The 51,368-nt window shown below is 41.7% G+C and overlaps 3 protein-coding genes across 8 annotated transcripts; 1 reads left to right on the top strand and 2 right to left on the bottom strand.

Annotated features, from left to right (window-relative positions):
• Positions 1–2,796: 2,796 nt before the first annotated feature.
• On the bottom strand, positions 2,797–24,455 carry LOC139418835 (neuromedin-K receptor-like). Its single transcript, XM_071168568.1, has 5 exons — positions 23,694–24,455; positions 10,489–10,677; positions 7,840–7,990; positions 3,600–3,796; positions 2,797–3,334 (listed from the first exon to the last, which is right to left on the bottom strand). The coding sequence occupies exons 1-5, from the start codon at positions 24,059–24,061 to the stop codon at positions 3,046–3,048; spliced, it is 1,194 nt and encodes a 397-aa protein (XP_071024669.1). The 5' UTR covers positions 24,062–24,455; the 3' UTR covers positions 2,797–3,045.
• A 6,044-nt stretch (positions 24,456–30,499) lies between these two features.
• LOC139418834 (N-acyl-aromatic-L-amino acid amidohydrolase (carboxylate-forming) B-like) lies at positions 30,500–41,163 on the top strand. 5 transcript variants are annotated; one of them, XM_071168563.1, is made up of 8 exons: positions 30,500–30,833; positions 32,736–32,843; positions 33,881–34,101; positions 34,745–34,940; positions 37,268–37,361; positions 37,498–37,605; positions 38,017–38,132; positions 40,744–41,163. In XM_071168563.1, the coding sequence occupies exons 3-8, from the start codon at positions 33,881–33,883 to the stop codon at positions 40,939–40,941; spliced, it is 933 nt and encodes a 310-aa protein (XP_071024664.1). In that variant the 5' UTR covers positions 30,500–30,833; positions 32,736–32,843; the 3' UTR covers positions 40,942–41,163. The 5 variants fall into 5 exon arrangements, with proteins under 5 accessions (XP_071024664.1, XP_071024666.1, XP_071024668.1 ...); XM_071168565.1 differs by having other exon boundaries at positions 33,878–34,101; XM_071168567.1 differs by lacking the exon at positions 32,736–32,843 and having other exon boundaries at positions 30,572–30,833.
• Positions 41,164–43,020: 1,857 nt separating this feature from the next.
• On the bottom strand, positions 43,021–50,220 carry LOC139418833 (claudin domain-containing protein 1-like). 2 transcript variants are annotated; one of them, XM_071168561.1, is made up of 5 exons: positions 49,984–50,220; positions 48,881–49,456; positions 48,254–48,361; positions 45,610–45,747; positions 43,021–45,434 (listed from the first exon to the last, which is right to left on the bottom strand). In XM_071168561.1, exons 2-5 carry the CDS (start codon positions 49,164–49,166, stop codon positions 45,223–45,225), a joined length of 744 nt encoding a protein of 247 aa, XP_071024662.1. In that variant the 5' UTR covers positions 49,167–49,456; positions 49,984–50,220; the 3' UTR covers positions 43,021–45,222. The 2 variants fall into 2 exon arrangements, with proteins under 2 accessions (XP_071024662.1, XP_071024663.1); XM_071168562.1 differs by having other exon boundaries at positions 48,881–49,453; positions 49,984–50,020.
• Positions 50,221–51,368: the final 1,148 nt, after the last annotated feature.

Below are 51,368 nucleotides of genomic sequence, written 5' to 3'. Positions count from 1 at the left end.
GTTGGAGTCATTAAAACTCATTTTTCAACCACTCCACAAATTTCTTGTTAACACACTATAGTTTTGGCAATTCGGTTAGGACATTTACTTTGCGCATGCCACAAGTAATTTTTCCAACAATTGTTTAGAGACAGGTTATTTCACTTATAATTCACTGTATCACAATTCCAGTGGGTCAGAAGTTTACATACACTAAGGTCACTGTGCCTTTTAACAGTTTGGAAAATTCCAGAAAATTATGTAATGGCTTTAGAAGCTTCTGATAGGCTAATTGACATAATTTGAGTCAATTGGAGGTGTACCTGTGGGTGTATTTCAAGGCCTACCTTCAAACTCAGTGCCTCTTTGCTTGACATCATGGGAAAATCAAAAGAAATCAGCCAAAAATTGTAGACTTCCACAAGTCTGGTTCATCCTTGGGAGCAATTTCCAAACGCCTGAAGGTACCACGTTCATCTGTACAAACAATAGTACGCAAGTATAAACATCATGGGACCACGCAGCCGTCATACCGCTCAGGAAGGAGACAGGTTCTGTCTTCTAGAGATGAACGTACTTTGATGCGAAAAGTGCAAATTAATCCCAGAACAACAGCAAAGTACCTTGTGAAGATGCTGGAGGAAACCGGTACAAATGTATCAATATCCACAGTAGAACGAGTCTTTTTAAACATAACCTGAAAGACCGCTCAGCAAGGAAGAAGCCACTGTTCCATAACCGCCATAAAAAAGCCAGACTACGGTTTGCAACTGCACATGGGGACAAAGATCGTACTTTTTGAAGAAATGTCCTCTGGTCTGATGAAACAAAAATAGAACTGTTTGGCCATTATGACCATCGTTATGTTTGGAGGAAAAAGGGGGAGGCTTGCAAGCCGAAGAACACCATCCCAACCGTGAAGCACGGGGGTGGCAGCATCATGTTGTGGGGGTGCTCTGCTGCAGGAGGGACTGGTGCACTTCACAAAATAAATGGCATCATGAGGCAGGAAAATTATGTGGATATTTTGAAGCAACATCTCAAGACATCAGTCAGGAAGTTAAAGCTTGGTCGTCCAAATAGACAATGACCCCAAGCATACTTCCAAAGTTGTGACAAAATGGCTAAAGGACAACAAAGTCAAGATATTGGAGTGGCCATCACAAAGCCCTAACCTCAATCCCATAGAAAATGTGTGGGCAGAACTAAAAAATGGTGTGCGAGCAAGGAGGCCAACAAACCTGATTCAGTTACACCAGCTCTGTCAGGAAGAATGGGCCAAAATTCAGCCAACTTATTGTGGGAAGCTTGTGAAAGGCTACCCAAAACATTTGACCCAAGTTAAACAATTTCAAGGCAATGCTACCAAATACTAATTGAGTGTATGTAAACTTCTGACCCACTGGGAATGTGATGAAAGAAATAAAAGCTGAAATAAATCATTCTCTCTACTATTATTCTGACATTTCACATTCTTAAAATAAAGCGGTGTTCCTAACTGACCTAAGAGAGGGAACTTTTACTAGGATTAAATGTCATGAATAACTTGCAGTATTTTGTAGTACAATACCAGAAGGACCTATATTGCCAATTCACATTACAGTGATAATCCCACTACACAATAAATAACTGCAGTATCCTTTCACTGGGATTAGTGTGTGTGTGTGTGTGTGTGTGTGTGTGTGTATATGGGTGCGTGCACCCGCACGTGGGTGTGTGTGCGCTCGTCCGTGCGAGTGTGTGTGCATGCGACCGCACGTGTGTACATGCATACGTGTGTGTGCGAATGTGTGTGATAAGGTGACGAGACGCTTATCAGAGAGAGGGAGAGTGAGTACTGGCATGTTTATGTAAGAGCCATGAGCTCTGGATTAAAAGGTCTTCATGGAATCAAAGAGATGGATGGGTGGGTTTTTATTTAAAAAAAAGCTCTCAGATTGTGTTTTAATACGGCACCATTTCCCATGATGATTAGTTTTAGTACACAGTGCACAGTACTTCACAGTACGTCTCCGTGAAATACTTTCATGTTGATGGCTGAATGTGTCTGTGCATGTCTGAGTGTCTGCGTTTATCCCTCAATGACTAAAGTGCTAAAAATGGCCTTAACCACAGTAAGTATACACCACGGTATATCACAAAAGCAAAGACCAATCCTCTGCTTACATAAGACATATATCTCGTACATTTAAAAAATAAATGGCACTGTACAATTCCTATAACGACAAAAGCAGCTTATGAGAGAAATGTCAATAACAAAATGGAACATCCTATCATTCTCATTTATCCTCAGGAAATTGCAGGCTGAAAGAGAAACACTGAATAATCTCTTGCCCCAGGTGCCTCTCTCTCTCTCTCTAAAAAAAATAATACCATTTCAGGACATACAGTCCACAGCTATTTCAATCTGTGGGGTATCAGTCTGCATAACTGATGACAAGCTGATAAAGGGTGTATGATTATGGTACAGAAATACACATTAATAAACCATCTGTGTGCAACAACCTTCCCTTTTCATTATTATGTGTTATATATATATATATATATATGCCCAACCTCCAACCACTCCTAACATTCTTTCAAGGGGAGCCTGCCTGAGTAATAGATGCATGCCCACACTGGTAAACTACTGGTAAGCTCTGCCTTCATTGCTTAGTCCAGATGTCACAAATCTGCCCACAAATCTGCCCACAAATCTGCCCGTCGAGACAGTAGCCTACCAGATGTCCAGTCAGTGTCGTGAGGGGGGTTTGGAAATGAGAAAAGGCAGAAACAAATGCTTTTCGAAAGCTAAGCAAAATACAAATAAAATCAAAAGAATCTCACTGCATCAAGCCAGCAGAAAATACTTTATACAGAACAACCGCGTTTGCAACAAACTCACATGAAATACTTATGCTTGGTAAAATAAAATTAAAATCTAAAGGCTTGCTTGGAATGTTTGAGGGAAGTTCGGAAGGCGAAATGTTGACAACGACTTTCCAAACCACTCGTGAACACTCTAGAATGTGGTCGTGGTCATCATAAACATCTCAGGAGAACTGATCGTCGGCCACATCATCGGGGTCACTGTAAAGGTTGGACTTGGCTACCGCCCGGTTGGTTGCCATGGTTACCATTGTTATCTCCGTTAACACCGGCATTGCCATGGCAGCTGGAGACTGCCTTTTTGATGCTGTGTTGGCGATTGTTGGTACTGTTGGTCCCAGTGTTCACGCGGGAGAGGGTGCACATGCTGCCCAGGTGGCCGGATCGGTGGTGGGTGGTGTTGTTGTCGCGCAACTCCAGCTCGTCATAGCTGGATACCCGGACGAACGGGCACCAACAGAACGCCCGCTTGAAGCCCGCCCGGAACCTGTATCCAAACCACAACCCAAACAAGACAGATGAGTGCATTGTTAGATTTTTAACATTTGAGAGGTGGCTTATGAATTCTAAAGAAGGTACACTGGTATCTTTCTCATCTGGTCTTATCCATCTAGCCAGTGGTTACCTAGGAACAAAGTAGGAACAAAGAAAACATTTTTTTTAAACTGAAAATATAAATGAGTTATGGGTAAGGCTTATCTTCATTCTATGCTCTGGTGCATTCTTAACAGTGCCCAGGTGCTGGATCCTACCTGCTGTTGAGGCAGCAGTAGATGATGGGATTGTACATGGTGGAGCTCATGGCCAGCCACAGCACTGACAGGTAGACCTGCTGGATGGACTTCCACCTCATCAGAGCCTTGTTGACGCCCGTCACGATGAAGTAGACGTGGTACGGCAGCCAGCAGAGGGCGAAGGTCACCACCACAATGATCATCATCTTCACCACCTGGGGGTTAGGAAGGGGATAGTGGGAGGATGGGAGGAATAGAGCGACAGGGATGGGGGAGACAGGGTGGAAGAGAGGGAGGGGGAGAAAGCAATGAGAGAAAGAGAGGAGAGAATAAGAAAATAGGAGTGAGAGAGAGAAAGAGAGGAAAAAGAAAGTACGTTGTCTTTATTCTGTGTAGCTCTGAGACAAGATGTCGATCAAAAAATCAACATTTGGACGGCCACTTCATGTTTGGTTTCACAAAGTACCTGATTCTGAGAAGGACAGAATGTGTGACGCTCAATAGATTCTCACAAGTGTGGGCACCATGATTGATTCGTCCTCAGGTTGGCATTTTCATTCCGTCCTAGAAGCCACAGCAGTTTAGGATATACTTTTTTCATCATGACAACACCTTTCAAAAGAGCCATTCACAACAACCTCAAAATATAAGTGCTTCATTTACACATAAATGGTCAGGACTCCCATTGATGGTCCAACGGTGTGATACATTTGAGATTGTATTCCATATCCTGACGATCTAGAGCCAACACGAAGGAAGCAACTCACTTCAAAGATCCTGTGAATTCCATGAACTGATTGTGTCACTTAAAATCCTCAAAGAGCATTTCGAAACTTGAAATCAGATCGGCATTCTCAAAAAGTTTGTACTTTGTTGCCTTGTATGGAGGAGTTGTGACAAATTTCATCTGATAGAATTTTGTCTCTTTCTAGACTACCCGAAAATCAAAGCTCAGACACGCCTGGACAATGCAAACTGCAATTTGTCCGTCTTGTCAGCGAGGAAGATCTTTGTCCATGTATCCTCACTGTTGTGTTCACTATTGTGTTACTACTGTGTCATCACTATAGCATGTACGGTAGATCATCTCATGATATAGGCTGCATTCCGAACACTTAAAAGACACACCCTATCCCCTCAGCCCTCAAATTAAGTGGACACTTCTGATAACATCTGACGACTATACACTAACAGGACAAAGGGCAGAGGGAGGAAGGAATGATTTTGTAATGGACCGCCCTTTCCCGAAAATTCGTCACTCGTTCATCCCGCGACGATTATGTTTTCAGCCACCGGTAGGTAGCTTGTGGTTGCATTATATGCGCTACAGTCAATTGTGATTGCATGTCTACTTTTATTAACTATATAAATCATAATTAATATACGCCTACTGTATGATAGCTAGCCAATGAATTAGCTAACTAACGTTAGCCTGCCTAGCTGGAACATCTGAAGGAAAATGTTTTATTTCTACAATTTCCATAAGCTAACCGAAACAAAAACAATATTACTTTTACCAGACGTGTTAGTAGCACAATTTCTACCTTATTTACATTTGTTTTTACTTACACTTGTATGTTGACTCCATATTGACGTTGAGGTTTTAATTTCGGCCGACTTTTCTTCGCGGATGTATAATCATCGCGAATTGAATTATGGCCCGAAGTGAACATAATTGTACACTCGCAAACTCGATCAAAAACGAGGGCTGAGGGGCTTACGTTGCGAACTTCCCTTGTTTGGATAATCGTTTGGACCGATGTCAAAGATGGTGACGGGGATTCCCCCAAGGGCATAAGGTGAGGGTAAGTGGACGAGGGTGTGTATTTTATGAGTTTGAAACTCAGCCATAGTCTCACCAAGTGAACTATGCTCACAATGTCATGTGACAAGATGGCTGCCAGCCCGTAGAGCATTAGTGATTGTGATCTCCAATGAATGGTCAGTCTGTCCGTCAAACAGTCTGAGCTCCAAGAAACTCCCCAAAGCCTTTCATATAGATTCCATTCTGTCACTTTACTCGATTTAACCTACATTCGCTAAACCTTTGAGATTCTCCATTGAGCATGCCTTTTAGTCTAGCACTAGGCTTAATCTGTGTCTGGGAAACTAATGTACAGTGGCGTTGCATGCAAAGCACTAAATGGTGGGAAAGTCTTTATATTCCGATTTAACATCCCACAGATATAGACATCCTAAAGACTTAGATTTAACTACAGTATGTCTCGGGGCTTGGTCATGTTTATGCTAACATCAGGAATATTGACTTGCATTGGTTATGGGCCAAGAATGCAAAACAAGTTCGCATTTGGAGATAGTGGCCATGTAAACAAAAACAAAGCATGGGATTGCTCTTTTACCTTGAGCATAGACTGCTTACAGGGTAAAGGAAACTAATATGTCATTTTGTCATTTGGCCGAACTATCCTTTTAACTACTACTAGCTGTATACTTCAGCCTCTTGATTAAGTGATCGATCAAGCTGTCCGTTACCTTGTTTATGAACAATAACAATTAGGATCTTATAAATCAAGGATCAACTAGCGCCACCTGCGTCATCTTCTGGATGATTAACAATGTGGCAGAAAGCTTATGAAGACGTGTCATCTCTTTGGTATGTACAGTGTGTCTGGGACACTGAGTCTAATGATGAGCAAACAGTGTCTGGTAGAATCCTCTCCGGAGCTACATAAAGCAGGAGAAAGGGTGTCCATGACGCATGACATAGCAGGTAGGTAGTTGACGCGAGAGCACTGGTGGTCTGCTGAAGAGGTCACAGCATGGGTCAATTGAGCTGGCTGGGAACAGATCGCTGACCTCATTAGCAATTACTTTTAAACTAACCACCGAATAGGACCTGACGGTATGACAATGGGTGACATTCAGCCTAATGAACCTCTCTCAGCCCTCGTCTAGCTTCGGTAAAAAGGGTTTGGCAGGGACTTTATTGGCTAATCCAATAAATCCAATCATTTAGCGGACGCTTTTATCCTAAATGACTTCTAGTCTGTATTTGTGGCCCATTCAAACCCACTGGGGAATTGGAACTGTGTATAAGTGCAAGGTTAACTAACCCTCCATCACTGCGTGGCTCAAATGAAATCAAGTTTATATGGAGGTGCATTTCACGACAAAAACTAAAAACAATCAAAAAGAGAACCAGTTCTGAAATAAGAAAAGAGCAAGTAACAACACCAAACGTGTGCTGGCGCCGAGGTCAAATGTCAGGCAGGATCACAGGCTACATCACCGGATAAATCACTGTAAACGAATACGGTTTCATGGCCTCGGCTATCTGTCCAAAACAAAGAACCAGGTGTGCTGATCCCCCGTAATCTGAGTGTAATCCTCATGAATAAAACAATAACAACCCAGAAATACAGTCTGGGTTTACTCACAGGGTGTCCTGGAATAATCCCAATAATTCCCATATCTAGACCTGTCGGATTGGCCGTTGCCTATCTATAATCTGACCCACACCTGTTAAACCCACATCTGGCCTAATAGATGTTAGTCATACTGGTTCACATTACCTGAATCCTTATGGATAACTGTGGGGACCAGGGTCCATATATATGAAGCATCTCCGAATAGAAGTGCTGATTTATGACCAGTTTTGCTTTTTAGACCACAATGAATGAGATAACATGGACAGGGGGAACCTGATCCTAGATCAGCGCTCCTACCCGGTGACGCTTGATACATACGGAGCCTGGACTCTAATTCGAAGATCAATGATGAGATACACTGTGTCCAGTTAATTGAATGCATTGTCATCTCTAAAGAGGAGACCAATCTCTGTTGTTTGCCTGCATAACGCTGGATTACCTGATGGGTAGCCAAATCCAGTGGGGAATACAGAGAGATCATTGTGCCATGTACAGGGTCAGTTATTCATTTCAATGGTATAGCTACATCAATTATTGTAATGACAATGTATTGGGTCAAACACGGATAAACCCTCAAATCCACCAGAAGCGCATATTCAGTTTATTATTATTATTATTATTATTATTGTTTGCAGAAATTATTTTCCCATCCGCATTTTTAAAAGGCCTACAGTATTCTACTTCTCACACCAAATGAACGGGAGAAAATGAAACTGAGACAATTGGGACGTCTCGTGACCGTGCCAGTTAAAATGACTGGCTGAATCTACTGCATTCAATTAATGGTCGCCACATTGGTTTACAAATGGAATACACATGGCTTTACCAAAGGACGTTATGTGTATAATGGAGTTGTATTTTTGCGTTACCTTCCTCTTGGCTGCGAGCTGGCTGTGGTAGTTATCTGATGCTTCCCCCGGGATCTCTCCTCCCCACAGCGTCACACCCACAATGGTGTAGGTGATACCCATCACCACTAGGGGCAGCACATACACCAGCACCGTCACAATGATATGATACCTGTTTACCAGAGAAGAATAGATAGCTGTCGGGAAGGAAAAGCAGAGCATTCCTGTGAATGTAATGGGAAAACATGGTAATTCTGCAAATTATATTTAATCTAATTCACATTTATATGCATTAGTCTAGGTTGCTCTCTTCGTTAACTAGTCTGCATTGGTTGTCTGTCTATCTATCTATCTCTCTCTCTAGGCTAGCTGTCCTGTGTGTATGAAATTCCTCTACTCATACGGACTGACATTCCAATTACCCAATCACCACCCAGTTCTCCAGAAGCGGGACACTCACCACCTTATATTAATTAACCTGTATGCAATCAATGTGGCAACCTGACAAACTTTCAGTTAATTCCAGTTGATACAAACAATTATTCAAGGATGCGTTCATTCAAAGTACACTGAACAAAAATATAAAACGCAACATGCAACAATTTATACGATTTTATTGAGTTACAGATCATATAAGGAAATCATTCAATTGAAATAAATTCATTAGGCCCTCATCTATAGATTTCACATGACTGGAAATACAGATATGCATCTGTGGTCACAGATATCTTGAAAAAAAACGGTATGGCCGTGGATCAAAAAACCAATCACTATCTGGTGTGACCACCATTTGCCTCATGCAGTGCGACACATCTCCTTTGCATAGAGTTGATCAGGCTGTTGATTGTGGCCTATGGAATGTTGTCCCACTCCTCTTCAATGGCTGTGAGAAGTTGCTGGATATTGGTGGGAACTAGAACACGCTCTTACACGTCAATCCTGAGCATCCCAAACATGCTCAATGGGTGGCATGTCTGGTGAGTATTCAGACCATGGAAGAACTGGGACATTTTCAGCTTCAAAGAATTGTGCACACATCATTGGGACATGGGGCCATGCATTATCCTGCTGAAACATGAGGTGATGGCAGAGGAGGAATGGCACGACAATGGGCTTCAGGATCTATGTGCATTCAAATTGCCATTGACAAAATGCAATTGTGTTTTGTCCGTAGCTTATGCCTGCCCATACCATAACCCCACTGTCACCATGGGGCACTCTGTTCACATCATTGACATCAGCAAACTGCTCTCCCACATGATGCCATACACACGGTCTTCCATCTGCAGTTGAAAACGGATTAATGCGTGAAGAGCACACTTCTCCAGTGTGCCAGTGGCCATCGAAGGTGAGCATTTGCCCACTGAAGTTGGTTAGGACGCCGCAGTCAAGTCAAGACCCCGATGAGGACAACGATCACGCAGATGAGTTTCCCTGAGATGGTTTTTCACAGTTTATGCAGAAATTCTTCAGTTGTGTAAACTCACAGTTTCATCAGCTGTCCAGGTGGCTGGTCTCAGACAATCCCGTAGGTGAAGAAGCAGGATGTGGAGGTCCTGGATTGGTATGGTTGCACATGGTCTGCGGTTGTGAGACCGGTGGGACGTACTGCCAAATTCTCTTAAACGACGTTGGGCACACGAACTGCCAAATTCTCTAACATGATGTTGGATGTGGCTTATGAGAAATTAACATTTAATTATCCGGCAACAGCTCTGGTGCACATTCCTGCAGTCAGCATGCCAATTGCACGCTCCCTCAAAACTTGAGACATCTGTGGCATTGTGTTGTGTGACAAAACTACACATTTTAGAGTAACCTTTTATTGCCCCCAGCACAAGGTGCACCTGTGTAATGATCATGCTGTTTAATCAGCTTCTTGCCACACCTGTCAGGTGGATGGATTATCTTGGCAAAGGAGAAATGCTCACTAACAGGGATGTACATTTGTTTTGAGAAATAAACTTTTTGTGCAAATGGAACATTTCTATTAACTTTTATTTCAGCTCATGAAACATTGGACCAACACTTTACATGTTGCATTTGCATTTTTGTTCAGTATATGTTTGTGCTCCTTTATCGTGTACTTTTGATTTGAGCACGTTTTCTATGATTGTCTATGCGCCATTATTGATCGTATTATTTGTTGGTATGTAAGTAACTCCAATGCCTAAGTAGGTTTGTTTGTGTAGATATTACTTAGATCCTTTTTCATATTGTAGATACTATTGAGTTTTGAGTATTTTTGGATGTATGTGCTTTTGACTAGTGCCTGTATAATTGGCCAAGTTATTTGCCTTACATCAGGGCTCTCCAAACCTGTTCCTGGAGAGCTACCCTCCTGTAGGTTTTCAATCCAACCCCAGTTGTAACTAACCTGATTCAGTTTTTCAACCAGCTAATTATTAGAATCAGGTTCGCTAGATTAGGGTTGGTATGAATACACTGGGAATTAGCCCATTTGAAGTGTACCTCCAACTCCCAGTGTTCTTATCAATACACAGCCACGGTAGCCCACACCCAAACCACCAGCAGCATGTTCACTTCAATATACAGTTTCATTACCAATCAACCCAAAGCTGTTTTCAGATCAGCGAAGATGAACAAGAGGAGGTGAGTTAAAGGAACCCACTTCCGACTATTGAGATGCACCCAGAGTGTCTCACTCACATGAAGGAGTCATCTGATGACCGGGGCCAAGCCACGTAGCAGATTGTCCGGCGGGGCAGGATGCGGATCGTGGAGTAGAAGCAGAGAGGGAAGGCCAGCACCACGGCCAGCGCCCAGATACACAAGATCACCACCTTGGTGGCTGTGGCCGACAGCCTGGGTTTCAGCGGGTGGATGATGGCCATGTACCTGCAAGGGTGTCAAATCAAATCAAGCGTTATTTATACAACACATTTCAGACATGAATATGACGCAATGCGCTTCACAGGAAAAACATTAATAAAACAACAAATCAAAATATATTTTCTATTTGAGATTCTTCAAAATAGCCACCCTTTGCCTTGATGACAGCTTTGCACACTCGTAGCATTCTCTCAACCAGCTTCATGAGGTAGTCACCTGGAATGCATTTCAATTGACAGATGTGCCTTGTTAAAAGTTCATTTGTGGAATTTCTTTCCTTCTTAATGCGTTTGAGCCAATCAGTTGTGTTGTGACAAGGTAGGGTTGGCATACAGAAGATAGCCCTATTTGATAAAAGACCAAGTCCATATTATGGCAAGAACAGTTCAAATAAGCAAAGAGAAATTACATTCATTCATTGCTTTATTTTTTGACATGAAGGTCAGTCAATATGGAACATTTCAAGAACTTTTAAAGTTTCTTCAAGTGCAGTCGCAAAAACAATCAAGCTCTTTGTTGAAACTGTCTCTCATGAGGTCAGCCACAGGAAAGGAAGACCCAGAGTTACCTCTGCTGCAAAGGACAAGTTCATTAGTTACCAGCCTCAAACATCAACTGTTCAGAGGAGACTGCGTGAATCAGGCCTTCATAGTCGAATTGCTGCAAGTAAACCACTACTAAAGGACATCAATAAGAAAGAGAGACTTGTTTGGGCCAAGAAACACGAGCAATGGACATTAGACCGGTGGAAATCTGTCCTATTGTCTGATGAGTCCAAATTTGTTTTTCAACAGGACAATGACCCAACACACTTCCAGGCTGTGTAAGGGCTATTTGACCACGAAGGAAAGTGATGGCGTACTGCTTCAGATGACCTGGCCTCCACAATCACCCGACCTCAACCCAATTGAGATGGTTTGGGATGAGTTGGACCGCAGAGTGAAGGAAAAGCAGCCAACTGGCGCAGTGGTTAAGGGCGCTGTACTGCAGCGCCAGCTGTGCCATCAGAGTCCCTGGGTTCGCGCCCAGGCTCTGTCGTAACCGGACGCGACCGGGAGGTCCGTGGGGCGACGCACAATTGGCCTAGTGTCGTCCGGGTTAGGGAGGGCTTGGTCGGTAGGGATGTCCTTGTCTCATCGCGCACCAGCGACTCCTGTGGCGGGCCGGGCACAGTGCGCGCTAACCAAGGTTGCCAGGTGCACAGTGTAGCCTCCGACACATTGGTGCGGCTGGCTTCCGGGTTGGATGCGCGCTGTGTTAAGAAGCAGTACGGCTGGCTGGGTTGTGTATTGGAGGACGCATGACTTTCAACCTTCGTCTCTCCCGAGCCCGTACGGGAGTTGTAGCGATGAAACAAGATAGTAGCTACTACAACAATTGGATACCACAAAATTGGGGTAAAAAAAAAGAAAGAAAAAAAAGAAAAGCAGCCAACAAGTGCTCAGCATATATGAGAACTCCTTCAAGCCTGTTGGAAAAGCACTCTAGGTGAAGCTGGAGAGAAGGCCAAGAGTGTGCAAAGCTGTCATCAAGGCAAACGGTGGCTACTTTGACGAATCTCAAATATAAAATATATTTTGATTTGTTTAACACTTTTTTGGTTAGTATATGATTTCATATGTGTTATTTCATAGTTTTGATGTTTTCACTGTTATTATACAATGCAGAAAATAGTAAAAATAAAGAAAAACCCCTGAATGAGTAGGTGTATCCAAACTTTGGTACTGTATGTTCCCAGTTTCAGCCCCCCCCTCAGGTTCTTTGGAAGGCTATTCCAGAGGCTGGGGGCATAGTAACTATAGGCTGCCTTTCCATGCCTCTTGGTCCTGGGCTTTGGGATAGTTTAAAGGTCAGTGCCAAAGGACATGAGAGACCTACTGGGTACATAACTCAAAAGCATGTCTGATATGTATTGGGGTGCACAGTTGTGGATTGATTTAAAAACCAATAGAATAATCTTAAAATTAATTGTTAAACTCACAGGCAGCCAGTGCAGAGACTTTAAAACTGGTGTAATGTGTGCTCTCTGTCTGGCCATGCTGCAGCGGTCTGTATGTTTTGACGTTGGCCAATGGCTTTCTTTGGTAGACCAGACAGGAGAGCATTACAGTAGTCAAGCCTGCTTTTAATAAAAGCATGGATGAGTCTCTCTGTATCAGCCTGAGAGAGAAACGTCCGTACCATGGCAATGTTCCTCAGGTGGTAAAATGCTATTTGGTCACATTCCTAATGTGTGTTTCTAAGTTTAGTTCAGAATCTAAAGTGACACCTACGTTTTTACCTGGCGTTTTATCTTATTTGACCGTGAATTAAAATACGCGGCCAGATTCTGTGTGCTTTGGCTCCAATAATAAGTACCTCGTTCTTATCTTGATTTAGCTCGAGGAAGCTGTGAACCATCCAAGTATTTAAATCACTAATACAGTCTAATAATTTATCTGTGGAGCTAAAATGCTCTGGTGACACAGAAGTGTAAAGTTGTGTATCGTCTGCACAGCAGTGAAAATCAATGTTGTGCTTTCTGATGACGGTGCCAAGGGGCAACATATAAACTGAACCGAAAATCGAACCTTGTGGAACACCACATGGGATATGTATTTTCTCTGAGTTATGTTCACTAAGGGTGATAAAAAGCTCTTGACCGGTTTAAGAGGTCCTAAACCAATTTAGAACTGGACCGGAGAGACCAACCCACACCCAAGGACAGAGAGCTGTTCAGCGTCTGGCTCTCAGATCATTTGCCACTTTATCTTAGGCTGTCTGTGCTGTGGTGGGCAAGAAAACCAGGTTCGATTTTTTTTTAGTTGTTTAAAAAAACTATTTCTCCAGAATTTTGCTTAAGAATGGAAGGTTGGAGATTGGCTGATTGATTTGATTTTGATTTGGATCTCTTTTAGTCCCCATTTGGACTAATCTTCCAAGAGTCCTTAAACATTAAACTTCAATTTATAATACGAACACATTTCCTCATATAACACACTATTACAAACAAACATAATATACTAACATAATGACCCAATAAATACTCAATGTAAAAAATATTGATTCTTCATCTACTATAGTCCCACAACATTTCTATGTATTATATTTAAATTGTTTTAAAAATAAATTTTAAACTTATATATTGAAAGGTTTCTGGTTTGCTCAGTTAATTTATTCATTTTTTTTATCGCTCTAAATCGAAATGTTCTTTTGCCTATTTCTCTTTTCTGTCTGGACAACGCATAGATGGTGGACAATCTATTCCTAGTATTTACTGAATGTCTGTCTCTTACCAACTGAATACATTGTGAATAGAACTTGGCCGTTTTAAATGATGTATATTATGAAATAAAATAAGCATGTTTTTTTCAATTATCTTATCGATTGATGACCAACCAAGAACATTGCGCTTGACTGCAACAGAAGAACCATATCTCCACCTTAAAACAATCCTTGCTGCTTTTTTCTGTGCATTCTGCAGCCTCCTAACTTCACTTGATGATGCATTTCCCCAGACCACAGAACAGTAGTTCACCTGACTCTCAATTAATGCTTGTGTTATTTGCAGATTTTTTTACATTTAAATATTTAGCTACCCTTCTGATTATGCATGCTGTTTAAAAAAAAATCCACATAGATAGTTATTTGAGACGACCATGATGAGCAGTTGTCTAGCTGCACTCCCAATAGTTTGGTTTCTGCCACTTCTTCAATTTGTACTCCTCCCATACTTCATTGTATCCCATGCTGTTTTGGCCTTTTCCTCGTGGAACAGACCAACATAACTTTGGTTTTCTTCTTGTTTAAAACAAGTTTGTTTTGGCAAACCCACTCCCTAATATTCTCCAAATCTCCTTGTAAAGCTTGCTGTACCTGTTGAACCGATTGTCTTGCTGCATAAATTGTAGTATCATCTGCAAATATAGAAGCTTGACTTTCAGCTAAGGCATAGGGAAGGTCGTTGGTATATATTAAATAAAGAAGTGGCCCAAGGCAGCTGCCCTGCAGTATTCCACAGTTTAACACATGAGGGGAAGAAAATGAACAATTGATATAGGTGGACTGTTTCCTGTCAGTTAGATATGACTGTACCCATTTCAATGCTACCTCCTTAAAACCATAATGCATTAATTTTGTCAAAATTATTTCACGAAAATAGTACACCCACAAACTTGCCGTTATCCATAGTATTGAGCCACTGGTCAGTCATGTCAACCAATGCAGTGGTAGTGGAATGTTTTTTGCGATAAGCATGCTGATTGGCTGTAATCAGATCACTCTTTTCCATGTACTCCCATATTTGTCTCCTCACAATACCCTCCAATATCTTACTGAGTGTAGGGAGTAGACTAATTGGTCGACTATTGGCAGGAGTAATGGGTTCTTTGCAGTCTTTCGGAATAGGACACAGTTTCGCATGCTTCCATACATTTGCAAACATCCCCTTTTCCAGTGACCAATGTATCCCAGTGGAACTGCAATCTGGGGAGCAGCACAGCGAAGCAAAAAATTGCCCATGAGACCATAACCTGTAGATTTACCATCAGGTAATGACTTCAATAGGTTTAACACCTCCTCCACTGACACCGTTTGCAGACTAAAAGAGCAGATCTTGTTGCTCATAATATGTTCATCAATCCATTGGACAATAGCTTGTTTGGAAAAATGTATGTTTACATTGTTGCTCAGTAAATTAATTTTCTTTGTAAAATTATTTTCAAAATTATTGGCAATATCAACTGGTTTTGTTATTATTCTCCTGTCAACCTCCACACTAGATGGGCATGATGCGATAGATGTACCAAGTAAGCCCTTAACTGTGTTCCATACCTTTTTAGAATCATTTTTACAATCAGTAAAAGCATTGTTGTAAAATAACTTTTTCTTTCGATTAAATTGAACTGCATAATTACTTAATGTTCTATAATTGTGGTCATCAATTTCTAATTTTGACTTGGCTGCCATATTTCTTTGAGAAAAAGCCTCACCCAGTTCATCATCAATCCATGGAGATGGACGAGCACCAACTGTACTCTTTCTTATGATGATGGTCCATTGCCTCAGTGAGCAAATCAATAAAACATTGTGTAGTGTGATTTAAATAATCCTCTAGATAAATCAGCTCCCAGGGTACAGCAGCCAAATCATTTAGAAATAGCTCATGATTAAATGTTTTAACATTTCTCTTGACCACAATCCTAGGGGATTGCTAAGAGCTGAAAATTGCTTAGAGCTGAAGAATCTAGATTACTTTTCTTCAGAACGGTTTCACCATAGCAGTTTTAGTGCAGTGGGGAAAGTGGAGTGAGTGATAAACAATAGCTTGTACTTCTTCAGATATGTAATTAAAAACTGTTTTGAAGAATGTGGTGGGTATAGGATCGATAAGGCAGGTTGTGTTGGACATGCTCAGGAAAGTGATATCACGTGTCAACCAGGGAAAATAACTCCATAGTGCCTTTGCGTGGTAGGCTAGGGCACATATCATCACACTTCTCATCAGGTCTTGCTTGACTGATACCCAGCCCAATGTTTTCTTATCTTATCTCTGAAATATGCCACAAACTCATCACATTTAGATGTGGAGGAAAGTTCATATAGTTTTGCGGGGGTAGGATTTATCAGCCCATCAATTGTCAAGAATAGCACTCTCAAATTATTCTGATAATTAGTGATCAGGTTAGAGAAATGAGCTTGTCTGGCATTTCAAATTGCCTTGATATATGCCAAGTTGCTCTCTCAGAATAATGGACCTGCAACTTTGACTGTCTCGACTTCCGCTCTGCCTTTCTACAATTTCTTACATTTGAATGTTTCCTCACTCCGTTTGGATGTGGCCTTTTTCAGACTTGCTGGAGCTATGCCATCAATGACTGCCCTTAATTTGCAATTCAAGTGATCAACTACAGTTGAAGTTGGAAGTTTACATACACTTAGGTTGGAGTCATTAAAACTCGTTTTTCAACCACTCCACAAATTTCTTGTTAACAAACTATAGTTTTGGCAAGTCGGGTTAGGACATCTACTTTGTGGATGACACAAGTAATTTTTCCAACAATTGTTTACAGACAGATTATTTCACTTATAAATCACTGTTTCACAATTCCAGTGGGTCAGAAGATTACATGCACTAAGTTCACTGTGCCTTTAAACCGCTTGGACAATTCCAGAAAATTATGTCATGGCTTTAGAAGCTTCTGCTAAGCAAATTGGCATCATTTGATTCAATTGGAGGTGTGCCTGAGGATGCATTTCAAGGCCTACCTTCAAACTCAGTGTCTATTTGCTTTACATCATGGGAAAATCAAAAGAAATCAGCCAAGACCCCAGAAAAAGTCTGGTTCATGCTTGGGAGAAATGTCTAAATGCCTGAAGGTACCACGTTCATCGGTACAAACAATAGTACGCATGTATAAACACCATGGGACCACACAGCTGTCATACAGCTCAGGAAGGAGACGCTTTCTGTCTCCTAGAGATGAACGTACTTTGGTGCGAAAAGTGCATATCAATCCCAAATCAACAGCAAAGGACCTTGTGAAGATGCTGGAGGAAGCAGGTACAAAAGTATCTATATCCACAGTAAAACGAGTCCTATATCGACATAACCTGAAAGGCCACTCAGCAAGGAAGAAGCCACTGCTCCAAAACCACCATAAAAATGCCAGACTACGGTTTGCACCTGCACAAGGGAACAAAGATTGTACTTTTTGGTTAAATGTCCTCTTGTCTGGTGAAACAAAAATAGAACTGTTTGGCCATAATGACTTTTCGTTATATTTGGAGAAAAAGGCGAGGCTTGCAAGCTGAAGAACACCCTCCCAATCGTGAAGCACAGGGGTGGCAACATCATGTTGTGTGGGTGCTTTGCTGCCGGAGGGTCTGGTGCACTTCACAAAACAGATGGCATCATGAGGCAGGAAAATTATGTGGATATATTGAAGCAACATCTCAAGACATCAGTCAGGAAGCTTGGTCACAAATGGTTCTTCCAAATGGACAATGACCCCAAGCATACTTCCAAAGTTGTGGGAAAATGGCTTAAGGACAACAAAATCAAGGTATTGGAGTGGCCATCACAAAACTCTGACCTCAATCCTATAGAACATTTGTGGGCAGAACTGAAAAAGTGTGTGCTTGCAAGTAGGCCTACAAACCTGACTCAGTTACACCAGCTCTGTCAGGAGGAATGGGCCAAAATTCACCCAACTTATTGTGGGAAGCTTGTGGAGCGCTACCCAAAAATGTTTGACCCAAGCCAAACAATTTCGAGGCAATACTACCAAATACTAATTGAGTGTATGTAAACTTCTGACCCACTGGGAATGTGATGAAATAAATAAAAGCTGAAATAAATAATTCTCTTCACTATTATTCTGACATTTCACATTCTTAAAATACAGTGGTGATCCTAACTGACCTAAGACAGGGAATTTTTACTAGGATTAAATGTCAGGAATTTTGAAAAACTGAGTTTAAATGTCTTTGGCTGAGGTGTATGTAAACTTCCGACTTCAACTGTAAATCATCACAAGAGGAAGGCAGAATAGGGGATGGTGTATTGTTCATACACTCAAACTTCGGAGGTAAGATAGCATTTTTTATAATGTGTTCAGTATTACCCTGCGCTATCGGCAACAAGAACATAAAGAAAATACACCGTGGTGATCAGATAAAGCAACATAAACAAGAGGATTTATCAATAGTTAGCCACTCGGTAATAATCAGGTCCAGAGTAAGGCCACAGTTATGGATGGGCCCAGTAACAAGTTGGATAAAGTACGTAGAGCTCAAAAGACAAATCAATTCAATGGCCTTGGAGTCACTCTCTTTGTCAACATGAATATGAAAATCGCCCAACACAATAATTCTATCATAGTTCTCAAGGACAACAGACAATTCTTCGGAGAAGAATAGCAGGATGGTCAAAAGACCCAAAGTCATCAAATGAACAGTCCTTACAGCTGAGAGCATTAGTAAAAAATTGAGGCTGTACCCCCCATTTACGTCAATTTACCTATTATTCATTAGGGTTTTGATCCTCTCGAACGTGGCCATTTACTTTTTCCCTTTTCCCCTTTTCTGATAGAGTACGGAAAGCTGTAGAGGGAGGCTTCAATAAGAGCGGCACTACAGTCTGAAGACATGTTTCAGTGTGAAAAATGCAATCAACTTTGCGCTCAGTAATGAGGTAATTCACGAGAAAGGTTTTACTAGTGATTGCTCTCAGATTTAAACGTGCCATATTCAATGAGTATGGACCACTCTGCCGTGAGGTAACCAATGAAATGCCAACCACTTTTTCCCTCCAATCTATCAGAATGGTAAGATATGACACGCAGTGTTAGAGGAACATGAAGTAGGTTACACACAATAACCATAGAGCCATTTCTACAGGATTTGATATACTTTCCAAGTCCTCTGTTGCTTATTCTGACAGGGAGGACTGGAGCACTACCAGACCCTGTTCATCAGTCTCTAAAACAGCCTCTATAACCATTCAAGAGGTCAGTCAGGGGGTGAAAGCAAAGACGGTGGATAAATTAAGATGTCTTACTCAGGCCGTTTACCAATGAAAAACAGTGTCACAGTTTACTAAACTGTGTGTGTCTCCCATAGACACCAATACGATCGAAGTTGGGTCTGGTCTACTTAGTTCAGAGACTGTGTATAAGGACCCAGTGATATGTCTCGCTTCCGTCTCCGGTGAAAGGATATTACGTCAAAGTTCAAAGGTTGATTTGGTATTTTATTCCTCCATACACTGCTTGCTTTAGAGGTTATACTTTTTTAAATTTTGAATAGAGTGTACACCATAACTACAGTTAATGAATACCATTTAGTATGCAGGACCCACTGGGCACACACTGGTTGAATCAATGTAATTTCCACATCATTTCATTGAAATTAAGTTGAACCAACGTGGAATAGATGTTGAATTGACATCTGTGCCCATTGGGAAGTGTCTTATTGTAACTGCATTCTTTATAAGCTCTCATTTAGAAAAATATTTGGCGGTGGCTGTGTTGGATCAAGTATAAAAGCGACAAAAAAAAGAGGATGAGATGCGAGTATTGTTTCTGTCTCACTGGAGAGTGTTGTGGAAAGTGTTGTCAAACATTGAGGCCTCCATTTTCCAGAATGTGAGTTAAACAAGCTCTTCTTGACAAAAGCCAGAGACCAGGTTGAAATACTACGATGCCAAATCAAACAGTAAATAAGATACCAATCTTCTCTGGAGCGGCCACCATTAGGATAGTAATGTGTGTGTGTGTGTGTGTCTGTGCCCAATTTCAGATTGCTTTAATGTGCCGTATCTCAGGTACTCAAAACAAAGGATGCCCTATGTGGAGCTAGTTATGTTTGATTGACTCTTTGACTCTTCCCAGTCTATCTCTAATTGGATCCAACACTGCTGTTTGTTTGGTTTCCAGCATACAAAGATTCCATTTCCCCAGAATTTACTGCTAGACTGTCAGGTTTCATCCTCAGACCTTACCTTACCTTACCTCTGTCTGTCTGCTTGTCTCTATGTGTGTGTGTATATATATATATATATATATATATATATATATATATATATATATATATATGTGTGTGTGTGTGTATGTGCGTGCATGAGTTTACCTGTGCTGTGTGTGTGTGTGTGTGTGTGTGTATGAGAGTATACCTGTGCTGTGTGTGTGTGTGTGTGTGTGTGCTCTGTCTTTGATTCTGTGTATCAAAGGCCCACAGTAGGCCTATAAGTGGTCAGGTCGTGGTCATGCCCATGCAGGTGCGGATTATCTCCTTTGACTAACTTCAAAGTCAGATGAAAAGAGATGTTGGACTGTAGTCCTACTGTGCAACACAACTTGTAAAGGTATAGAGTTGACCTCCCGACACCTGGGGCCTCATTTATTTCTGTTTTGATGTTAAGGTTATAAAACTGTCATAAATAATGCACTGCGCCAAATTATTAGCAGGCTACCGTTATTTGATTGAATTCTGAAAAAGTGGGACACTTTGCATTTCCGTCTCCTGGAACCTCTTCAGACATCTGTCCAACACACGACACATTCTCTGAAATCCTCAGATGTTTCTGTTGAGTTGTGGGCAGAACGTGACTTTATACATAGCAGTTGCCAAACACTGGCTGCACATTCTGCAAGATTGCCTATTAAACTCTTTAAAAGTACATGCTGCCTACAGCCCACGCTTCCATGCAAAAGACAAATTGTTTTTCAATATTTTGTTTGTCAATACATGGTTGTGTTTCTATCTCCTACCTTGGTATAGGCTCTGAGATTAAATAGTATATGTCGAGCTCCTATCGCACAGCAACATTGCAGCCTAACGTTACTGTCATAGGCTACCGGCCTATTTACTTTTGAGCATGGTCGGGTATTAAATGAGCGATGGATAAATGGTAGCCTTGTATTTGTTGTATAGAGGGAAGAAACGAGTTATGTCAGAAAAGTAGAGACATGCCCTTGCTTTATGATTATGATTTAGGCCTATATAATTATATGTAAATATAGGCTATTAGGCGAGATGCTGCTATGTAATCTTTTTCCAAAAGGCAAATGCATCTGTTTTGTATAGGCATACGGTCACGCCCTGACCTTAGTTCTCTTTGTTTTCTTTATTATTTTGGTTAGGTCAGGGTGTGACATGGGTGGTTGGTATAGTTTTTGTATTGTCTAGGTGTTTTAGTATGTCTAGGTATATGTAGGTCTATGGTGGCCTGAATTGGTTCCCACTCAGAGACAGCTGTTTATCGTTGTCTCTGATTGGGGATCCTATTTAGGTTGTCATTTTCCATTTTGGTTTTGTGGGCTATTGTCTGTGTAGTTGCATGTCAGCACTCGTGTTATAGCTTCACGTTCATTTTTTTATTTTGTTTGTTTTAGGGTTCTTCGTTTAAATAAAGAATGTATTCATGTCCCGCTGTGCCTTGGTCTCCTCATTATGACGAACGTGACTCAAACGTTTGAGTGTTTTTATTAGCCTACCATTATTATAATTCCTGTGCATCAAACACCTCAACTTTCCTCAAAATAACAATATTTGCTTGCAATACAGTTGATCAACCACTAGAAGTTCTGAGTATGCATAGTCTTAGATATGCATGGAGATACAGTTGAAGTCGGAAGTTTACATACACCTTAGCCGAATACATTTAAACTCAGTTTTTCACAATTCCTGACATTTAATCCAAGTAAAATTCCCTGTTTTAGGTCAGTTAGGATCACCACTTTATTTTAAGAATGTGAAATGTCAAAATAGTAGTAGTGATTTATTTCAGCTTTTATTACTGTCATCACATTCTCAGTGGGTCAGAAGTTTACATACACTCAATTAATATTTGGTAGCATTGCCTTGAAATTGTTTAATTGTTTGTTGGGTCAAACGTTTCGGGTACATTCCACAAGCGTCCCAAAATAAGTTGGGTGAATTTTGGTCCATTCCTCCTGACAGAGCTGGTGTAACTGAGTCAGGTTTTAGGCCTCCTTGCTTGCACATGGTTTTTCAGTACTGCCCATACATTTTCTATGGGATTGAGGTCAGGGATTTGTGATGGCCACTCCAATATCTTGACTTTGTTGTCCTTAAGACATTTTGCCACAACTTTGGAAGTATGCTTGGGGTCATTGTCCATTTGGTAGACCCATTTGCGACCAAGCTTTAACTTCATGACGGATGTCTTGAGATGTTGCTTCAATATATCCACATCATTTTCCTACCTCATGATGCGATCTCTTTTGTGAAGTGCACCAGTCCCTCCTACAGCAAATCACCCCCACAACATGATGCTGCCACAACCGTGCTTCTTGGTTGGGATGGAGTTCTTCAGGTTGCAAGCGTCCCAACTTTTCCTGAAAAAATAACGATGGTCATTATGGCCAAACAGTTGTGTTTTTGTTTCATCAGACCAGAGGACATTTCGCCAAAAAGTACGATCTTTGTCTCCATGTGCAGTTGCAAACTGTATTCTGGCTTGTTTATGGCGGTTTTGGAACAGTGGCTTCTTCCTTGCTGAGCGGCCTTTCAGGTTATGTTGATATAGGACTTGTTTTACTGTGGATATAGATACTTTTGTACCTTTTTTCCTCCAGCATCTTCACAAGGTCCTTTGCTGTTGTTCAGGGATTGATTTGCACTTTTCGCACAAAAGTACATTCAACAAGAAATTTGTGGAGTGGTTAAATGTAAAATTCTGACTTCAACTGTACACACTTTCCCCATCAAGTTCAAAATGGCTAAATACCAACTTTTATAGGAAAACTGGCATACGCGAGATTTAATATTTTTCGTCCAAATGCACCTTTGATAAATAAGGCCCTGCGATGTTTGGCCCCGAGAAGAAGCACGGCAGGGTAAACCCAGTGTGTGCGAGTGTGTGTACACGCTTCGCGTTTGCATGTGTGTCTGTGTGTTGGTGTGAGTATAGCTTTCACATAAGCACTCTTGGCACTTAAAGCCATTATTTCACTGCAGGTACTCCAATTTAAATGATTTAATCAGCACGTACCTCCACAATGATAGGTTGGCTGCACAGTGGAGCTCATTAGAAGAACTCTGGCTCTTTTATACACAAACTGAGTAATGAAATGCTTGATCAAATCCTCAAGAACCTCAAGTGTTTTCTAATGTTGAATGCATCCCAAATTGAACCCTATTCCCTTTATAGTGCAGTACCTTTGCCCAGCACCCATAGGGCTCAAAGGTAATGCAATGTATAGGGAAAGGGGTGCCATTTGGGATGCAATTTGTGTAGCAGGATCTTTATTGGTTAGATTAGTGGATTTAAAGCTACATTCAGTTCATTCTCGTTTTGACAGAATGTAAGGAGAGGGTTGGTTTCCCGTGTGTGTGCATTAGGCCTACCTTTTTCTAATTTGATTTAAGGGGGTTGGTTATAGAATCAGTACATTACATTAAACCGGAGTAGCATTAAACAAATAATAACAAATTGTCACATTTCCTATAAAAATATAAATAAATTCACCAAATGTAATAGAATGTGTGAAAATTAAGTTGATGTCTCCAGAGCTCACCTGTCGACCGCTATTGCGCTCATTGAATAGATGCTTGAAAACACTGCCGTGACTGGGAAAAAGTTGTGGAACTTGCAGTATGATTCTCCAAAGTACCAATTGCCGTGAGCAGCATATATGAAATTAATCAACGTGTTGAACGCGGCCATTGAGGCGTCAGAGAAAGCCAAGTTGAGTAAAAAGTAGTTTGTCACGGTCCGCATCCTCTTGTGCGCCAATACGATCCAAATCACTATCAGGTTCCCAAAAACTGCCACGGCGAGCACAAGGCTGTACGCGACCGACCATAGCACGATGCGCCAAGGCGGTTGTACAAACTGATTTGTAAAGGTCCTAGTTGTGTTTGATCCGTTGTTTGCCGCAGCCATTCCTCTAGTCACCCTGCCGATATTTACTTGGATTCAATGCCTGGAGGTGGCAGCCGTTGAATTGGCATACACCTTCGCAGCGCACCAAAACCCGCAAGTGCTCTGCTCAATACGGTCACGTTAAGTCCCTCTTCATTTATATTGCTGTTCCGGTCACTACAGGGCAAACGCGTTTGGGAGACAGTCGTAACAAAATGTCTAGTGACAACTCCAATAAATAATTGACACTTGAAGAGCACGGCACTTCTGATCTATATGATAGAGTACTTCTCAAATAGGCTACCGATAATATTCGAACAGTTCTTTGGAAACAGAGATTATCCTTTGTTTTGCTACGCATAAGTGAACGTATCCTAGAGCTCTGAGCAGCAGAAGGATCCAAAGGGATGGACTGCGCTGAGTCGTGCGCTGCGCGTAGGGAATCAATCATGTGGTGTTCCATTAAATTCTTTACGTCACACTCCCCTCCCCTTTCTAATAACAACCTGTCATTCACTTGAACTGTAGATCAATCAGCTACGCTTTTATACAAATGAGACATAAACATATGGCAAGCATGGAATTTGATGGCGAGTCACTTATAAATGCCTTACATAATCACGATGAACGACATGCACGCGTATCAGGCACTGATTAAAGGCCTGCAGCATCTGTTGCCTCCATTGACTGAGTCGCTAATTTCACTCACGGTACATCTCCGTGATCAAAGGGCCTTTGTCATTGTCACTGCAAGTATTGAAAATAAACCTTTATTGACTACGTTTATTAAACAGTCATATTTGATAAATGTGTCTAGTATCTCCAAAAATGTGTTGTTTTTACCCTAAATAACTCTCTTAATTCCCAAGATCGATTTTCAATAGATGGATCTGCCAAGGCCTTATCACCAAAATGAATGCAGTTCCCAATAGGCCTATGTCAACCTTTTCGGGATGGACTGACTCTATGATCCTAATGCACTCATTCAAAACAATCAAACTTTCAGGGTGCCAAACCAATATGTATTTTTGAAGCTTCAGCTTTGGAGTTCTTGCTCCATTGTGACTTATTACCTTGCATCTCATAAAAAAAGTTAAATTATCTGAAAAATACACAGCCCCCCTCGGTATTCAACAGCATCCAAACCACCAAGCATCCCTCATTTGTGTCACCTAAGCAGCGTGGAAAGGACAGAGGGGCTTCATCCCAAACGGCACCCCATTCCCATTATAGTGCATAACTTTAGGGGCTTTGGTCAATAGTTGTGCACTATGGAATAGGGTGCAATTTGGGACATGCACAGGGGCACGTGGGAAAGTGCCTTTTATCCACTGATCCACATGCTCAGTATAAAAAGTAGAGACGGTGACGCCACACCGACGTTAAGACATTAATGTTCCCGACCACAGGTGTTCACTGCAGAGGGAGTCATGCCAATTAGGCTTCTCTCTCCCCTTCTCCTGGTGGGTTCCCCTGGCAATTAGGCAGGATTACACCTGATGGGTTCCCCTGGCAATTAGGCAGGATTACACCTGATGTGCCCCTTTGAATGAGTTATATAACTGTCTGCGCTCCTTCCGAGCTGGATTACTTATGGGGAGCTGAAATGGCAATTTTCTGGTGGTGTGGGAATAGAGTGGGGTGACACACACATACCGGCCCAACAGAAAAATGTAATCTATTCTATTGCATAGTATTCTATTACATTCCATTCTCTGAAAGGGAAAGATGGAACATTTCAAATCTCTCACACATTCCTGTCGTGTCTTTGGCTATGCCGGATTAAGTGATGTGACATGCAATTCTATAAAATAATTTCTCCATAATTAATATTACCTGATTGAGCTAATCATGTAAATGTAATTAACTCGAGAGTCGGGGGCACCACGAAATGATATTTATAGAGCTGTTATCTTCCGAGTAAACTCTTAAAGACCTAGTAATATTTTACATCAATAGCAGTCAATATTAATCGTCACCTTAATTCAGTCTCATCTGAAAGTTGTAAATTCTTGGTTATCTGCACCAACCCTGACTAACAAGTTGAATCAGCAATACAAATGTGGGTTTAATTATTTATTTACTAAATACCTAACTAATCACACAGAATTACACATACACATAATTCATCAAAACTTGATTAGAAATTACGTCATAAAGGAAAACGTCCCTAGCGGGCGGAACAGATATGACAGCTGGTTACACAAAAGAAAAGGGGCTGGGTTTGAGTGAAAGAGCGGGAAGACTGAGGGACGCAGGGAGAAGCTGTGCTATTGTAAATACAGTATCTTATGCATTCTAAATTACCGCCCATTTGGAAAAGGAAAATGCAATAAATATTTACTCTGAGCTGCGATTCGGTAGGTTGGTGGTAGATGGAAGGCCGTGTTGCCCAACCGAGTCCTTTGTCCTTTGAAGAATGTCTCTGCTGGTAAATTGGATACGTTGTAGTAACGTCGTTGTGTGGTAGACGGAATACTCTGTCTGTTCCTTCCTAACCTGCGTTTGCAGCTGCTGTTGCTAACTCCACGGCTAGGAGGTATCACTTCTGTAGTGAATAAGAGTTCAAAGTTCATACCATTCGCAACCAAAGCTCACGCTGATGTTGGCTTCGTTCTGTAGTTATTATCTGAACCATTCTGACATCGGACAGTCGTCCTAACATCCTCGGAACAGGAGGTTATATTGTTTTCAAGGCTTTATATAGGAAGGGAGAGGAGGGCGTGTTTGAAAAGTTGTATAGCCCATGTCCCTTCACAGGGGCGGGCCACTGATTGAGCAGAGCCCTAACCTTATAAAAAAACAATTCTCACATTTTAGAAGCTAAAATCACATTTCATCCCATCACAAATGATTTCATATTCAAACATTTAAATTGAACAACAATTCCATGTGAATCCGATAATTCTGATGTGTAGACTTTCAACTGTAGAGTTTGCCATCTTATCATTGATGAGAACGTCTCAGATGACAACCGAACTGACATCATATTCATTAAGTACCACTGCATATGTTCAATTGGTCGGATTACCAGAATATAGTTCATTTCCCCCCACCTTCTGATGTTCCCAGAATCTCTATGTTAGCCAAAGGGGTTTGCAAATGTAACATCAGTAGGGTAGAGAGAGGAAAAAGGGGGGAAGAGGTATTTATGACTGTCATAAACCTACCCCCAGGCCAACGTCATGACATTCCTATACTTTACACAAAAGCCCTAAAAAGGCAATTCATGTAAAACTATTAGGATGCTCAATGCCTATCTATCCTCTCTTGCCCTCTTTTTCCAACACATAATACAATGCATGGGGTGGCAGGGTAGCCTAGTGGTTAGAGTGTTGGTTGCAAGTTCAAATCCCCGAGCTGACTAGGTACAAATCTGTTGTTCTACCCCTGAACAGGCAGTTAACCCACTGTTCCGTCATTGAAAATAAGAATTTGTTCTTAACTGACTTGCCTAGTTAAATAAAGGTTAAAAAAAAATGCAAACTTAATCTTAAGGCTCTGTTTATAATAGCTTCTTCAATTCCTCAACTATTCTTAATGTCTGTCGTTCTACAGATTGCGACAGCAGGGGAGATGGGTCTGGTTCCGAATTCTGTTTGACAGAGTGGTTTCACACAATGACCTTTCAATCTGTTCTTTCAGTCCACCTGGTATAAGTGGCGTGGTCTATCATGGGAGAACGGTAGCTCGCCTTGAGAGAAAATGGAGTTGGAATTGAATAGCTGGTAAGAGGTTGTTAACATAGCCTTTGACCTGCCTCATGTGTAGGAGAGGTGTAAAGATTAGTCTCTCACCAATGGCTTTATATAGGAAGGGAATAAATGTATGTCGATTTGGATGTTTGCTAAATGGCATACAGTGAGTGTACAAAACATTAGGAACACCTGCTATTTCCATGACAGACTGTCCATGTGAATCCTATGATCCCTTATTGATGCCACCTGTTAAACTCACTTTAATCAGTGCAGATGAAGGGGAGGAAATGGGTTAAATAAGGATTTTGAAGCGTTGAGACAATTGAGACATAGATTGTGTATGTGTGCTATTCATAGGGTGAATGGGCAAGACAACAGATTTAAGTGCCTTTGAACGGGGTATGGTAGTAGGTGCCATGCACACCGGTATGTGTTGGGAACTGCAACGCTGCTGAGTTTTTCACACTCAACAGTTTCCCTTGTGTGTGTAATGGTCCACCACTTGAAGGACATCCGGCCAACTTGACACAACTGTGGGAAGCATCAACATGAGCCAGCATCCCTGTGGAACGCTTTCGATACCATGTAGAGTCCATGCCCCGACGAATTGAGTCTGTTCTGAGAGCAAAAGGGGGTGCAATTGAGATGGTTTGGGATGAGTTGGACCGCAGAGTAAAGGAAAAGCAGCCAACAAGTGCTCAGCATACGTGGGAACTCCTTCAAGACGGTTGGAAAAGCATTCCTCAAGAAGCTGGTTGAGAGAATGCCAAGAGTGTGCAAAGCTGTCATCAAAGGCAAAGGGGGGCTACTTTGAAGAATCTGAAATATTTAAATATATTTTGATATTTTGATTTAAATATATTTTGATTTTGATCCCACGTATGCTGAGCACTTGATTAACACTTTTTTGGTTACTACATGACTCCATATGTGTTACAATGTAGAAACTAGTAAAATAAAGAAAATCCCTTGAATGAGTAGGTATGTCCAAACTTTTGACTAGTACTGTATATATGCACTGCGTGTATAAATTATTAGCAACACCTTCCTAATATTGAGTTGCACCCCCTTTTGTTCTCAGAACAGACAGAATTTGTTGGGGCATGGACTTCACAAGTTGTCGAAAACGTTCCACAGGGATGTTGTCCCATGCTTATTTATTTTTTATTCCAGACTCTGAAATTGCTCCTTCTGATATTTCTTCATTTCTTTGTTTGTACTCTTGTGTGTATTGTTTTGTTTTGCTAGGTGTTATTAGAAGCAGGATAATTTCTCTGCACCTGTTATAACATCTGCAAATCTGTGTACACGACCAATAAACTCTGATTCGATTTGTGTGTGTGTGTGTGTGTGTGTGTGTGTCCAGACCAATTAGATTAATGGAAATCCCAGGTTACGCGGGCCGGCATGACGCACGTCTACAAAGAAAGCAGAGTGCTTTCCATGGGTCAACCACAGTTTCCGTGGGTTAACCACAATTCTTCCCTTTCCATGGAGCAACCACAGAGCAGGCTCAGCTTGCCCGGCTGCCATAAATTGTTCAGTTTCACGTACACAATGGGGATGAACCAGAAAGATCAGTTTTAGGCTAGACCAACTGGAATTCTTTACAGTTTTGTTGTTTTCCTAAATGCTCAGTTCACTTGCCCCAGGCAATAGGGCAACCCATAAGGTTCCTGCTACAAGTAGGTTCTGGAGTTTTACCTAGTTACATCAGGAAGAAGAGATCTCTGTGGTGCCACCTCTGCTCCTAGTCTCTCCTGTCCTGTTTGAGTCTTTATGTGTGATTGACTGACCCAACAGGATTAGTGGGCTAATTACAGCTTTGGAGAAAGAGTGAGAGAGAGAGGGGGTGGAGACAAAAGGAAGATGGAAAAGAAGGACAAAACAGGCGAAGAGGGAGGGCAATGAGGAAGAAAATGAAGAAAGCATTAGAGGTACAACACACCCACTTTAGAATGTTATTAGTTGACACAAGGAAAGTATATGTTTTGGAAAAACTTAATTTTACTGTATAGACATTAGCAAGTATTTACTCAAAATGACACTAAAACGGTAATTACATAGTTAAAAGCTATGAATTACAAGCACCAGTAGATTAAGATACGTCAATTGCTGACTTTGCATTTTGGAAACTGGCCTTTCTCTTCCATCCCTTCCTTTCCCCCACCCCCCACTAACCTTCTCTTTCTTATCCATCCCTTCCTTTCCCCCACCCCCCACTAACCTTCTCTTTCTCATCCATCCCTTCCTTTCCACCACCCACCCTCACAAACCTTCTCTTTCTCATCCATTCCTTCCTTTCCCCCACCCTCACAAACCTTCTCTTTCTCATCCATTCCTTCCTTTCCCCCATCCTCACAAACCTTCTCTTTCTCATCCATCCCTTCCTTTCCCCCACCCTCACAAACATTATCTTTCTCATCCATCCCTTACTATCCCCCACCTTCACAAACCTTCTCTTTCTCATCCATCCCTTCGTGTCCCCCACCCCCACTAACCTTCTCTTTCTCATCCATCCCTTCCTCTCCCCCCACAAACCTTGCACCTAAGAACTTATGAAAAATGTATGATGATGGCTCAGATCACAATCAATGTCTTACCTCTCTCTCTCTCTCTCTCTCTGTCTCTTTCTCTCTGGGAGACTCAGCACTTCGTACTGCAGTGGTTTAGGACCAGCAGAGGGAGTTCCTATTACATCATAAATGTTGCCAACTGAAATCTGATCTGAGAATAACATTAACAGGAAGGAGGCACCAGGAAGAGGGGAAAGGAAAGAAGGGAGGGATTGATCAAAGAAAGTTCCGTCTGCGAAAATTGGGGATTTGTTAAGGGCGTGGTCTGCTGTTGTGTGTGTTTGTGTGTCTTTGCACACCCTTGCGAGTGTTTGCGTGGTGTGTGTGTCAGGTCTTTCTTGTTTCTTCTCTGTCATTGAAAAGTCCTGCTGTAGTGCCTGGTTTGCTTTGTTTACAGATTGTGAAATTTGGCTCACGCATGGGTGGGCTAGTTGAAAAGTTCAAAGGTTGCTGACTGCTCAGTATAACTTGGGAGACTGTAGTCCCAGCCAGGGAAGGAACTTTCACCTACACCACACGGTAAGACTGCTAGCCTTACACTTTTCTCTATACCATGTCGAGAGTTCTTACCTGTCTCTCATATGGATTCCTTTGGATGTTAGTGACTGAGTGTGAGTGTGTGTATACTTGCACAGCTGGTGTCTGTGTGACTGCACACTTGTTTGTGGGAGGGGTGTTTTGTATACATACAATATGTGTGCCTTGAAGTGCAGAAACTGAGTGGCCGGAAAACACATGCTAGTATATCAGCTGATACATTTCCTGCTTGCCTGTTTGTCCGGAATTGAGATTTCCCTTGCTCTCTGGCACAGTGAAGACAAACGAAGTGGGTCTGTTCATATGACAGAGTGTTAAAGTTCAGGACACGTTATATGACAGAGGGTTAAAGTTCAGGACACGTTATATGACAGAGGGTTAAAGTTCAGGACACGTTATATGTCAGAGGGTTAAAGTTCAGGACACGTTATATGACAGAGGGTTAAAGTTCAGGATGTAAACATTGTTGTCAGTGTATGGTGACACCATGGTGGATTTATACAACATGAGCTCTGAGAGCCACTTTATATATTTATGATCGAGCATTTCAGAAACACCAATCTCTATGAAAATAGCTTTATGCTATTCACAGTTGGTTTCCATAGAATGTGCCATGCAAAAAAAATACATTAGGAGAAGCCACTTATAGATTAGAGCACAGGTGGCCAACCATTCTGGAGAGCTTGATTATGTAGGCTTTTGCTCTAGCCTTGATTCAGCTAATCAATGTCCTGGTGAGCAGCTGATGAGTAGAATAATTTATGATAGATTGGGATTAGATTGAGGGGAAGTGAGAATAACATGGAGAAAGACAAAGACGGACAGAGAAAGACAGAGAAAACAGAGTGTGATAGAGATAGAGACAGAAACCTGAAGATGATTCCCCTGCTCTTACAATAACCCAGTGACACAAAAAACAGTGATAGGATATCTGAGTCAAATTTTTCAACTGTGGATAAGTAACATACAATGAATAGAAGCTATGAGGTCAGGCCTTAGTTTCCTGCATAGAATAGTTTTACAATGGTTGTTACCTAAATGCAACTTTAATTATTATTATTTTTTTAAACCTTTATTTAACTAGACAAGTTAAGAACAAATTCTTATTTTCAATGACTCGCCTAGGAACAGTGGGTTAACTGCCTGTTCAGGTGTAGAACGACAGATTTGTACCTTGTCAGCTCGAACTTGCAACCTTTTGGGTACTAGTCCAACATTCTAACCACTAGGCTACCCTGCCGCCCCAAATGGATTCATGTAAACATTACAGTTTTGAAAACAAAGTTTGTCCAAAAAAAGCTGTCTCCTGGCACAATTTACCACAGGTATGGGGTAAGTTGAGTTGTGTGTAACAATCTCCTTCATCTGAGGAACAGGAAAGATCGGACCAAAACGCAGCGTAGTAAGTGTCCATGTTAATTTAATAAAACAACATAATCACTTTTTTGTCTTTTAATAATTGTAAGTATCTTTTAACACAAGCTTAACACCTAACAAACGATTATAACGCGTTTAATTAACACTCATTGTTACCTCATATCCCAGTGATAATGCTTTGGATTGCGCATAGGAACTAAACACTTAAATTTGGTCAACTTGCCAATGGCTCAACTTACCTCATGGTCATTTCATACTAGGCTTACGGACCTCATATTAAAGCTTATAGAGACCCCAACGGATGAATAGAATAATCTTAAAATGATCTACTTTTGCTTCGATAAGCGTCATGAAACCTTTAACACAAAACATTTATTTTACTTGGTAAAAATACTTTTTTTTGGAACTAACTTTTTCCATGTGGTTTCTTCCTTCACAGACTCCATGAAATGATGACCTCTTCCTAAATACTTGGTCAAATGATTCATTTTGTGTATGCTTTCCTAGAAACACCGGTGGCTCAACTTACCCCTTTGGCTCAACTTACCCCACTCTCCTCTACCCATTGTTTCAAATAACACCGCTGACCCTCACTAGCTTGCGAAAACTGTAAAGGTTGGTGCATTCATAGTTAATGAACGACATTTGCAGAGAGAGAGAGAGAGAGAGAGAGAGAGAGAGAGAGAGAGAGAGAGAGAGAGAGAGAGAAGAAATGTCTGTATCTAATCGTTTTTTAGTGCAACCATGGTTAATGGTAAACAGCTTGGATGCTAACAATGCTCCTTAACTGGAATCTAAACAATTAACTTAACCTTACCAAGCCTCAGTTCATATAGTAAACCTGGACCAAGGAGCCCATGAGGAATCACTTAACCACCACCGAGGACATCGGAACCAGAAGAAGTAATGGTCTTATTGCGGAGAGTTGTCCATAGTAGACTGTGAACATAATAATAATAATACCTCTAGGGCCTCTGGGGTTATTTAGGGCATTGTCTGACTCCTGTACCTGTAATGAGCAGTGGTGGCACCACAGGTCCCAGAGTGGTGGTTCAATTTTATTTTCTTCCTGATTGTAACCAGGTAAAACTCCGGAACCTTGTTCTGGGGCAAGTGAACTGAGCAGCCGGGCAAGTTTAGCCTGCTGTAATGTTGCCCCAGGTGATTTCTTTTGGCTGAAAAACACAAAACTGTAATGAATGACAGTAGGCCTAGCCTAAAACATATCTTTCTGGTTTATACCCATTGTTTAAGAGAAAGATTAACAATGTATGGCATTCATAGCTAGGGGTGCTGAGGAGGCTGCAGCACTGGCTGATCAAATAAGAAATGCTAGGAACTAGGCCTTTATTGCTCCTGTATGAGAAGACAGAAATACTCATCAGCAGATCATTAAGTTCATTAAACTAAATCAGAAGTGGTGAAAAGGGCTGAGGCAAATGTCTGCTCACCACATTACCATGGCCCTGGTAATGTGTAATGCGATAGAGAGCTCAAAGATGACTATTTGCTTACACTGTGGTTATTATTTTACAATACCCCTCTCTCCCCCCCCCCCACTCTCTCTCCCTCTCTCTCTCTCTCCCTCTCTCTCCCCCTCTCTCTCTCTCTCTCTCTCTCTCTCTCTTTCTCTTTCTCTCTCTGGCCAGCAGATGGAGCCAGTCTCTCTCCCACCGCAGTCCCGTGTCGCCCTCTGCGGCGGCACCCATGGTAACGAGATGTCGGGCGTGTATCTGGTGAGGGAGCTGCAGAAGTTGGAGAAGGTAGGGTCGGCGACCTTGACCACAGTCATATCCAACCCGCGTGCCGTCCAAATGTGCAAACGCTACACCGACGTGGACCTCAACCGTTGTTTCACCGACGCCATACTCAGGTAAAGGTTGCCATAAGCACAAATGAAACTACGCATGCAATCAGTGTGATCCAGCAAGGGATAGTCCACCACAACTACAGATTTATCCTATCATCTTGCCACTAACAAGTATGGACCTGTTGGCAAATTAACTATTCAGGTGTGAACTGTATGAATCAAAGACGAGATCTTACAATGCATTGTAAAGAGACAAGGAAGCATACACAAGATAGTTTCCAAATAATATATCCCTCCACCGTGGAGTCAGTAAATTAACAATGTGGTCATGGCAACATTTCCAGATAACTTTGTTTTGGAATATTCTGAACCTTGCAGCCTGGGTTGTTATGTGCCTGGCTACCAAGGCCACTACTTATCTGAACAGTCTATTAAAGTTTTTGCATTTATGGGACTATATCATAATTCATTCTTAGTACTTATTGATACTCAAGATTTACTCAACCCTACAGTGCTGAAGGGATGACATCCCACAGAGTTTGGTGGCATTTACTTCCTCCTCTCAGTCTCTCACCACCATGGATGAGTTGTTGGTATTCTCCCATGCCAAGGCGATACATCTTTCTTCTAGTATGTTCACTCTCTGTTTCTGCCTCTCCCACTCCCACTCTCTCTTTCGCTGTCTCCATTCTCTCTCCCTCCCTAGTTCACCAGTGACGGACGCCACTCCGTACGAGGTGAGGAGAGTCCAGGAGCTGAACACTCTACTGGGGCCCAAGGGCAGCGCGGGGGCCATGGACCTGGTGTGTGATCTCCACAACACCACAGCCAACATGGGCCTCAGTCTCATCTCCTACTCTGCCCAAGACTGGGTCATCCTGCACATCTATAGACAAATCCAGGTGAGCAGAGTTTCAATTCAATTAAATCAAATGAGGGTTAAGGACAAGGTGAAACTGATCCAAGACCTGATCTTTGAAACAACGTCCGCTTGTCCTTAGTTGTACTGCCAGTCCCCAATGTGGGCCATCAAATAGGCTCTCTATGTTGTTTTGTTTCCGTGCGTGGGAATTAAGAGCGATCTTCTTTGGACACTGTGTTAACTAACATCCAGACGGGCTTCAATGCCATACAACTCTCCTTCCGTTGCCTCCAACTGCTCTTAAATGCAAGTAAAACTAAATGCATGCTCTTCAACCGATCGCTGCCCGCACCTGCCCTCCCGTCCAACATCACTACTCTGGACGGTTCTGACTTAGAATATGTGGACAACTACCAAATACCTAGGTGTCTGGTTAGACTGTAAACTCTCCTTCCAGACTCACATTAAGAAAAAAAAAATAATCTAGAATCGGCTTCCTATTTTGCAACAAAGCGTCCTTTACTCATGCTGCCAAACATACCCTCGTAAAACTGACCATCACCGATCCTCGACTTCAGCGATGTCATTTAGAAAATAGCCTCCAACACTCTACTCAACAAATTGGATGCAGTCTATCACAGTGCCATCGTTTTGTCACCAAAGCCCCATATACTACCCACCATTGCGACCTGTACGTTCTCGTTGGCTGGCCCTCGATTCATACTCGTCGCCAAACCCACTGGCATCAGGTCATCTACAAGTCTCTGCTAGGTAAAGCCCCCCTTATCTCAGCTCACTGGTCACCATAGCAGCACCCACCCGTAGCACGCGCTCCAGCAGGTATATCTCACTTGTCACCCCCAAAGCCAATTCCTAATTTGGCCGTCTTTCCTTCCAGTTCTCTGCTGCCAATGACTGGAACGAACTGCAAAAATCACTGAAGCTGGAGACTCATATCTCCCTCACTAGCTTTAAGCACCAGCTGTCTGAGCAGCTCACAGATCACTGCACCTGTACATAGCTCATCTGTAAATAGCCCATCCAATCTACCTCATCCACATACTGTATTTATTTATCTCGCTCCTTTGCACCCCAGTATCTCTACTTGCACATTCATCTTCTGCACATCTATCACTCCAGTGTTTAATTGGTATATTCTAATTACTTCGCCACCATGGCCTATTTATTGTCTTACCTCCCTTATTTTACCTCATTTGCACACATTGTATGTAGACTTTTTTTCCCTACTGTATTATTGACTGTATGCTTGTTTATTCCATGTGTAACTCTGTGTTGTATGTGTCGAACTGCTTTGCTTTATTCTTGGCCAGGTCGCAATTTTAAATTATAACTTGTTCTCAACTAGCCTAACTGGTTAAATAAAGGTTAAATAAAAAAAAATCTGTTTTAAAGGGAAAGTGGATAGTTAATCTGACTGTTGCTGTCATTGAGACGATATGCTGGTTGGAAGCATTGCTGTCTGGAAGGGGAAGGAAATTATTCTGTCTCTTGCTGTCTTTAACCATGCTTCCATCCACAGTTTTTATGCGAGTAAAGTCACACTGTGTAACAAAAATAATCATAACAGCTGTGATGGAAACAGGAAGACTCGGTACAATTTATCAATGTTCCTTCGATATGGTGGGATCGTTTTGCGTAAAAAAAATGTATTATTGTAAAGAAATGGCGGTGGAAAAAATATTGATGTAATAACCACCATGAATAAGTCAACTTGGAGTCACACGGTGATATGATGTGTGGTCCTCCCACTACGACTCGGGAAACTATGCAGTTTATTAGGTTACAGATGGTGAAAGTGCTTGATGCTCCTTTCCAATGAATATCTCGAGTCTTATTCTGGTGACATGATGATCGATGCTTGACTGCCGTTTGCCAAATAAAAAACATTTTTGCTCTTATCCATAATAATATTGTAACGTAGACTAGCCTACCCTCATAGCCTACCCGCACTGTATCTGCAAGCTGTTGTGCGCTGCGGTTTACTAGAGTGCGAGTGCCAAGAACATTTGCTATTTAACTCAACTGTTTTTTTTTGTTGTTGAAAATGTGATGGAAACACATTGCGGAAAAAGTACATCTGGTGGAAACACATCACTGGTGGGAAAATTGGCATATTTTCTTTATGCAGATTTTAAAATATTCGTATGAAACTCTGTTCCCAATTGGATGGAAACTTAATTTGGCTGGCTGGACTGATTGGAGTGTATAATTTCAACATGACTCTATTACTGTCTTAAAGGGGAAGTGCATGCACCATCTGACCCGGTTTCTATGAGAAGGGCTTCATTTTACTGCTACCATCTGGGTTATATGGGAGTGTAAAGTGTTAATCTGTTGTGTTCTCAGAGGAAGATCACCTCAGCGCCAGTGAGGTTTATCCTGCTGGATCTACCACTAGCTGAGGCCTACTCCCAGGACTCCCTGGGCAAGCATGGCTTCTGTAAGTGCTTGTGCAGTGTGTTCATAGGAAACACACCATGCAATCTTCTTCCTGTCATAGGAAACCAGTGTTTTTTTCCTGTATGTTTTCCCATTTACATGACAAATGTATTCATTCTAATGCTGTCACTCCACAGCAATAGAGGTGGGACCTCAACCCCATGGTGTGGTCAGAGCCGACATCTTCAACATCATGAAGGAGGCAGTCGACCAGACACTAGATTGGGTCCAGTGCTTCAACTCAGGTACTTGAACTTCCATCAACCGTAAACATTGCTGACCCCTCATATCCCCTACACACAGAGTACACAACCCTTGATCATCGCTACCTGGCCTACAGCCTTGGTCAACAACAAGAATAGCATTAACATCATTCATACCTACAAGCATTTAGCTCCCACGTACCAGGAACAGATACAGTTTGATTTTCTTCATGCACAAGGGCCTACCATTCAACACTATGTTGTCTTCACGGCATTTGTGGTTATTGTATTTTGTATATTTTTTCCTATCTTGTGTACTATAACTGGCCTGTGCTCTTGTATATAATGTCTATGTATGTATCAAGACAAGTTCCCTTTCAAGAGAAATTACATTTTCAATTCTATTCTAGTCATTAACCAATTACAAACCATCTCTCATCTTATCTCTACCAGGAAGTGCCTTTGAAGGAGGCGAGGTGGACGATGTGTACACCTTCGTGAAGAGTATAGACTACCCAAGAGACCCAGAGACCAATCAAATCACTGCTGCCATACATCCCCAACTACAGGTTCAGGAACCTTCTGCCCTTGTATATAATTTAACCTTCCTGCAGTTGGTTAAAGTCCTGTACACTGACCCTTAAATGCATAGCTGCTGCAGCACTCCCTGATAAATTGAAATACTTCTTCCATAATTAGGCAACAAAAATCAAATGTTTTCTCCTAAAGTTATATTACTCCTGTCTGAACAGTCATAAATGACATAATTCAAAATACTAAACCAGAGTGCATATTTTAGCCACAGAGGATAAATAGCTTCTAAAAAATAGCTGTGGATTAAGTTTTATCACAAGCACTTACAGTTGGGAAGTCCGCAATTTGGGCAGCATGCGAGCCAAGTATGAAACAGGTTGTTGAGTTGTGGCCATAGACATAATCCCAAAAATTATTTTAGAACCTCTAACCATGGAACTTTGACTGTTAAACTCATGGGTACACTATCAATGGCTGCCAGTTCTGACATGAATGGGAACTGTCATTTTTGCATTATATTTCTATGGGTGGTTGCAGCTGCCAGTTCTGACATGAATGGGAACTGTCATTTTTGCATTATATTTCTATGGGTGGTTGCAGCTGCCAGTTCTGACATGAATGGGAACTGTCATTTTTGCATTATATTTCTATGGGTGGTTGCAGCTGCCAGTTCTGACATGAATGGGAACTGTCATTTTTGCATTATATTTCTATGGGTGGTTGCAGCTGCCAGTTCTGACATGAATGGGAACTGTCATTTTTGCATTATATTTCTATGGGTGGTTGCAGCTGCCAGTTTGCCTTTCGCAAATTTCAAAATACAATTTCGAGAAAAACGTAGGCCTACCGTTTGAAAAGTAAATGCCTTACTGCCGAAAAATTTGAAACAACTTTTGAATGAGTCTGAGTAAATAGCACTGTTTTTCAAAGTAGCTTATCTTGAGATATTGGCACGAGCTCATCGGCCATCACCAGTGAGTAGCCTCTGCTCCATCTTCATCATTGGGTGAATCAGTGTTACTGGGAAGTGTATATTGTAGCCTACTGTAGCCTATACTATATACTGTATACAGTATACTACATATCAGGGTTTCCGATTATGACAAATTGACGCCGGACAAGTCGTTGGGAAGGTTTTTATTTATCGGACATTTGAGAAGTTTACCGGTAGTCCATATGCATTGGGTGCTTAATCCATTAGAGCGTCCACCCACGCAGCCAACGCCAACAATAAACTATGGATAATGGCCAAATGTATACATGCTCTTAAAAACAGCCTATAACAAATTACAAAAACACTATTCATTTTGTTTCCATGTTTAGCATAAGCAAAACTTCATAGCATATTGTTTTATTATTTTTTTTAGTTTCCTAAAACAATAATTGTCCACCTCGCGGTTCAGCTGTCAGAGATTTGTACGCTAAATGCATCGTATAGGCTTAGGTGTCCACTATATGAGAGAGAGAGAACTGCCTTCATATCATAGGCCTGCAGTATAATAGGCTAGCAGCCACACCGTTTCAACATTTTATTAGGGCAATATCAAAAGTAAGTCAAGCCATTGTTTACAGGGAAACTATGAGTAGAATATTATATCAAGACATACACAACCTTACAGTTGGAATGTAATTTGGCCAAAGAAAATGTCTCAACAGAATGAAACAAAACCTTCACAGAAGATATAAACAGTCTATATTGCAGAAATGACCAAGAAAGGCAAGTGCCTACCGTACTCAACACATGCTGACAGCTATAGGCTAATGATATTTATTTTACAAAAGTTACTTATAACACATCTTAAGTTAAATACAGAGCACATCATTAAAAAGACAGCTCAAACTTAATTTAGCCAACATAAATGCCTCAGCAGAATGAAACAAAACACATTTAGCATATTTCAAGAATTGGTTTAGATGAATAAATAGGCCTACAATAATAACAATGATATGCAGATACAAACAAACAAAAAAAGTTAAAAAATGGCATCCTACCTGAATAGCATGCTGCACTGTTCAGACACATCAGATGATACAGTGTCCCGTAAAGCGGAATTGGTCACCTTCTAAAGTAAACAACTCCCATGTAATCTTAATCTTTTTGACCTGTTGCATAGACATACAATGATGTACAAAATGTCCCAAATTTCCTCACGGTGTCTCTTACAGCCTGTTCGAGTTCAGTGTGTACTGGCAGCTATCGTTCCACAGGAAGCTTATCTTAAATCACAAACAACAGATGACTTAAACATGAGAGCAGTGGACCAGGCCTTGAAGAGTGAGCGGCCTCTAATTTAATATCAATCCCAATGCTCAATCTTCTTCAAATTACTAAAATATTGCATTATTGGATTGCTATCTGAAAGCCGATTACCATTTACTTGTTACCTTCACTAGTCTCCATAATCTGTTTCCTTCAACCAGGACTCTCTTCTTCCCAATAGGAAGACTTTCTCAATCTACTACTTATGTACACTGATCACTCCCAAGCAACATTCTGCTTTTCCCCCTATTAGAAGGTTTAAAACAAAACAAACGATAACTTTCTCCATGTTGGAAGGCATTGTTCTCATTTTAGTATAATTTCACAGCATAGAAGTAGTACATGATCTAAATGCAAAGCATGCTGATGTGAATCTCTCTCACCAGGACCGTGACTTCTGCCTCCTCCATCCGGGAGATCCCATGTTCCTGATGTTTTCTGGGGAGATAGTGAAGTACGAAGGGGTAGAAGTCCTCCATCCCTACTTTGTGAACGAGTGTGCGTACTATGAGAAGAGCATCGCATTCCACCTGGCACGAAAGATGACACTCACTATCCCCCCCTTGCGAGTGAAGAGAGATTGATGGGGAGGAAAAGAGAGACCATTTGAAGAGCGGGAGAATTAAAGGAAAAACACGCACAGAGCCTTAAGAAGCACTTACTAGTCTAACCTCATTTTCAATTGATTTTTTATTATATTGTTTTTAGTCATCACCAAATATTATCAGGAATACTGTATGTGAAAGGATGCACGGTTTAATGCCATAATCTAGTATTTCAATTAAACATGTACATTTTCTGTTTAATTAGTTGTCTTCATAGTGATGTAATGTTGCATTTCATTGCTCCATCTAAGTTTGTGCTAGGTACAGACAACACCTTTGAGATAGTTTAATGCAGGAAAAGGTTACAAGGTACACTATATATACAAATTATGTGGACACCCCTTCAAATGAGTGTATTTGGCTATTCCAGCCACAACCGTTGCTGACAGGTATATAAAATCAAGCACACAGCTAGCAATGTCCATAGGCAAACATTGGCAGTAGATTGGCCTGACTGAAGAGCTCAGTGACTTTCAACGTGGCACTGTCATAGGATGACACCTTTCCAACAAGTCAGTGAGTCAAATTTCTGCCTTGCTAGAGCTGTCCCTGTCAACTGTAAGTGCTGTCATTGTGAAGTGGAAACATCTAGGAGCAACAACGGCTCAGCCATGAAGTAGTAGGCCACACAAGCTCACAGAATGGGATTGCGAATGCTGAAGCTCTCGTAGGGGTAAAAATTGCCTGTCCTCGGTTGCAACACTCACTACCGAGTTTCAAACTGCCTCTGGGAGCAACTTCAGCACAATAACTGTTCATCGGGAGCTTCATGATATGGGTTTCAATGACTGAGCAGCCGCACACAAGCCTAAGATCACCATGTGCAACGCCAAGCGTTGGCTGGAGTGCTGTAAAGCTCGCCGCTATTGGACTCTGGAGCAGTGGAAACGCGTTCTCTGGAGTGATGAACCACGCTTCACCATCTGCCAGTCTGATGGACGAATCTGTGTTTGGCGGATGCCAGAACGGTACCTACCCTAATGCATAGTGCGAACTGTAAAGTTTGGCGGAGGAGGAATAATGGTCTGGGGTTGTTTTTCATGGTTCGGGCTAGGCCCCTTAGTTCCAGTGAAGGGAAATGTTAATGCTACAGCATACAATGATATTCAAGACGATTCTGTGCTTCCAACTTTGTGGCATACATTTGGGGAAGGCCCTTTCCTGTTTCATCATGACATCGACCCTGTGCACAAAGTGAGGTCCATACAGAAATGGTTTGTCGAAATCGGTGTGGAAGAACTTGACTGGCTCGCACAGAGCCCTACCCTCAACTCCATCAAACACATTTGGAATGAATTGGAATGCCAGGCCTAATTGCCCAATATCAGTGACCGACCTTACTAACGCAGTTGTGGCCGAATGGATGCAAGTGCCCGTAGCAATGTTCCAACATCTAGTGGAAAGCCTTGCCAGAAGAGTGGAGGCTGTTATAGCAGCAAAGGGGGAACCAACTCCAGATGAATGCCCATGATTTTGGAAGATTTTCAACGAGCAGGTGTCCACATACTTCAGGTCATGTAGTGTATCAACGTAGAATGTCGTCATGCAAAAATCAGCTCGGGTTTGGCATGAAGTTGGATGATTGATAGGTGGTTGTCTTGGTAGGCATCGTCAGAGGTAGTGTCGCAGAGGAACCCTGGATGATTAAAGGAGCATAATGGTTCGGAATGGTTGAAAGAGCGTGGTGGTTTCGGGAGGATGGTTTCTTGGACGTTATGGTATCGGGAGATGAAGACAGTGTTTGGGGTGGGAGTCCTGGTGGTATCTGCTTCTCAGCAGAGTTAATGTATCCTGGAAAAAAACAAGAAGAGCAGAGAAGGGAGGAGATGGGTGGTGGAGGGATGTGGAACGCTATCAAAGATCAAGAGAACAAGAACTGGATTGGGTGAGTATATACAGCCATTGATTGGCGAATGGGAGTTGTAAATTGTTTGATTGTCAAGAGGGAAGGAGATGTAAATTGTTTACAGTGTGGTCTTTCCTCATGTTACACACATCATTTTAATTATTTACAACACACTCTCACGCACATACAATATTAACACTCAGACAACCAGACCGGAGGTCAGCATAGGTTTACTTTATTCTTATGGAAAACAATTAAGCAGTGTGCTTTAGGTATAGTGACATATAAAAACACAAAAGCCACAAGGTGTTTCAACACATTTAAACACCCTTCATAAAATGTGTCCCGGTAAACCATATCTGTTGAGTGCTCATTTACCAAGCGTACTTGGAGTTAGTGTCAATAGTCTTGTGATTGGTGGTTTCAAGCTGGCTTCAAAACACTGTAGGCTTCCGAAAACCTAAGTATTGTAACTACACTTCAACATAACCGAAAAAATATCATAAACATCAAAAGGAAGATCAAAACACTGGTTAGCTATAGTGGTGTCAAAACGACACAGGGCAACATGTCTTTACATTCAAAACGTTTTAAGTTAACAAAGATGGATGACAATGGCAAAGAAGTGGTTACATTCCAATAGGTGACATTCAGTCAACATATGATAAAATTAAGCAGAAAATTCTCATCTGCTGAACAAAAGAACTGAAATGTAGGCAAATGGGGTCATGTCACTACAACGCGCTATAGATCACATAATACAAAACCACAAAAAAAAAACATTTAGTTGAGGAAAACCCACAAAAAAGGCTAGGATTATCTATCCATGCAGTGATGCAAAAAGCTTTCATTCATAAATGGTAGAGATGGCAACAGAAGCAAAGGCAAAATATGACTCCAACTGTTGTTTACTTGAATAATTAAAAAAAAGCATCGCTAAAGATGCACCTACAAACAAATGGTTTCAAGAAAAAAATGTATAAAACGCACCTCACCTTCTCATAATCAACCACAGGTTTTGTTATACCTGATGCACATACAGTACATGCTGCTGGGGAGAAATGAATCGTAAAATCAAATTGACCACTTGTCTCTATGAATCTCTTAGGATATGTTTATACAGGTGATGTCTCGTTTGAGGTTTTATTGGCTAGTGTCAGCTGTCAAACAGTTGTGCTTAAGGTGGAGTGATCGTTTAGGCCACCCTGTGGGGTGTAGTTAAGGTGTTGTGAAGATTCAGTCACCCTAAAATCTGTCATTCAGGTATAGGAACGGGGAGGATTGTCATGACGACAACACTGTAAATCCGTAGCTGTTTCAGAGTGAATGATTGGGCCACCCTGTGCTCTTCATGCCTCGTCCTGGCGAGGCCAAAGTGTGCAGGCTTTTGTCCCAAGCCCGGCACTAAATCACTCGAGTTGTGTTCAGTAGGGTACAACGTTGTGGAGCCTTCAGATATTCTGACATGACGAGTAAGAAATGTCAGCTCTATTTATCCCATTTCTATTCACAATGTTTCAGTACATTGCACCCCCCTGAACGTGACCCAGATCAGGACCTTTAACAGCTTCGGTGCTGGGCGAAGACAGACGCCTTCCAAGAGCAGAGGGGTGTCCAACGAAGCAAGCTAAAACTACTCAGCGTTTTCCAAAATTAACCAGCCATCTTCGTTTTATTACTTCTCGTGAATGCCGTCTTTGGTGCGCTCGTCCACGCACAAGCACTTTCTTCCCACTCCAACCCCCCCCCCCCCCCCCCAAAAAAAATATTTATGATGTTATATACAAAAGTGTTACATTGCGTGAAGTTTGAAATGCATTCGGTTATTACTAAATGTGTAAAGTAATACATTTCTTTTTTTCAACACAAACAAAACATTTGATTAAATTATTGAATCATTTGTCTTCCTCAAATGAAAGGGATGACAACGCAATCGTTGATAGAGGGGAATCTGATTTCATTGGTCCTCAACTCAAGGCTCAGTCATTTTATTCAGGATAAGTGGAGTTAGCTGCAAGTTAGTCTGCCCCGGAGCAGGTTAGTTCTGAAGGGTTCGTTGCCATAGAAATGTACGTATTTGGCTAAAAGGTGAGCCACTTTCGTATGACTGGTATCCCGAATTGAACTCAGACTTGACCAAAGTTACATTGCTAACTAACTACTCAAATCTGCTTCGTAGGACACCCCTCGGGAGTATGAATCATTGTTGTGTAGACTGCCGTTTAGGGTCACATTCAGTAAAACATGCAGTTTGTAAAATGTTTAGAAACGTAGCCATTTCATAGAAACAATCTCACCTTCTACAAATTGGAGTCCGCATGTGACTGGAAACACTACAACTTCACATTTTCCATTTCAAAACGTTATGCTCTTACTGAACGCAACCCTGACATATGACATAAACCCCTGTCTCTTTAGGCCACCCGGTAGGCAGTCATGCGGGTGTAGTTCTGGCGGTGGCTCCGGGCGGCCCACAGGAAGAGGGCGGCCGCCATCATCTGCAGCGGTGAGGAGATGAGTGCCAGGTAGAGGGACCAGCCCAGGGAGCCGTCGGGAGGCACTGAGACCCTGTGGAGCAGGTCCATGCCAGCCAGGAAGCAGCACACTGTGCCCAGGGAGCACAGACCTGGATGGGAAGGACAACAATGAATGCAACTTCATGCAATTGTACATTTACCCTTCATGAATCCCTTAGCTTTCATTAGTACTTTTTACATGTGTTGTTGGGTGTAAAGTGTGTTTGTGTGTGGTGGGATTAAGGGTGTTGAGAGGCATTGTGATTATCCATGTAGTTCTCAAACCTGCCAGCAGGTGGAGCACTCCTACACACAGGGTGGGGGTGATGCTGCGGCAGAGGCAGGCGCACACACCGATGAGCCCGCTGAGGAACACCAAGGCTAGGGACACCAGAGGCAGCAGGAACTGGCACCTCCACAGGTCTGCTCAGACACAGAGAGAAACCAATTTAGAAATGTCAGAAAAGTGCAGTACCAGTAAAGTTATTTTTATAGATTTGTAGACAGATGAACAATATCTGAAGAAAGAGCTTTATAATGCCAAACCAATGTTTATTACTGTGTCTATTTGCTTGAGAGAGAAAGGGAAAGAGATGAGTTCACATGACTGTCAGTAACAATAAACAGTGGAAACCACCAAGTTTCCAACTCTCATTTCTATGAAACACAGTTTGAACCAAGGTTATTATAGCAAATGAAAAACTAAAACTAATCCGGAAACTGAAATAAAATTAACAAACCTGTTTGAAAAACTAAAATTATACGACTTCAAAAACAACACAAATAAAATCAAATGTTCCGTTTTTTTCTCTCTAAATTTTTGGGAAAAATTCTAACAGGTTTTTCAAGCCTCTGAATCTGGTGGGTTACAGATTGGGTTTGAGTGGTAAGGTTCAAGCAACCGACTGTCGAGGAGTGAAGTCAGAGGTGCAACTGCAGAAAAGGGGACACAAATCAAAGTGATCTTTTAGACCCCTCTAACCAATTCATTGTACACGTTAGGCCTATGTTTTCTGCTGGTGAGTGTGTGATATGGGAGTTTAGAAAAGTTCATTTAAACTTTCATAAAAAATAAATGTAAAAAAAAAGCTAAACAATCGCAGGTTTGTTGACACTGCCATCATGTTGATCTGAGCCTTGCTGTTTGAAAACCACTAAATGTCACAGATGCACCTCCCCAGACTTCACTCATCGACAACAGTCGGCTTCGTTAGCCTTACTACTCGATCACATCCAATGAGCGTGATGGAAGACTTTGCTCTAACACAAAGTAGCTGTGCATGTAATACGGGTGTGCTTCACGCTTCTACAACGTGGTAGCTACGGGACTAAAACAGCTGAGAAGTTTAGCCTCGCTCTTTAATGCTGCTGGTTGTTGAGGAAATTGACCCACTACTACTGGTTTACTTCGTGCATCTACATCATCTCACTGGCGGAGTCTACCTTTAAAACCTAACCTATGACTTGACCCATCACCTGACGCATCCACACCCCACAGTGGCAAGACGTGACATCTCAAAATACACAAAAACTATGTAACACAAGTCTCCTAGCCTCCCACGCACAGTCTACTTTCTGTCCCTAAAACAGATAATAATATACAAACGAAAAAAATGTTTAATAAAACTTAAACTAAATAAAACCAGTGAACCTTGTTTGAACTACAGTATGTTTATACATTCTGTGTATGTACAGTGCCTTAGGAAAACATTCAGACCCCTTGGCTTTTCCCACTTTGTTAGGTTACAGCCTTATTCTAATTTTGGCTAATTTATGAAAAATAAAAAACAGAAATATCACATTTAATTAAGTATTCAGACCCTTTACTCAGTACTTGTTAAAGCACCTTTGGCAGCAATTACAGCCTTGAGTCTTCTTGGGTATGACGCTACAAGCTTGGCACACGTGTATTTGGGGAGTTTCTCCTGCTCTTCTCTGCAGATCCTCTCAAGCTCTGTCAGGTTGGATGGGGAGCGTTGCTGCAGGTCTCTCCAGAGATGTTCGATCAGACTCAAGTCCAGGCTCTGGCTGGGCCAATCAAGGAAATTCAGAGACTTGTTTTGAAGCCACTCCTGCGTTGTCTTGGCTGTGTGCTTAGGGTCGTTGTCCTGTTGGAAGGTGAACCTTCGCCACAGTCTGAGGCCCTGAGCGCTCTGGAGCAGGTTTTCATCAATGATCTCTGTGTACTTTGCTCCATTCATCTTTCCCTCGATCCTGACTAGCCTCCCAGTCTCTGCCGCTGAAAAACACCCCCACAGCACCATGCTTCACCGTAGGGATGGTGCCAGGTTTCCTCCAGACTTGGCATTCAGGCCAAAGAGTAAGCCAAAGAGCTGGGCTGCTAGCTCTAGGAAGAGTCTTGGTGGTTCCAAACTTATTCCATTTAAGAAAGGCCACTGTGTTCTTGGGGACTTTCAATGCTGCAGAAATAGTTTTGGTACCCTTCCCAAGATCTGTGCCTTGACACAATCCTGTCTCTGAGCTCTAGGGACAATTCCTTCAACCTCATGGCTTGGTTTTTGCACTGACATGCACTGTCAGCTGTGGGACCTTATATAGACAGGTATGTGCCTTTCCAAATCATGTCCAATCAATTGAATTTCCCACAGGTGGATTCCAATCAAGTTGTAGAAACATCTCAAGGATGATCAATGGAAACAGGATGCACCTGAGCTCAATTTTGAGTCTAGTAGAAAAGGGTCTGAATACTTATGTAAATATGGTATTTCATTTTTTAGCAAAAAAAATTGAAATACCTGTTTTCGCTGTGTCATTATGGGGTATTGTGTATAGACCGCTGAGGATATATATATATATTTTTAAGTAATCCATTTTAGAATAAGGCTGTAACAACATTTGGAAAAAGTCAAGGGGTCTGAATACTTTCCAAAGGCACTGTATGTGTGTGTGGCTGCAAGGCAAGACTCACATGTCCGAAGCACATCCTCCCCAGTGTTGTGATTCCCTGGGTCTTTGTACTTGGGTACAAACTGCTGAGGCAGAGTGAAGCTCACACACTGTGTTACCATCTTAGGATCTGAGAATACAAGAGAAGAGACAGAGTTAGACCCGGATTCAATCTGATGTGGGTTGTCGACATTGCAGCTTTTAAAAGGCAATGTTCACACGTTTGCATTCACGGTTAAACGAGGCAGATGTCCACTCAATCAGAGATTGCCTTTAAAAAGCTGCATTGTCGACAACCTGCGATCATATTGAACCCCAGACTCATTGGAAGTAAGCACCAAATATTTATACTAATATCAAACCCAGTGTTGCTCCTGTGTGGGTATCAGAAAAAAGGAGGCCTTTATTTTATAATACAATATTAGCATGGTGTTGAACACTGATTGGCACAGCTATGTGTAACTGGTCCACCAGTTATTTGCTATCCAGCACACCGTTTCTGTACCAACACCTGCAATGAATGCTGTAATAAATATAATAATATATAGTAATATAATAAATGACATTTAGCAGATGATTTTAACCAATGTGACTTAGTCATGTGATTCAGTGACCCTGCTCCTCCACTCTAGTGTGTGTAGGTTCTTACCAGGCTCTTTGAACCAGTGTGACTGGCCTGGCGCCTGCACACACCTCCACCACAGCCCCAGTGTGCCGTTGAGGCGGAACAGCGTGTCGCTGTAGGTCTTTTCATCAAACTCTCCGTTGATGAAGTCCTCGCGGAGCTCCGAAGCGTTGCTGGCCTCATGGTTGCCGGGCGGACTTCGGTACTGGTACCAGTGCTGTGTTCCCACAGCAATGGAGAGATAGACAGTGGCCAGCAGACTCAGAACAGAGCCAATGACCAGGGCCGTAGCGTAGCGGTTATCCACCATGGTTTCAATTCAAGAGTGTGTCTGTTTGTGGGTGAAAATTATTTCCCTCTTACTTCATTTGTTAATGTCTACTTCTGCCCTCCTATGAAGTCAAAAAGTTGGGGATAAGGGCCCCCCTTGATAAGAGGTCAGCTTGTCAGTGAGAACTTGACAGCATGGCAGTGATGTCCTTAACATTGAAAGCACAGTTCCTGAGCATGATGGTTGTTTCAGTGCTTTCCAGCCTGTCGTCTTCTGTGCCTTCCTTGTAGTCCAGGTCCTCACAACCACCAAGTAGGCCAGCGTCACTGCTTTGAAGGAGAACAAATCAGAAGAAAATGTATTTCAAACTGTCATTCAACTACATTTGAATGCAGTTCTTAGACTGGCACATTTTGGCTCTGACAGCAAGATCCTGTAACGTTAACTAACAAGCAGCAAAGTTACCCGTATAAGCACAAATTAAAGGGAGTTAGCTAGCTGTCAGTATCTTGCTAAGGCGAATGCAAATAAGCATATGGTAATAATGATTAAGTAATGACATTTATCTGCCTAGCTTACTAAACAGAAATCTATTTCCCTGCTATGAGGAAAGTGGCAAAAAATTACATATATTGCCTTTTATCTACCGACTGCCATCAAAGGCTAATATTGCTAGCTAGCTAACGTTAACTGGTGCAAAACCGCCACGATAGCGGCATGTTTCTTGAAAAAAAAATATTTGTTGTGAATGAAAACAACCAACATGCATTTAAATAATTGACGAATGTAATGCCTAGCAGATGAATTTAAACGATACTAACGTTGAAAGCAAATACTAAATAGCTATTCAACTCACTCAGCGTTCCTTTTCCGGATGATTTAAGGCTTTCACTAGTTACCACAATCACAAAGTCAGAATTGGTCCAAAATATGCAAAACAATTCATGAAAACAAAAATGTATTTTTTTTGCTTTTTGGTCTTAATTTAAGGTTAGGTATAAGGTTGACAGTGTGGTTAGGTTTAAAAAAAAATCTGATTTTATGAATATTGTAGAAATACGACTTCGTGGCTGTGGTAACTATTGAGGGGTGTGGGTTCTTTTGTCAAAGCAGCATCATCAGACAGACAGCGTCTTGTGTACCACTACCACATGGGCTTTGTAGTTTTTGACTATACGTTCGCCGTTCTATACAGTGACGTGATTCTATGAATGCCTACACATTCGCTGTTCAATACACTGGTTGCATTCCAAATATATATATATATTTTTTTTAACTAGGCAAGTCAGTTAAGAACAAATTCTTATTTTCAATAACGACCTAGGAACAGTGGGTTAACTGCCTGTTCAGGGGCAGAACGACAGATTTGTACCTTGTCAGCTCGGGGTTTGAACTTGCAACCTAACCACTAGGCTACCCTGCCGCCCCAGGGTAGCCTAGTGGTTAGACCTGACCTGGCCTCCACAATCACCCGACCTCAACCCAATTGAGATGGATTGGGATGAGTTGGACCGCAGAGTGAAACTGCTCCTTAAAGACTGTTGGAAAAGCATTCCAGGTGAAGCTGGTTGAAAGAATGCCAAGAGTGTAAAAAGCTGTCATTAAGGCGAAGGGTGGCTACTTTGAAGATTCTCAAATCTTGAGATTTGTTTAACACTTTTTTTGGTTACTACATGATTCCATATGTGTAATTTCATTTATTTTATTTTTATTTCACCTTTATTTAACTAGGTGGGCCAGTTGAGAACAAGTTCTCATTTACAACTGCGACCTGGCCAAGATAAAGCAAAGCAGTGCTACAAAAACAACAACACAGAGTTACACATAAACAAACGTACTGTCAATAACACACAAAAAAATAATAATAATACAAAAATTAAATATTGAATAGAAAAAACTATGTACAGTGTGTGAAAATGTAGAAGAGTAGGAAGGTAGGCAATAAATAGGCCCTAGAGGCTAAATAATCACAATCTAGCATTAATAGATGTGCAGATGATGACGTGCAAGTAGAGATACTGGGGTGTAAATGAGCAAGAGGGTAAGTAATAATATGGTGATGAGGTGGTCGGGTGTGCTATTTACACATTGGCTGTGTACAGGTAAAGTGATCGGTAAGGTGCTCAGACAGCTGAAGCTTAAAGTTAGAGAGGGAGATATAAGACTTCAGCTTCAGAGATTTTTGCAATTCGTTCCAGTCATTGGCAGCAGAGAACTGGAAGGAAAGGCGGACAAAGGAAG

This window comes from Oncorhynchus clarkii, chromosome 10 (genome assembly GCF_045791955.1).
Source record: "Oncorhynchus clarkii lewisi isolate Uvic-CL-2024 chromosome 10, UVic_Ocla_1.0, whole genome shotgun sequence".
Classification (NCBI taxonomy): Eukaryota; Metazoa; Chordata; class Actinopteri; order Salmoniformes; family Salmonidae; genus Oncorhynchus; species Oncorhynchus clarkii.
This window is presented reverse-complemented; position numbering and strand designations above follow the sequence as displayed.

Bases quoted from the DNA above. Each gene is read 5' to 3' on its own strand.
- LOC139418835 (XM_071168568.1), bottom strand. From the start codon at position 24,061: ATGGCTGCGGCAAACAACGGATCAAACACAACTAGGACCTTTACAAAT. The intron at 7,991-10,488 runs GTGAGTGAGACA...TCTGGTAAACAG, and splicing joins TCATCAGATGACTCCTTCAT to GTATCATATCATTGTGACGG. The intron at 3,797-7,839 runs GTAACGCAAAAA...CCTAACCCCCAG, and splicing joins AGCTCGCAGCCAAGAGGAAG to GTGGTGAAGATGATGATCAT.
- LOC139418834 (XM_071168563.1), top strand. From the start codon at position 33,881: ATGGAGCCAGTCTCTCTCCCACCGCAGTCCCGTGTCGCCCTCTGCGGC. The intron at 34,941-37,267 runs GTGAGCAGAGTT...TTGTGTTCTCAG, and splicing joins ACATCTATAGACAAATCCAG to AGGAAGATCACCTCAGCGCC. The intron at 37,606-38,016 runs GTACTTGAACTT...TATCTCTACCAG, and splicing joins GGTCCAGTGCTTCAACTCAG to GAAGTGCCTTTGAAGGAGGC.
- LOC139418833 (XM_071168561.1), bottom strand. From the start codon at position 49,166: ATGGTGGATAACCGCTACGCTACGGCCCTGGTCATTGGCTCTGTTCTG. The intron at 48,362-48,880 runs GTAAGAACCTAC...TTGTATTCTCAG, and splicing joins ACACTGGTTCAAAGAGCCTG to ATCCTAAGATGGTAACACAG. The intron at 45,435-45,609 runs GTTTGAGAACTA...CTTCCCATCCAG, and splicing joins AGTGCTCCACCTGCTGGCAG to GTCTGTGCTCCCTGGGCACA.